The sequence below is a fragment of the Strongylocentrotus purpuratus genome, unplaced genomic scaffold, assembly GCF_000002235.5.
Source record: "Strongylocentrotus purpuratus isolate Spur 01 unplaced genomic scaffold, Spur_5.0 spur5_scaffold_21, whole genome shotgun sequence".
Classification (NCBI taxonomy): domain Eukaryota; kingdom Metazoa; phylum Echinodermata; class Echinoidea; order Camarodonta; family Strongylocentrotidae; genus Strongylocentrotus; species Strongylocentrotus purpuratus.
The window spans coordinates 32,362,145-32,432,566 of record NW_022145607.1 but is presented as its reverse complement, the minus strand read 5'-3'; the positions used below and the strand labels follow the sequence as shown (position 1 = coordinate 32,432,566).

Below are 70,422 nucleotides of genomic sequence, written 5' to 3'. Positions count from 1 at the left end.
TACCATGGATTATTATATGTAACATGAAATTACTTTCACGTTGCTATTTATTGTACAGATACAATTGAAGTAATACGATTTGTGGAGTTAAAAATAATTGTAGTTTTTCTGTTAAAGGGCCCAGATGTCACATAGTTGGCCAACGCTTTATCTGAGAAATTAAAAATTACAATATTTGCTAACACTTACCCTAATCCTAACCCAAAACCTTACCTCAATCTCGAAATCTAACCCAAATTTCGAGGGCCGCTGAGCGTCTTTCAAAGTGTAAGGGGGGGGGGGGGGGACCTACAAAGGTTAACTACAAATCGACAACAAATACAATTTTAAGACATTATTTTGTATCGTATCCGGACACCTACCACCTGGACCTCCTAGGAGGTAGTTGTCCGGGGGTAGTTTTCCTAGGTGGTAGTTGTCTGGGGGTAGTTGTCCGGGGGTTGTTGTCCCAAGGGGTAGTCGTCCTAGAGGGTGGTTGTCCTAGGGAGTAGTTGTCCTAGGGGGTAGTTGACTGGGGGTGGTTATCTGGGGGTGGATGTCCAGGGGGTAAGTGTACTAAAACCCTTTGATCATACCAACAACAGGGATTGGCTTATTATCCAGTGTGTCCCAGAAAAAAACCGAAATCGGATTTCATGGCAGAAATTTTCTACTATAATGAATAATTATATATACATGTATGAAAAGCTTTGCTTTCATTTGATGCACAGACTATTATTCATTATTCACGCATGATTGAGTTAAATTAATGGAAAATGGTGCTACCAAACTTTCATTTGCACACACAAATTGCAACTTTGAGTAAGTTTTTAGGGAATCATAGGTGATCATTAAAAATGAAAAAGCAGCATATACAAATCCTATTTTTTCTCTTTTAAATGACACCTCATGCGTAAAAAATGAAGTAATATAAAAACAAGCTTAATTTCTGCCCAAATTATCGGATAGTTGAGTGAGAACCATGAATTTATGTCTTAACCTCGCAGCTGAAAATGGGTTAATTCAAACAACAGACCGAGTGTGTGGTCGACATAAAGTTTAAATCCAGTTTATTCAGTGAGTACTTGTTTTATGTAACATTTGGTAAAGTTTATTAAAGGCACTATAGGGCCTACTCGATCACTACTAACATACATGTAAATACACTGTTTCCCATAAATTTGGAATAAATTTTCATTTTGTTTTATATGGATGATTGTGTCAGTATGATCTATTTTTTCATAGACGAACTTCTAAACAGAACTTTGCAGATCAATGTCTATGAATCTTTAAATTGATGATTATCATTCTGAGGGCATGAAAACTTTATCTATCAAGAAAGACGCATCTTCTCACAATCATTTCATGAAAAGAGGTACCAAAAATTAGACAAACTTTACGGACATCAGTGTAGTTGAAAAGGTATCCATCAGTACAGTAATAACATGTAAATGTGAGCTTAAAAAACTCACGTCTTCCTGGTAATATATGTACCTTTTTGTTGTCAAATTATCGCAAAAATGCTTGGGGTGGTCCGATCTGCGTCTTTGATGTAGTGTACAGCAGAGAAATAGAAGTGATGAATATATTAGTGAAATAAAGAAGACATACAGAAAGGGAGACGAATTTATTCGCTGGTGTGATGATCATTACTTAACTTTTTTTTCCTCTCTTATCCTCAAGCGAGGTTTTTATTTCCTTAATAGCAATACATATTAACATTAATAACTCAATGATTGAGTGAAACATAACATAGGCTAAAAAAAAGTATATTCAGCAAATCTTTCAGCTTAGTAGTATTTTCTTTGCTAACACATTCATATCTTTAAAATAATCTTAGTAACGACTTGAATAAAAAAAATTAAAAAAAAGTATGTGGGTAGTAAACAGAACCATTAACAATCTTCTTAACGTAACATTTATAAATTGCATATCGCGCATAATTAAAAATAATATTCAGAAGTGAATATTTTTTGTTTCCAATATCCTTACCTACAACTATTATCTTTTGGTCTATTTGTATTTATTTTTGGAATAGATTAAATATCAAATTGCATATCATTTTCCAAAACAAAGTCACATCCTTGCAATATCACATGAAATGAAAAGTTGAGTCAACTTGTCCACAAGAGTTGCATAAATTATTATTAACAATTTGCCATTTATATAAGTTTTCTTTTGAGGCAATAAACCTATGAATCATCTTGAAACTAAATTGTTTAACTTTATTATTACGAATTTGCTTTAATTTAAATAAAAAATACATCCTTCCAAACAAAGTCATTAACCAAATCTAAAAAGGAATTCCAAAAGTAAATGATAATTGGTTCTCTTGCCTTTTTACGTATTAACAACCAATAGTCATCTTTCTCTTTCATAACAAAAACATTCACTTTATCTTCTGTTTCTATTTCTATAATATTCGAAATATCACATTCTTGTTCAAAAACATAGCTTAATCTATCCAACCAACACTGCGGAAATGCTTTCTTTAAGTTTGTATATTTAAAATCAAATAAGAGCTGTTGTGCTTTCACTTTTGTATTAAGTAATGTAGAGTCATTCCAAATACCCTATACATTTTGTAATCAAATTATGAATTTTCTATAAACCGGCATCTTGCCATTCTCGATAAAACAACAGCCGGTTGATCAGTATATATAATGGCATTATCATGAACAAAATTATCTACAGTATTCAGTTTCATAACTTCTGTCTTATTCAAATTTATTTCGGACCTGCATAGTCTCCAAAATCGTTAATTTTATTCATAATATATTGTATATCATTAACAGATACCACAAATAATGTCGTGTCATCTGCATATTGGGAAATTTTTAAACTATCAATACCTAAATCAACACTGAATATATCAATCCCTTTGATCTTTTTATTTTGTCTTATTTTGCATGCTAATATTTTCACTACTATGTTATTAACTATATATATATTTCAATATTGACAAACCAATTGTAACTGTATTTTATGTTTGAAATATGCATTGAGTGTTTAAATTGTACACATGGCCAATTAAGCCATTGGGCTGCGACACATTTTTTAATAAACCTTGAATTGAATTGAATTGAAATGTATATGCAACGATCCTGACCCTGTTCTACAATTCAATAATAAAGAGTGTCAACATTTTAGTGGGCAGATTGACTAGGCCGAGAGGGGAGATACCCCTTTACACCTTTAGAGTGGGGGAAATGTTGTATTTTAAAGTAGAATGGACAAACTTACAAGATACAAGATATTTTATTTGGTCTTTGCAAACAAGTTACATAGAAATTTGTTTCCCACTGCGTTACAGTACTAATATTCAAGAAAATACATAATTACAAGAAATAAGTACATCACGTATAGAAATAGATGAAATAAGGACCAAATACATGCAAAAGGTAATGAAGCGACAAAAATGGTCATTGGTACTTTAAATCATGCGTTTCAAAATTAAGCCTTGGTCATTGGTATTTCAAATCATAATAGTTTCAGTATTATTTAATTTCAAACATAAAATACAGTTACAATTGGTTTGTCAATATTGAAATATATAAGTTCCCTTTTTCATTATCATATGTGCCTTTGTTAATGTATGGCCAGTGCCCCTTTTCAGATGCGATAAGTGCCCCTTTTTACCTCTGATAATAACCCTTTTAACAATGATATGTGCCGCTTTTTCGTCGACTAATAAGGAACCTATCCCTTTTTCATAAATGCCCCTTTTCACTTTTTATAAATTCCCCTATCAAAATCTGATGGGTGCCTTTTTTCCGTCAACAAATGCCCATTTCCTTTTCATCCCTGGTGCATGCCTCTTTTTAAAGGTGTAAGAAGTGCCCCATTTTCGCTTCTGATAATTAGCCTTTGTACTTTGACACGTGCTCTTTTTCTGTCCCCTTTTCCTCTCATCAATAAACGTGCCCCTAATTTCAAGCGGCTAAGAGCAATTTCCCCCAAGCCCACTCGTTACGCTCGCTCGTAGTTATAGATGTTATAATTATGTAACTTATCAAAGGCCTTTTTAGTCTTCCGTTATGAAAATGTGCTTATAATAAACCCATAAGGATTGTTTTTTTCCCCTCTTTATAAGATGTAATTTTTCGCGCTGCGACCTCACAAATCTTAGGAATTTTCCTCGCTCGCTTTGCTCTCTTGCAAATGAATTTTCAGACCATCACACCCAACTGCAAAGAATGATGCTTAAGCAATTTATTATAATTATGATGTATAAAGAAAAACAAATATTAAAATCATCCCCGATAATGTAATCACAATATAGGGGTTACACCAATGTCAAAAAATTGTATATTTTCGCTTTGAGATTTCCCTTTGAAGGTGCCCTTTTTTGTTGGTGCCCCCCCCCCCCCCACTTCGGAAGTCCTTCCGTCGCCTCTGAGTGGAATTTACAGTTTGGATACGTGATATGAACCCAATGATTAGCAAATAACACAACATTTATGACATTCATTAGAGTAAGGAAAGTAATATTAATGTTCACTTATATGGCGCTCATATCCGTCACGTGGTTTATGCATGATTATGACAGATGGGATACTATAGGTAAGCATGCATGACAGTGAAAAGATAATTGCAATAATGATATTGTGAGACTAATTGGCCCAATTTTATTTTCTATCCAAACCAATTGATTATTTTGTTAAACCTGTGAATTTCGTGTTTATTATTATTATTTTCATTATTATTGTTTTATTATTAATGTAACTACTTTTATTATAATTATTTTAGCTCTGATTATTATTATTATAATCATCATATTTATTATTATAAAGTCTTATTTATACAGGGTAGCCTCATCAGTGACATGCACTGTTCTCACAGAGGGCCCATTAAAAGAAGGATATCAGATATAAATATAAAAAGAAACAAAGAGACAACATTTACAAATAAACTAAGTTCTCTGTTCTTACAGAGGGCCCGTTAAAAGAAGGATATCAGATATTAATATAAACAGAAACAAAAAGACAACATTTACTAATAAACTAAGTTCTCTGTTCTTACAGAGGGCCCGTTAAAAGAAATATATCAGATATAAATATAAAAAAAGAAACAAAGAGACAACATTTACAAATAAACTAAGTTGTACTTGTTCGTGCCTATACATTTAAAACTTGAAATTCACGGTCTCTGCGTTCGCCAGTTTGACAAAATAAAGGGCTGGAATATTGTTGAATTTTATATCGGGCATGGCAAACCGTTTCACAATATCGAGCAATCAACTGATAGTAGATATTCTCATGAAATTTTGTGTGTACAACCGATAATCGTTATTCCGAAGGGTAATAATTCCGAAAATAATTCAATGTCATTTATGTAAAATTTAATTCAGTCTACCTCTTTTGTAAGCACAAGGCTGAACGTGATTAAAGAAATTATATATTTATGAAAGTAAATATAAATGATTGAATTATACATAGTTGCCTTGAGCATCTCATGATCAATACGGGCATGTGCGTTTTTAGTGTCTGCATCATGATAGAAATCACATTTCGCGAATGAGGAAAATAAGGGCAGAACTTAAAAACTGACATTTCGGTCGATCTACCAATTCATTACGGAGAACATTTTTTTTAATATTGCATCAGATCAGAGCATAGATATCTTAATGCAATTCAAAATGTGACCTTGTTCTCTTTTTTATTGATATTGGTTGAATGCCGGGCATTTTTAATGGATGCGGTAAATTATAAATTGACATAATTATAAAGGTTCGTTCAAATTTGACGGGGCAAAAACGCGGCGGGTTTTTCATTCAAAAGAGGACTAGAGCAGCGTTTTTCAACATTTTTTCAGTCACAGCACCTTTTTAAGATATTATTACTATTATTGTTTTTTTTATTATTATTATTATTATTACTTATACTGCGTTTTTCCCATGAAGCCCAAAGCGCTTACAGTAAATGACAATTAATACATGTAATAAGAAAAAAAATCTTACAACTAAAAACTTAAAAAAGATGTTTTTTCAAGGCCTTTCTGAAGGTAAAGGATTTCCCGGCAAAATTCGCGAGTTTGTCATTCGAATTCATTTACTTTGCATTTAAGTTAGCGCAGATCGGCTTTGCCATGCCAATTCTCATTCAATTTTCCCGTTTTGGTATTTAATTTAGAATTTTGGTCGAAGGGTTTCATTGATCTGTCATCTGTCATTAATCGTCACTTGTCGAGGCGTCATTTTTATCATTCAAATTAACATCTGTCATTCGTATTCGAATTATGTTTATTCAAGTTAGGAATGTTAGGGGGAAGAAATACGACCCACGTTTACAGTTTAAAAAAAATGCAATTAAATGCATGATTTGCCATTAGGTTTTTTCTGTTATTCCATTTATAAATTTTGAGGACAATGCATATGGGTTTAGTCAGACATTGGGTAAAGAAGGGGCGAAATCAAGGGATATGGCATCTCTGCACGGACATGTTCATATACCCCGGAAAAGTAGGGGACATAAAAATGCCTACCTCAGTCAAAATATTGTACCATTCCTCCATAATGAAATTGGGATACATTTAAGATGAAACACAAGACAAACAACTTCCTTACATGAAAATTTACAAACATATTGAGACCATCAAGTCCGTAGATGTAAATCGTTTTTCTTTTCTTCTTAACAATCAACCTTAAAGGATGATGAATATCAGATAAATCTGAAAGTATATAAAGTGTATAAATGCAAGAAAATAAAATATGGTGAAATAAACATGGAAAAAACAATCTTGAAAGAAAAAGAATGACCTATAAAAAGTGTGTAATAAACGAGAAATGTATATTGACCATCAATTTAAGTGCACAAAGTGCTAATATGAATGCTACGAATGAATTCGAATGCTAAAAGTACACCTTCGCGATGTCAGAAATCGTGTCGCGCCAAATCGAATGACCAAATAGCGAAAGAAGCACATTATTCATTAATTTGAATGAAACATACATAGATTCTAACGAAAACTTCATAGATTTGAAAACTAGAAAAAGGAATATAAACCCAAGATATATCTGACAGCACTTAAACCGTCGAATTTGAACGCAAGACAAATTAATTGAAATGACAAATTCGCGAATTTGGTCGGAAAATCCTATAATAACTGATGAAAACTGTCTAATTCTAAGTGATAGATCATTCCAGTATTTTGAAGCATATACAGTAAATGTCCTATCACTGGCTAATGTGCGAGTAACTGAATATGTGAGACAGGGAGGATCACTGGCTGACATCAATGCCCTGGGAGGTGTATATAAATTCAAACAGGTAATATAAATATTGTAGAGCTTGATTATTGAGTATGTTGTAGACAAACAACAGTATTCTTTGTTTCAAAGGAAGTCAGTGTAATGATCTCAAGAGTGGCTGAGATGGATGGGCCCTAGAAACCTGAAATATCAATCGGGCTGCCCAATTTTGAAGCCGTTGTACCGATCCAATTAAATCAAGGGAATGTTGGTCAATAAACTCTCTGATTCTAGCAATATTCCTTAAATAAAACGTAACCATGCTACAGATGTGAGAAATAGGGTGAGACATCGACATGCAAGAATCAAATACAACGCCAAGGTTTATTATTGTTTTGAAGGGCTAATGAATGTACCACCAACATCCAACTGAGCTTTTGGAAGACTGCGCATATTGTGAGCTGAAGCAGCAACAACAAATAAAAAATAAAGATAAAAATATAAAAAGTTTCGCGTCACCCCGATCCCACAGTAGTTAACAGAAAATTCATTTTGCATCACTCTGAAACTCTTCAAGTGTCATTTAGTTATAAATTTTGCCAGCGAGCAAAGAAAAATGACATTTTTAATATCATTACCATAACATTTTTACTCAACACACTTTATAATCAACACACTAGGTAAAATATAGAATTAACTGTGCAGGCACCTCGCTGCCGAATACATTATACATAAAACAAAAGGTGCGGTCAATTCGATGCATGAATATAAAGAGATACAGGTATCTCATTGCCTAGAACTATAATTTTTCTAAAAGTTGCGAGCGAGTGATGCAAATAAACGTGGTCAAAAAACACATCTAATTTCGATATAAAAGATTTAATATATATTATCGAAGGCTATTCGTGCACATCGTTGCTAAATTATGGAGTCATGCTTGCACCTCGCTGCCCAAAAATTACCATATTCCTTTCAATTTGCTATTTTCTGAAATAAAATTCTAAAGGTTTCTAGTATTTTGATTAAATTAATTACTAGAAATACTAGAAACCGTTAGTATGTTATGTCAGAAAATAGCAAATTGAAAGAAATATGGTGATTTTGGGGCAGCGAGGTCAGTGCAAGCATACCTTCATTACGGTCAACTACACATGCTAATTTCCAATATGCCCCTGGTCCCCGAACCAATACCCATTACGGAGATCGTACTTTTGCTATTGCAGCCCCTAAATTATGGAACAGTTTACCAATTATTATTCGTCAATCCCCATCTGTAGAGTCTTTTAAGGCAAGTTTGAAGTAATTTTTGTTTAACAGTAATTTATAGGGCAGTTTTTAACTATCTGTAATGTTATTATTAAATTTATGTATTATTATTGCTGTATGTTCATTTTACGTTGTACCTTACATGTATGTTAAGCGCTTAGAAAAATTGTATTAAACGCTTTATAAATGTAATTTATTATTATTATTATTATTTCACGAAAGACGTTATTCCAAAATAATGATCGTTTATAAAAAATACGAATTACTTAAAATCTCTCGCTGCAACCCTAAACATGTGTTGCAGCATCTCGTGTGCCCCGGTCGAGAACGCTGGACCAGAGAGACAACTACAATTATGACCTTTGACATCCCATATAGGTTTGGCATCGGATGCATTATGGGAGCTTTGTTCAATTTGAACGATTTTGGAAGGTCAATGTTCATTAATGAGCAAAGACGTCAAACATTCTTCAAACTGCTGTTTGGTTATAGGAACACGACCGCTGAAATACTTTTCTTTTAAGTGAATTTCTATTCAAAAAGAAGTTTGTCAAGTAAATGAAAGTGAAGCAGAATATCTTTAGGTTTATATATTTTTGTCTGCGTGGCATTTGATTTCAATCGCTGAATGATTTGAAAAACAACTTGGAGAAAAAAAGCAACTATAGAAAAATGATACGTCAGTGATATTATGCGCTATAAAAGCACTGTATCATTATTATTATTACTACTATACTACTACTGGAGATGCCTCACCACTCAAAGTGCGCCGTCTCCAGCAGAAAAAAAACACTTTAACTAATTGCTACCTGTGCCATTATCATTTGATTTTTTTTATTTCTACGCCAACTAGAAATAATAGAATAGATGAAATATATCGTTTGAAACTTTTATGAACCACCGTGCATTCCCAGCTCCGACGGGTTTAAAGGAAAATTACCTTTTAACTTTCTTAGATTTCGAGAAGTAAAAGCGAAACTAATTCCCTTTGTCTTAAGATACACAACAAGCTGTTTAAGAAAATTAAATATACATATAAATGCGTTTGATAATAAAGATTTTTTAGAAAGAACACAAGAAGAAGTAGACTTTAGTTTGACCGAAGCAAAAAAAATGCTCGAATTTGGTCGGATATCAATTTTCCATTAGCTTTCAAGCAAGTGTAACGAAACGAAAAATGTTATTTCTCATTAGAGCGCTATATGTTAGCCATTAAGCGAGAAAAAAGAAGAAAAAACTTACCCTACCCTTTTTGAATATATTCACCTGAAGTAAGCTATATCAAACAAAAAACCGGACGCATGACAATGTATATGTATGCCTAAATATCTGGAACATCAAAATGAGAATAAAAAATATATATTACTAATGGGGCAAGGATTTTAAGTAATTGATGTGTATTCTTTTCAATCCTTTCAACTGTAAAATGGCAGGGAAGACATGAAAAGCATTTGCCTTACTTTCAATTTTTAGGCACAATCAAGCAGTATTGGTGGAAGTGAACTAAATGGTTTTACTAAGTGGCCATTGCTCTTTTAGGAGGAGATCTTTGCTCAATACTAATGAATGAAGATGAATGAATGAATGTATGCAGTGGCGTACGCAGGATTTTTACAAGGGGGGAGGGGGGAGGGGTTAAAATTGTAAAATCGCGCCGATAATTTCGCAACGACTCAGCCAGCCTCTGAATAAGCGGGGGGGGGGGGGGGGTAAGAGCATATTATTTATTTTTGGTCCCGAAATCTTTAAAATTTTGCCGACCGCTATTTTGTTCAGTTAGGGGGGGGGGTCAATTATTTGGGGTCACCTTTTTGCACCCCGAACCCCCACCCCAACCCCCTGCGTACGCGCCTGAATGTATGCTTCATCCTGAAGAAGTATGATGGCCTTGTCTTTATCATCCAATTCGTTTACGCCACTACATATCGATACAAAATGGAGATGTTGACTTTGAAAAACGCTTTTTATTACATGGTAGACCAATGACATTTTCTTGAAATATATCTAGATTTTAACGATGAATAAAAGAAATCGTGTTGGTTCGGGAAGGCTTATGATATAATGATAAGGCGTGTCTTAGTTGCAGTGTGCAAAATATTTACTCCTTATATAGCGTAAATAGACATACAGATTACACATTATTAGCAATTCCATTTTATATCAATCACCATTTTCCCCTTTCCCTGTCACCCAGCCTGACTTATCTTAATATCTCTCTCTTTCTACAGTTCTATCACGTAATTATATATCTCCGCCCTTTTCTCGTACTTCCTTAATCCTTACATTCCTATTGTTTAAAGCTGTAGTATTTACTCTTGTGCATTAAGTGTAGTTAATGGTGCATTTTATGAAAAATTTAAATATTTGTTTGTGTTTCATGCAGAGCCCTGTGGAAGACCAGTACCGTTTAAAACCCCTGTAAAATGTTGGAAGCCCCATAAATTTCACTTAAATTGTATCATAATGTGAAAGAGGATGCCATTTACATTTCTGCAAGGATTTTCAAAACAAATGTGTTTGAAGTCAAATATTGATGAAAGAATACCAAATTTAGTTTTTCTGCATACAACAGAAAATCCCAAATGTGTATTTTCTAACCAATATTTGTCTTCAAACAGATTTGTCTGGGGGAAATCTTTGCAGAAGTGCGTCTTAAAGCCCCTTTGTACTAATTTGGCCAGGAGGGATTAGAGGGATTAGCGTGGTCACTGACAGGTGGCTATCTCATCAACTCAGCTCTCAATTAACATACGAAAAAGAGGATCATGGGGGACCAACAGTTACCGCTTAGGCATTGTTTTCTATATAGAGGGAGCAAGTAGCTACAAGAAGTACAGTGGAGCTCTAAATGACATCCTCTTTCACATTATGATACAATTTAAGTGAAATTTTGCCATCAAATTTTGGGCGAATATGTGGCTCTAAACACTTTAGAGGGGCTTTAATGTATATTTGTTAAATTATATTTTTAATGTATATTTATATATATATATATATATATATATATATATATATACAAGAAGGTATGTTTTAGGTCCTTGATATAATTATGTATATACATAAATTGCTTTTATGTATTGTAACTCAACAGGCTACTCAGGTTAAAGAGGAACAAACTTGCCAAGTAGTGAGACAGCCGTTTCTGGAGGACATTTGATGTCCTCCGTTTACTACACAAGTTCTGCATCAATAAACTCGCGTGAACTTTTACTAAGGTTGCACGGCACTGATTTGACCTATTAAACTTAATTTGTTTTCGAAAAGGAAATAAAATTAAAGATTATACAAATAAGTTAACCATATTATTGTCATTTACACAAACAACCGTTATCACAGGTAAGGGCGATGCCATTTAGTCTTAGGGTATTTTGGGCATTAAACACAATGTTCTTAATAAATAATAAGTGGAATAAGTGTAAGTGAAATCGAGTCAACGCATTTTTTAATATGACGGGGCCTAATGCGGATACGTTACATATTTAAAGGGCCCATAACATCGAAATACATGTGTATTCCTGTTGGTATGCAGTACTGCATAATCTCATATTTTGAAATGTAAACTTCTGAATTTGTTTCATAGATTTTTAAATATTTTTTGCTGTAGCATCACCAGGAAGACAAAGGCAATGATGATGTAATGTCCATTTGTATGGAAGCATGAAATTCTACTATGAACGTGTGCTAGGCTGGGGGAAATTACATACCATTTATCTATTCTAGAATATTAGTTTAGTCTGACATGTCTGACATAGCAACTAATATATTGCTATTATGTGTGGTATTGTAATAGGTGGTCAACTGTGGCAAAGATGCCACTTTCTCAAGTTAGCTCATTGATGACTGACAGATGTTGTCAAAAGGGAATGAGATCTGGAGGTTTTTGGGGTGGAGCTTAGCAAGTTTGAAAAACAAATATTAAAAAAAATATTAACAAATCTATGAAACAAATTCAGAGGTTTACATATCAAAATATGAGATGTATGCAGGACTGCACACAAACAGGAATACACTTGTATTTCGATGTCATGGGCCCTTTAATGTAAACTAAATCTTCAAATCCCAGATAATAATATTCAGAATGCCTACTTTGATTGTCCCTTATCTTTGGTATAACAAGTAACTCTGGACAACTCCACTGACGATATCCATCACATCAGATTGTCCATCAACCAATCGGTTGCTGTAGCTTCACCCGGCAACCCTAACAACTATCCCAACAACCTTCACGTCACGTGGATCTTTGAGGTTGCCCATGGCAACAGCGCCATTTTGAATTTTACTGCTTTTGACCTCGAACCTGGGTACGACTATTTGAAGATCGGTTTCGGGAATGATTCGGGATTGGAGGAGACTCGGCTGATAACACTGAGTGGTAACACCTTACCGACAGAGATTAACATCCGACACCAGATTGCCTGGATGGAGTTTAGTTCAGATTCTGCAATCAGCGATGAGGGATTTTTGGTTGACATCTGCGGGAAAGGTGAGTAACAAAAGAGATCGAAAATACGGATTGTCCAAACCAAGGTCACAAAGACTTTCAAGAAACCAACTGGACCTTTAATGCCCTTTGGTATTAATTCTAGACAGACGTCTATTTCGGTCTGCGTAATATTTTATTTCCATGTTCTCACATTTCGTTTAGACGCACAAGGCTATTGAAATTGCTGTAAGTTGATTTCCTGAACGTCGAGTCTTGGCCATCGTTTTGCAAGTGAGCCACTTATCAAATAATGCAGTTATTAAATTCTATATTCCCCACGGCGGTATTAATCGAATAAAGAAAAGGGAAAAACTACCATTCCACCCTTTCAGACCTTCACACGGGAATTATAACTAACCAACGCACCAATTAAGTGATGATATTGAACCAAAAAAGACCCCCCCCCCCCCGCTAGGCGGATTTTTGCGATTACTTTCATAGTTTGTAAGATTTTTTTGATTTTTTTTATTTTTTTTATTTTGATTTATATTGTCCTGAGCATCTTTTGATACCAAAAGTGGCATTATATGCCTCCTACTTCAAAACCTCTGAATTATCTTGTAAGGGTTCGGTTGTAGCGCAGAAGTAAAATACTTAAGCTATTAGGCCCAACCATAAGAAATTGATAGCTAAATTTACGAGTAACTATAAAAGGGAAATATTGCATCAACCCATTTTCTTCTTGAAAACGGGTCGTATTACATTACCCTCGATTTTTAATAGACGCGCACATTTTATCTCGTATTTGCCGACCTTAAACTAGGTCGTCTCCATGTCACAAAGCAAATAGTCTCCTATTTCTTCTCTCTGCTTGAAAGGTTCATTCTATAATGTTATTTCCTATATATTACCCAATAAAACGTCGTAATAAATCTAGCAGAATCCATGATGTTTGTTAGCCCTATAAAATAGAGCTTGGATCAGAAAAAACATAAAGTAAAATGATAGTTCCAGAGACAGTTTTAAAGCCGGAGTAATAACATCCAAAGTCCTTTTGAAAGCGCATGCATGTATGCGCTATACAAGGACGGCATATCATCATTATTTAGAATGATCAGATACCTTAGAATGACACGCTGATGTGTATCAATGTACATTGAAATTGATCTGCAATGTTCATACAATATTTGCCCTTCTTTTCTGCTTCGGGTATCATAATGACTTTCAATCTATACATATTTCTAAATTTGTACGAGTACGCGTTATTCCATTTCCTACAATGAAGTAACATGTGTTAAACAGAAACAACAGGTAGATGATCATTACTTTTGAATAACCGGGTCTGGAGGAAAGACTACGCTCGATTCTCATGTTATTCCACAGGAAAAGGATTATGGGGTCTTAGTTTTGAAGATTTTTTAATTTTTTGAAATAACCGGGTCTGGAGTAAAGACTGCGCGCTATACCCATGCTTTATTACAGGGTTTTAGTTTTGAACGAATTCGAGAAAATATCCCTTCAAATTTATTACATTTGTGGGTAAAGTCATTATTACATTATTTTGTGGGTGAATCAAAATTATTACATTTGTGGGTAAAGTGGTTATTTCATTTGTGGGTGAAATTATTACATTTGTGGTTAAAGTGTTATTACATTTGTGGGTGTTATAACATTTGTGGGTAAAGTGTTATTACATTTGTGGGGGGTTATTACATTTGTGGGCGTTATTACATTTGTGAGTGTAACACCCCTCCCCTCCAGCAATTGTCAGATACTCATTTACACTTTGATGGAGAGGGGCAATTGTGTGTTGAATATTTTGCCAAAGGACTTGAGTGCTGCGCTTGGATTCGAACCTTCAATTGATATTCAATTGAAGGAAGCGCTATACAAAGACACCTCCACAATTTCAATTGGAAATGCTTGAGGTTTCAGAACGCTTTCCTCTACACAAAATGAAAACACATATAATATATATATATATATATATATATATATATATATATACTTAATTTATGTTAATATCGTTTTCCATTCGGGAATAGAGGAGACCATCGATATATCTCCGCTGGATTTCCAGTCACAAGATGACCAGACGATCCTGAAATCCTCGCAGAATCATCCAGAGAACTACTCTCACAACTCCTTGGTTTCTTACATCGTAGAGGCTCCCGAGGGTTCCTACATTTTCGTCCAAGTGTCGTTTCTTGACACAGAAAACGGGTAAAGTATCACCGCTAGATGAATTTGGGGCTTCTCTTACAGTTTGAAAAGGTTGTTATCAAAAGTAATCCCCCAAAAGTCAGAAGTCGTGTTTGAAAGTCTGTTTGTCTTTGTTAAAATGTTACAGGATTATGTTGAGAGCTGTCCCCATTAACTCATTGGTTTCGCCTGTATCGGAGATACTCTCGAATGCTCCTAAATCTTCGTCCAAGTGCCGTCTCTCGCATAGGAAAGTATCACTGCTTGGACCCTCTTGCATAAAAAAGCGGCTATAATTTTTTTTTTTTAAATAGACATGAGTCGTGTTTGAAAGCCTTTTTATCATTGTGAAAACGATACAACTTATTCAGTGCGGGTATGTTTTTTTTATTAATGAAATAAATGTATTTTTGGCCCCTGGGACTTGTTAACTTGTCGAATTTACATATAAACTCATAAATCATACAAGTAATTGCTTTTTGATATTGTATGGCTATGTAGGGGAGAATGTGGTATTTTACCCGTTATTTCAAGTAAGAAAACAGATATAAATCGCTAATGAGCGCCACATTTAAAAAACAATACCATCTCGTGAAATATTTAATTTTAAATAGTGAACTTCATTTCTTTTTATAGTGAAAATTATTGTCAATTTATTGCAGGAAAGATATTCTGTTCATCGGGGAAGGGAGAGAGCTTGGACAAAGAGATACACTACGTGACGCTTTCACCGGAGACTTGAGCAGAAAACGTGCAACCGTAGAATCTAAAACTCGTTGGCTCTGGGTTATGTTCGTGAGCGACTATAAGAACACCGGAGCTGGATACGATATGACGATCGCATTAGTCACACGTAAATATTACTTTTCTTGATCTGAGCCAAACTGTCCTCAAAAAGTGTAATACATCTCTCATTTCGTGATGAATATGGTGGAAACTATGACTTTGATGTGTATATTCATGTCAAATAAATGATTGGCTCTTTGTAAAAAACTTAATTGGAGATTCATCAGTTCATTTATGTTATCAGAAGCGTGCAGGTTTTTAAAAGGTAATTACTTGGATCAGAATTTTTTCTTCATTTACACTTCCACAATGACTGTTCATTGTGCAATGACTGACACGGGTTAAGACTTTATTATGACTCCAGCCAGACAGGAGACTGAACAGGTCCTTGAAACAGTGCATTTTATATTCCACATACAAAGAATCTTGCGCTACGATTGGTCATTAAGAGTAAATCACGTGACGTTTGTTTATATATATATAGCGGGGGCTAGGGTAGGGGGCACTTTCCATAAATTAAAAAAAAAAACAGAAAATGCAATAAAATTTCAATAATTTATTGCATTTTACCCCGGTCCCCAACATAAAAAAATCCTCTGGACGGCCATGCATTATGGCTCAAGGCATGGGTACACAGAAGATTTGTTTATGTTGGGGACCGGGGTAGAATGCAATAAATTATTGAAATTTTATTGCATTTTCTGTGTTGTTTTTTTAATTATGGAAAGTGCCCCCTACCCTAGCCCCCGCTGCGTACAGTCATGGTTCAGTGACAAAGCAATGGCCTCGTAACTGTGAGGCCCCAGGATCAACACCGTGTCGATGTGCTATATTAGTGCCCTTTTGTGGGGCATTAATCCTCATTACTGTCATTTGTGACTTAAGGGCATAGGTCCCCTAGTTGATAAGCATAGTAGCATATACATGCTTTAGCAGTCACGCAAAACACACATTGGCAAATTATTATTCAATAAAATCTGAGAATGTATACTATTATCTAGATCTAGTATTTTTAAATTATTTTTAAAATAATTCCATAAATTGGGATAAAAAAATAATATTCCACCGTTATGAGCGACAGTGTATATATATATATATATATATTATTTATTTTTTTTTTTTATTAAAAAAAAAAAAAAAAAAAAAAAAAAATCCTTATAGATGACCTAAAAAAGATGACCTACGGAACGGAATGTCGATGGGTCAAAATTTCAAATTTCGGGACCCCCCCCCCCCCCCCCCCCAAAAAAAAAAAAAAAAAAAAAAAAATGTTACCATCTACTTCCCCTTTTCTCTAAGAAAAAAATAAAAATAAAGAAGGACATTTACAAGATCCCCTCACTATGAATATAACGGACAAAGAAAGAGGACAAAATATACAGTTCCTCATTCTACCTTTAACAATTGCTGTGGTAGACAAAGGAACTCCCTTCACTGCTATTTTGTAGAAATGTGTCGAAGAGGTGAATATGCACGTGACACCTGTTCTACACATTTTTACATAATAACAGTGAAAGGATGTTCCTTTGTTTACCTGAGGAACTGTATATTTTGTCCTCTTTCTTTGTCCGTCATATTCATAGTGCCTACACCCAAATCTTTCTGTATGATATAACAATAGGCCATTTTCGTTATGTCACCAAATGTATGCATATGCCTTTGTGATTCGCCTCGATACCAATTATGTAATTCACCTGCTACAAATAAATGTATCTCAATAGTCAGAACTTAGATTGCATACATTAGTTGTTGCTAGGTAGGACAAACATTATGGTTTGCCTAGCAACACGTAATATATGAAATTTGCACTCTGACTATCACTATGAACATGACGGACAAAGAAAGAGGACAAAATATACAGTTCCTCATTCTACCCTCAACAATTGCTGTGGTAGACAAAGGAACATCCCTTTACTGCTATTATGTAAACATGTGTAGAACAGGTGTCACATGCATATTAACCTGTTCTACACATTTTTGTTTACATAATAGCAGTTAAGGGATGTTCCTTTGTCTACCACAGCAATTGTTGAGGGTAGAATGAGGAACTGTATATTTTGTCTTCTTTCTTTGTCCGTCATATTCATAGTGTATTGAAATACAACTATTCGTATCAGTTGAATGAAATAATGAGCTAATACATACGTCTTGTGAAGTGCCTCAATACAAATTATTTCATTCAGCTATTACAAATAATCGTATCTCAATAGTCATAATGTGAATTGCATACAATACGTGTTGCTAGGTAGGGCAAGCCATAATGTTTGTCCTCCCTAACAACACATAATACATGTATTTTGCATTCTGTCAATTGAAATACAATTATTCGTAACAGGTGAATTATTATTTTTTTTATTGAGGCACTTCTCAAAGACGAAGGCATTAGATTTGGTAACATGATATAAATTGTGTACAATTTTCTTTATGAGAGAAGAGAATAAAAACCTATGAAAGCAACAAAATACCAATTGAGATATCAGAGCACTCCAATAATTATATTTTAATCAACAGCTGACATTCGCCTTTCCCTTGACGAAACCACCACCATCTACTCGACCGCGAACTTTAAGTTCTCATATCGTCAGTTCAGTGTTGCAATATGGCGAATCGAAGCTCCTGGCGACACCATCATGAATATACGATTCCTGGAGTTCAATCTAGCCACCAGCCGCGAGTTCTTCGCGGTATTTGATGGCCTTCGCACTCTCAATTTTGAGCGGTATCACCTGGAGTATGACGGGAACCAACTACCTCCCGACATCGTTTCCCTCAGTAATCGAATGAATATTGTCTTCGCGGCCTACTCGAATACGCTAAACGGTACTTTTGTAATAAATGTATCTGCGAGAGCGGTTCAACCCGGTGAGTAGTATTTGTCAAATTAAAAGTACGCTGAACAATAGTAAACATGATCTCAAAGATTTTCGAGAAACCAACCTTAGGTGATTTCAGTAGTCGTGTGTGCCACTTGTAGTAATGTGCGAACATTAGGCATAATCCGAACATGCTTTCTAAAGTCAATTTAATAGGCTATTGAAATTACCCTGAAAAGTAGGTTTCTTAAAGTCTTTTTGCAATCTAAAGGCAATTTATATGTTGATATTCCTAATAAGTTACATGGACTATATAGACCCATGTCGGTGTTCCCTTGGTCCAAAATTGCTGCCTGGACTAATCTTTCCATTTTTCTCTCACAATTTAATTTATACTAATTTGTTTGTTTATCTTCTGATGTGTTCTTTAAAGAGATGTGAAACAAAATAGAATTGAATTGAATTGAACAATCCGACTAAGTCCTCCTTCAGATATGACGACATTTGTTTGTGATGACGTAAAGTGTATTATATACGCTTCACATCTCTGTATATCATAACCCAGAGCGTATCCGGACACCTACCCTCTAGACATCCAGCCCCGGATAAACAACCCCAGTCAACTACCCCCTAAGACAATTACCCCCTAGGACAACTATCCCCCTATAGCAACCACCCTCTAGGACGACTACCCCCGGGACAACTACCCCCCGTCAACTACCCCAGACAACTACCCCCTAGGACAACTACTCCCGGACAACTACCCCCTAGGACAACTACCACCGGACAACTACCCCCCGGACAACTAACCCAAAACAACTACCCCTACGACAACTATCCTCTAGGACACCTACCCCACGGACAACTATCCTGGGGGGTAGTTGTTAGGGAATAGTTGTCTGGGGGTAGTTGTCCTTGGAGTAGTTGTCTGGGAGGTAGTTGTCCGGGGTAGTTGTCCTAGGGGGTAGTTGTCCTTGGGGTAGTTTTTTGGGGGTACGTTCTAGAACCAACGCAGAGCTAAGGGAGTACGCACATTTCCTCTGTTGCGCAGTTGTCATTCATCTATGTAAACAACAATCGCGGCGGCGGCCATTGTATGCGCTGGTTTACCGCGGCACATCTGAACAAGCCTTATAGTAGATATTTATTGATTTTAAAAACTAACTTTATTTTCATTATTGCAAAGTTGAAACTTTGATTCGACAAGGTTATCAAAATTCAATGCTTGGAAACATTTGAAGTAATGAATATTATCAATTACAAAACGCTTAAATACAGCCCCGGCATAGCACCTAAAGAGCTCTCCGAACGCTGCTGAGATGTGTGAGATCACAGTATGGACATGATTTGCACAAGCAGACGATGTCCCATGACATCTCACACATTTACAGTGCCTGTTTTTCATCTTCCCTTGAGTTCTTTCTCTTTCTTCACTACCGTCAGGCTAAATATATAATCTATTGCCTCACTTTAAACCCCGCGCATGGTTTAATTTTGATGACAAATGCAGCGATACAAAAATAAAGGAATCTGTCGCTTGTAAACAAAATAAGACGCCATTGTATATTCAGCTGCACACACCGCGTTATGTTCGGCGGTTCAAAAGGGAACAAATGCCGTTCTCAATATCGTTCTGGGGGGTTTTAATTTGAAAATCTGGTTTCTTTGATTGTTAATTAACCCCTATCCTGTGTATTTACAAGCAAACGGTTTTAGTTATCAGAATCGGGTCATACCCCCTTTTGAATGGTTTGACATGCCATTACATGTATATACACTAAACTCATTATAATTTGACAAATAATAGCTTTGCAATTATGTTTATTCTTTATGGGATGTCGTCTGCTTGGGCTGCATTGGTCCATATAGTGACGTCATTAAAACATCGTTATTTTTCCGGCGAATCTCTCGCATATCCCAGCTGCTATGGAGGTGGTTGTATTTTTTTTTTTTTAAATCACCCGATATGTAGTTGACCTCAAACTTGTACGATGGACATCTGTTGTGATATCTAGTGATATATTAGTTGACATATTTGTGATTTTCTTTGAATTTCACCTTTAACTAAATTATTTGTGTTAAAGGTGAATTGTCCACGACTCTCGTCCCTGCTGGAGGAACAGTTTATCTAACATCACCCTACTACCCTGGTCCGTACCCGAACTACTTTCAGCGAGTCTGGGTGGTGGCTGCTCCGAAAGGATACATCATTCGCTTCAGGTTTCTAGACCTTCGACTGCCGAATGATAACGACGGTCTTGTACTCGGTGATGGATTCTACTACCTAACAGGTAGACAGGCGACATATTGATAATAACAGGAAGCTGTAATGAATGGAGATACCGTCTCGAAAGAATTTTCCGAGGGAAAATTATTCAAGATTAACCTGGCTTAACAAAAAGAAATGTAACCCTCTCCAGCCATCATTTCCATCAACAGCTGTCCATATCGATGCACAGTCCCTCTCTGGCATTCCAAATAGTACGAAATGTTACGCAACGCCATCTGCTTCCCTAAGTTTTCTATTCACTCGTTTGCAAAAATATGCAAGCATCGGGCTTTGAAGCCATGCGTGGCACCGACAAATTAAGTCATGTTCATGGAAGATGTATTTAGCTATAACATATAAAATGCAGAATTCACAACATTATGACCAATGCAACTTTCTATTAGTCATCAAATGCGTTTTCCGTTCTCGGATAGCTCTACTGAAGACATGGCCATTTTAACCAGCGAAATCGACCAAGGAAATCATGAGTTAGAGCGAATGAAAGATTTTCATAATCATGATTTTCTCATCTAATTATTGACATTTTCCGAAAATTTCCGAAATTTGTACATAGCTAGGAAGGTAGTCCAAAGGTTTATCTTCCTAAAGAACTAAATGAAATTGTGTTATATGTTTGCGCATTTATTGATTTAGGGCTAGAAGTTGTCAAGTTAGCACCACTATTCACCCAAAGTACGGGCCGGCAAAGCAAAAGCCGCCGTGCTCGCTGGGCTGGGCTGTGTGTGGAAAGGGAGGACTTAGTGCTACTAGGGAGCTGTAAGGTTTTGGAGGGGGATTAAGGGGATTACGGTAGGGGAAACAAAAGACGCGCGGTGCCACGGATGACTTCAAAGGGGCCTCTTGGACGGGATCTCCATTCATAACAGCTTCCTGGATAATAACTTAACAACCGGTTTACTTTAGGATTTCCCGGCCAAATGCGCGTGTTTGTCATTCGAATTAATTTACTTTGCATTTAAGTTAGCGCAGATCGGCTTTGCCATGCCAATTATCATTCAATTTTCCAGTTTTTGTATTTAATTTAGGATTTTGGTCGAAGGGTTTCATAGATCTGTCATTCAATTTAGAAACTGCTCAACTAGCATTCAAATTAATATTCACTTGTCGAAGCGTAATTTTTATCATTCAAATTAACATCTGTCATTCGTACTCGTAATAATTTGTATTCAAGTTAGGAATGTTTGGGGGAAGAATTGCAACACACTTTTACAGTTTTTAAATAATGCAGTTAAAATGCATGATTTGCCATTGGGGTCTAAGCTGTTATTCCATTAATTTATTTTCAGGACAATGCAGATTGGTGTAGTCAGACATAAAGTAAAGAAGGGGCGAAATCAAGGGATATGGCATTTATGCGCGGGCATGTTCATATACCCGGGAAAGGTGGGGATACCTCAATCGCCCCCTTTTACTACAGACTCGGAATTTTACAAAAGTAATTCATATCGTCTCTTATACCCAGCACACCCCTCTGTTTTTCTTAAAGAGTTTCATAGTTTACTTGCCCGCCAGCAGATCGATGGCTAAAGACATGGCTAAATAATAAATCATGTTTAAATCGTTGACTCTAGTCCCTACCCCAGTCACAATATTGTACCCTTCTTCCATAATGAAATTATGATAAATTTATGATGAAACATAAGACAAACAACTTCCTTGCATGAACATTTACAAATATACTGAGACCATCAGGTCCGTAGATGCAAGTCATTTTTTTCTTCTTAACAATCAAACTTAAATGCTGATGAATATCAGATAAATCTAATAAGTATATTAAGTGTATATAAATGCAAGAAAATGAAATATGATGAAATACACATGAACAAATAATCTTGAAAAAGAATGAGCTATAAAAAGTGTGTAATAAACGAGAAATGTATATTGACCATCAATTTAGGTGCACAAAGTACTAATTTGAATGCTACAAATGATTTAAAATGCTAGAAATACACCGTCACGTTGTCAGAAAATCGTGTTGCGCCAAATCGAATGACCAAATAGCGAAAGAAGCACATTGTTCATTAATTTGAATGAAACATACGTAGATTCTAACGAAAATTCCATAGATTTGAAAATTAGAAAAGGGAATATCAACCCGAGATATACCTGACTGCACTAAAACCGTCGAATTTGAACGCAAGACAAATTAATTTGAATGACAAACTCGCGAATTTGGCCGGGAAATCCTATAACATATTCAAATTCATGGATGTTTCTTTTTTAGGGAACTAGTGACGAGTTATTCCATTAACCCGTCGTTAATGATTGAACAACAACTTGGAATCCAGTCTGCGTAATAACTTGATCCTATGTCGGGCAAGCTTCGGGCCACTGTTCATGTTTTCAACAACAAATTTTGTTTAAAGTAGATATTCATTGATTTTAAAAACTAACTTTGTTTTCATTATTGCAAAGTTGAAACTTTGATTCGACAAGGTTATCAAAATTCAATGCTTGGAAACATTCGAAGTAATGATTATTATAATTACAAAACGCTTAGATACAGCCCCGGCATAGCACCTGAAGAGCTTTCCGATCGATGCTGAGATGTGTGAGATCACAGTATGGACATGACTTGCACAAGCAGACGATGTCCCATGGCTTCTTACACATTTTCAGTGCCTGTGTTTTCATCTTCTCTTGAGTTCTTTCTCTTACTTCACTACCGTCAGGCTAAATGTATAAGCTATCGCCTCACTCTAAACCCCGCGCATGGTTTTATTTTGATGACAAATGCAGCGATACAAAAATAAAGGAATCTGTCGCTTGTAAACAAAATAAGACGCTATTGTATATGCAGCTGCACAAACCGGGGTATGTTCGGCGTTTCAAGAGGGAACAAATGCCATCCTTAATATCATTCCGGGGGGTTTTCAATTTGAAAGTCTGGTTTCTTTGATTGTTAATTAACCCCTATCCTGTGTATTTACAAGCAAGAGATTTTAGTTATCAGAATCGGGTCATATCCCCTTTTGAATGGTTTGACATGCCATTACATTTATATACACTAAACTCATTATAATTTGAGAAATAATAGCTTTGCAATTATGTTCATTCTCTATGGTATGTCGTCTGCTTGGGCAGTGTTGGTCCATGTAGTGACGTCATTAAAACATCGTTAATTTTCCGGCGAATCTCTCGTATATCCCAGCTGCTATGGAGGTGGTTGTATTTGTATTTTTATAAATCACCCGATATGTAGTTGACCTAAAACTTGTACGATGGCCATCTGTTAGCTTACCAGTTTCTAGTGATACATTAGTTGACATATCTGTGATCTTCTTTGAATTTCACCTTTAAAAAGTATGCATACAATTTGAATATGTTAGTAAAACCGGTCTTAGCGAACCCTAAGCCCGCCCCCACAAGGTGTAGGTCTTATTTTTTTCCTGGACTTCCAAACAGGGGGGGGGGGGGGGGGGATTAGACCCTGCGGAATTCTTTATCCACAAATTATATTTGATGGTAAAAACCCCATTTTTTCTAGCAACGCTTAATTTGGAAGGTATGGTCTCTATTGGTCGTCTCCTGTATATTACCATTGACAAGTACATTTAAACAATGAAGCCTCATGATGATGATATTTTCCCGACAACAATGGATGTTCATCATCTTATTTGTGACACAAAAATCGTACTTTGCCTTTGACGCAACATGTGAAATGCGAAACGTGTGACTTCCTTTTTAAGGCACTGACAGTCGCGTGTGACGTCCTCTTAAGGCACTGACAGTGCCTTAAAAGGACGTCCACGTTGCAGTCCACGTTTTCGTCGTGCACATCGAAAAGACCCTAATGACGCCTAATGTGCGACGGGCATTAGCTTAACTATTATGATAAATATCTTCACACAGAGGGAACAGGGATTCTTCTCGTAAATAGACTATCCACTTTAAGTGCACTTCAAGATGTTTACTACACCGAGACAAACGCCATTTACCTCAACTTCAAGTCCGATCCAACAGACGGGAATGGTGGATTCAAACTAGAAATCTCCGCCATAACACGTAAGTTAGCAATTCGTCAGGAATAATGCATTTAGGTCCCATCGCCAATTGGTATAACACTTATCATTAAAACCTGATCGAAAACTATTACACAGGAATTAATATTGAATAAAGTTATTAATTGGTATAAAACTTATCATTAAAACCTGATCGAAAACTATTACACAGGAATTAATATTGAATAAAGTTATTAATTGGTATAAAACTTATCATTAAAACCTGATCGAAAACTATTAGGAATTAATATTGAATAAAGTTATTTTAAAGTAGATTTAATGTTGAAATTAATAATATGAGAGAAACTACGGACCACCTTTTTTTTTAAAGATATCGTTGACAAACCGTACCCGTTTTAAACAAAAGACATTAGGAACTTTTATATTCTGCACGACGAGAACGTGGACTGCCCTTTTAAGGCAATGTGACGTCACTTCCAGTGCCTTAAAAGGACGTCACTTTGCCTTAAAAGGGCAGTCCACCTTCTCGTCGTGCAGAATCTAAAAGTCCCTAATGTTTAAAATACAATACCTTATTATTCACGTTTATTCTATGATTATCCCAGACGAGTTGACAAGCGAGTACATATTTGTAATATACAAATCCCATAACTGAATGGAGGAATTCGCTTAATTGAGGTCCCTCGGAGAGGATTTAAGGCAGTCGATCTCCCGCTTACTTAAAATGATACACATGCTTTCCTAGCATTCAGGTAAAAACACCATCAAACAAAGCAACCATTCAGATGATCGAATGAAAATGATGACGAAATCTGTATTTAATAATATTTTCTATTCACCTTTAGTGCCAATTGTTCTCGATGTCAACGATGTCTATATGCTGGAATCTCCAACCTACCCGATGCCGTACGAAAACAACGTCTTCATTGAATGGAACATCGAAGTACCACCTGGTTTCGGTGTCCTCCTCCGGTTCATCAATTTTGGTTTGACGGATCAAGGAGACGTCCTGTCAGTTGGAAAGGGCAGTGATTCAAACGACACAAATAGTGTCGCGGGCAGATTCACAGGCCTTACTCCATCAGATTTCGTGGTTTGGTCAGACAGAGTCTGGATAAGGTTCATTTCTGATTCATCAGGAATAGGAGCCGGACTTGAAATCGAAATAAGACCTATCGAGGGAGAAGGTTTGTTCATCTTGCTCAGAGCTGCTTGTAACTATTGACAACATAGGGCCTTAATTATCTTGATAAGGATAAAATATCACATAGAATGACAACAATGTCTAAACATCATTGTAACTATTTTACAAGTTGCCCCTTTTTGAGGAAGCAAATAACATGAGCACTTCAGGCTTGCAAAGTTCAGTTTCTGAGCCGAATACACGTTTTGTTGGTGTCTTCATGTTGGTCACTAATATTGTAAGGAAGATGGCAGCCATCTCCAACAGGATGAATTAAATGTTTAAACATTGAGGCTATTCAAGAATATTTTTCTTTCTTCAAGAGGTAAAATTAAAACAGAAAAGACAAATAGGAAAACCAAGAAACGAGAGATCCATAAGTAATAGAAAACAGAAAAAGTTAGAAAATGTTGCAATCGACCACCGGACAAGTAAATAAAACAACAATGGTATATCATGACTTTCATTTTTGTGACTGGAAACCATTTTCACAGGTCATTGTCTCATCCCTCTTGGAATGGAGAATGGTTGGATACCCGATAACAGTCTCTCTGCGACCAGTCAAAGAGATAAGACACATAGCCCAAGTCAAGCTAGGCTTCATGGGACATCGTCATGGAAACCTGACCCGGATGTAGATGACTCTACCATTCTGGTAATGCCTACAGGAACCAAGTAGTCCCTGTTATAACTCTTTACAATATATATGCCACACATAATACCCCCTCCCCACTGAGCCACATTGCACATATTATGGGAAAGATATACTACAGGCTTCACGATGTATTAGTTCTTTCCAGGAGGAGATTAATTTATCCAGGGGAGTGTTTCACAAAGATCCTAAGTCGAACTTAACTCTAAGTTGGACTTAAAAGTTATGGAGAGCCATTTGTAGCCTTAAAAATAAAGTTCATTCAAAAGCGAAAATTCAAGTATATTAGACTTTTTATAAATTCCACATCAAGAACATGAAATCTCCCAGGATATTCGAAAATATGAATGATTTGAATCAACATTATTTATGCCTTTGACAATAACTTTTACAAAATATTTTAAAGGGTGCTAATGGCTTTCCAATTAATTTTTAAGTCCAACTTAGAGTTAAGTTCGACTTAGGGTCTTTGTGAAACACCCCCTGGTGTTAAAAGGGTTGTAATGGAGCTTATCAAAAGTGGAAAGGGATAATTTGCAAAGCCAGATGTACAAAGCAATCCTTCCGTCAATTATTGATGCCTATTATTTTCTGCAAAATTGCGCATGTGGCAAACAGTGACCGTGGAGAGAGGCGAAGAAGCAATCGATCATTTAAAGCTAAAGGCCAGTTTTGGAAACGCCCCCCCCCCCTCTCAAAAAATGAAATGTATGACTAATACATGATGATACAAATTTTGCCAAGAAACCGCCTACTAATTGATATATTTGGTAAATTATTATATCTATTTGGATCTGATAGATATTGCGCACGTGTTGCGTAGTCCCATATACATGTTTCTGTGTACAGTGCTTGTAAGTTTACCAAGGTTGGGTCAATTTTTATTTATTTATAATTTTGATGATTCCAGAACCTTGCAGTACACACCAATACTTATTTGCTAGATGATCAACCTGTTTTGATCAATTCCACATTTCTTTCACAATGCAATCGCATGACCATAACCGATCTCTATCTTTAATATTATTATCACCATAATTATTATCATATCATCATCATCATCGTCTTCTTTTGCTCCAGGTAAATTTTGACCAAGGTCACTACATCACGGGAATCCTCATCCAGGGCGGATTGGGGAGTGTAGGAACCTGGATTGAATCAATTCTCATCACTTTCGAGGATGAGAGTGCAGAGGTAAGGTGCCAAACTATTTAGATCAAGAAAGACAGAGAGACACAGAGAGACAGAGATAAAGAGGGGAAGAAAGTGAGATGGGGAAGAAAAGGAGAGTAGAAGTTGATAAAATGTCCTTCTAGTGTCTCCATGCTCACTCATTATCATGTAACATATTTACCTAAAAAATGAATTGACCTAGCTACGTCACTTCCGAACCAATTTCCGTTGCACACGAGGCGCTTTCATAAATGCTTTATACCTACGCTTATTTATCAAGCCCGGGGAAAGTAATTTGCCTATACGCCAGTACTTTAACTCAATTTTGTTACTGTTCAATTTTAGATTTCTGGAAGGGATTCGACCCCTATCAAGTTCTCATTAAGCCAAACCACTGTAGAACTTTTTGATGAAAAGGGCGATTTTCCCCCTTCTTTTTCTTCATATTACAGATACTTCATGGAATGTGGAACCCGGAGTCAGTGTCTCTCATTCTCTTTGTACGGCCTCGATTGACTAGTCACATTCGCATTACACCGTGGATCAAAGATCCTAATCTTCTGTCTCTGCGCTTCGAGATCCTTGGATGTCAAAGTGGTGGGCGAAATGTTTATCCTTTCGTTGATTTCGACATGTTTTTTTTCCGTCATTATCATACTTCTCCATTGACTTTTATCGTATCCCAAGTGGGCATGTGACCGTAACCCATGAGCTGAGACTACAAGGCAAAAAATATAGAATAGTTCCTGACCCCAATATCGTGCTAATGTTTGTGCGATAAGGCACACCATGAACTCAATGAAAGTCCGTGGGTACCAGTCAGTGGCGGGGTCAGTGGCCAGTACATAATCACACTTACATGTTTTAGGTGTCGGAAACAAAGAAAGGCCTGTTTCGGAAATCTAGTTTTACTCGTAATGTCATTCCGATTCAAGTTCGTTTTTTTCAGTTAATCCGTATCTCAATTCATATCATGATTAGTATGCATTCCTCTCTATAAGTAGTAAACAGGTTTTGAGCATTTTGCAACGTTTGCACTTTTAAAGAGAAGGTTCATTGATTTTTTTAAACTAACTTTATTGTCATTATTAGAAAGGTAAAAATTTGATTGGACAAGGTTATCAAAATTCAATGCTTAAAAACATTCGAAGTAAAGATTCTTATCAATTACAAAACGCCTAAATACAGCTCTGGCATAGCACACGTAAAGCTCCCCGAACGCTGCTGAGGTGTGTGACGTTACATGTTGAACATGATTTGCACAAGCAGACGATGTCCCGTGATAATGCCTGCTTTGTCATCTTCTCTTCAGTTATTTCTCTTACTTCACTACCGTCAGGCTAAATGTCTTATCTATCGTCTCACTCTTCATCCCGCGTATGGTATTATTTTGATGGGTATTTTTATGGTTCGTAGTATGAATTGTGCTTATAATTGTTGAAGATTATCCTTCTCACAAAATTTAGGGGTCATTACATTGCTACCGAAAGGGGGGTAAAATGGGAAATTTTTTAAAGAGAGTTGGAGACCTTATTGCCTTGTTAAACGTACTCTATACTATTTTATGGAGCTGTATTGATAATAGATTTTAAAAAGGTATTACCTTGTATAATACATCCAAATCAAACGGGGTTCCTTGCTGGACGTTTTATTGGTGAAAATGTAAAATTATTTAATTGCTTATGTAGATAAGGAATTTGATAGTGTTTCTCATGTGTTTTTGTTTAAGGTACTTCCCTTGTTTAATTTTGGTGACTCTTTTAGAAATGGATAAATGTATATAGCAATGCATACTCAAGTATTATGGTAAATAAACTATTAACTTCTAGATTCCCTATAGAAATAGGCTGTCGCCAAGGGGATCCTCTATCTTTATATTTGATTTTGATATGTGTTAAAATATATACGATTTTAAAGTTTTGTATGGAAAAATAAGCCTGATAAAATAAGCAGAAAAAAGTTGTTGGTCCATATGAAAAAGGTGACTTAAAAATGGTTCTGTAATATGTCTTCTTCTCCATTGATGCACAGGTTGTCATTTTGATCTTGGGCTGGCTTCAGGCATTCTGGCATTAGCAAATAATCAGATGCATGGAGCTCTCAACGAATCAGAGTCGGACTTTGAAAATCTGAGGCTTTGGCCTTTCGAGCACAGACCGTTGACAGGTTGGGGAGGGCGCTCTTCAAGCTATGATGGTGATTGGGTAGAAGTTTTCATTGGGAGCCGCACCATAGTTCAGGACGTCATCATTCAGCAGTGTGATGATGCACGGATTCTTTCGTTCAACCTGACGGCTTTGTCAGATGATGTCTCACACATATTTCAGTTCGTGAGTGCTTGATTATCTAGACATTTTCCAATAGGAAATCAATTCCAGAGAAAGGAGTTAAATGTTGCCGGAAATCACCTGTAGAAGTGGTTGTGTATCTTTTTGTTTTCCAATGAGGGGAATCTTGCTAAAAATTAAATCTCAAATTACTATAAACTTTACTTTAACATTTGGCTGATCGAGACAATTTGGGTAGGGGGGGGGGGCTTTATTAAGACCGAAATGAAAAAAAGAAAGTGTGTGGTGGTGGTGGGGTGCGTTATGTGATTCTATTTTTGGCGTGTCTCTGTATGGTATTTGATTTCCGCCTTATACCTACGTCTTCCTAGCCTCATTTTGTTCGGTGTGTTTTTGGAAGATGAAATGAATCCTCATTTTTATTTAGATGTATCAATTTGTCTCAATCTTCACTACATGTATAGGATATTTCAGATTGCGAGACGGCGATGTGTAAAGTATCTCTCCCAGAAAGAATCATAGCTACACGATACTGGGTACTACCAACTGACTGGAACGACAAATTGTGTTTCCGACTGGAGCTTATAGGATGTCATATAGTTGGTAAGAGTTTTACAGGTTTTTTGTTTATGCAAAATCGACTTTTCAACTTGTTTTCCCTTATTTGCAAGTTACGATGCACAATGTCTCTCACCTCTAATACACCCGTTGGACAAATAGAATCAATTAGATTGTGCCAGGTGCTGACGCAGTTTTTGTTTTGTTTGTTTGTTTGACTTGACTGCCTCGAAAGCAACCAGGGGACCGAACGCTTTAACTCTTTTCCGAAGGACTTGGTGATAAGGATTTAAGCCTTACCAAAGGCACTAGCGTATCCACTTGGTTTCGAATCCGGGAACTCCCGGTTTCGAGACCACTGCTCTACCAATGAACCATCGCGTCGCCATGTTACGTCAGATTTATGTAGAAAAAATGATGCCTCGTGTGCAAATGGTATTATCCTCTTCGATGTTCTCTTTTCGCAGACTGTGCGTCTCGATACTGCGAGGAGAACTGCTCATCGGCGTATCTTTCCCCTGAAGTAGCGACGGAAATAGCCTTGGACCAATCAAGAACATTCCCTCCTCGTGCTATGTGCCATCAGGAAATCAGATTGCCAGCAGGCCAATATGTGGTGTTCATTTTCCATGGATTTCAGGTATTTCAAGATTTTCATCTTTTCAAGCCTATCTGCACTAGTTTGGCCAGGAGGGATTAGATAGGTGGTCATCTCATCAACTCAGCTCTCAATTAACATAAGAAAAAGAGGATCATGGGGGACCAACGGGCACCGCTTTAGGCATTGTTTTCGATATAGAGGGAGCAAGTAGTGCGGTGGGGCTTTTAAAGCCATGTTTGGTGATATCCAATGTCTTACACATTACTTTAAACATGGTTCTTAAGTAAAGGTAGATGATAATTTTTTTCTCCAGATTTAAAGCAAATAATAAATATATTGTATCATCTTGTAAAATGTCAAATGAGATGAAGTTCCATTTCAACCGTCTTCATTAACGACAACAGCATGTCCTTTGTCGAGAGTATTTTTCCCGTGTATTTGATTATTTTGGGGGCAAGTCCAAGCTATTTTGTCTCATACTCAGGCCACATCTGAGATTTAGTAAATTCGCCAATAGCCCTATCTAGAAATTAGATCAGACCAAACACAACGTTACCTACACAGTTGGAATGATTTTTCTTATCTCTCGTCATAGAATGGCTGTGACAATATGCTTTATTTTTGATAGACAAGCTTCATATCTTATCAGAGCTTTAGAGATCAATGTCTAAGAATCTTTAGATTGATAAATTAAGTTCAGAGAACATTAAAACTTTATCTTTCAAGAATATATCATAGTGTCATGACTCAACCGCACTTGGTAACTTGAAATTGAACATGCCTAAATACCATAACTCTTTGGATTTTTCCTTCTGAAAAGTTCTAAAATGCAACTAAGTACTCAAGACACGAACAATTTCAAAAAAATGCTACGAAACATGTTTTTTTCTCCCTTCAAGCCTGAGATTGACAGGAGCGGGAAGTCGGATGGTAATCTCTCGATCAGTGACTCAGTCGGTGAGACGGAAGTGTCCTTTGACCTCAGTCACGTCCCATCTGTCTTTGTCTCATCATCTTCAAATCCATCAGTCACCTTATTGTCAGGATTGCTCACCGGGATCTCAAGCGCCATAGTTGTCTATGGTTCTGTAGGTATGTTGGCACTGCCGGACATTTCCTAAGGCTTTTAGTTATATACTGGGCCTTCTCACTTTGGAGAACCAAGATATTTGGATATGAACATCAAAAGCAAAAATATAAATGATCAAATTAGGCATGTTAATCGCATGACCTTTTGCTGGTTTCAAATATTGCACCTGCCGTCAGAAACTTCATTTTGGGAAAAACACAAAATTAAGATTAAGATTGAGAGCTAATATCGCGGAAATCTTAGGTAATATTACGCATATCCTTATGAAATGATGGGGAATTATGTTGGTTAAGGAGCTGTAAGATTTCATTTTGTTATTAACCTATACACAGTGAGAAAATCCCGAAGAAATTTTACTAGCGGCTTGATTCCCCCGAAAAATGTATTGACATACATTCTATTATGAACATTTATTGTAATTTACCTTTCCAGGTATACAAAAATTATATTCTTGTAGTGATTGTAAGTAATGACTTGAATTCTATTAAAGATAAACCCGGGTGTAGCGACAGAACTAAAGGTACATCTGAGGATTATTTCTCCTGCAAGCAAAGCTCTGGGTTTCTGATGTCTCCGGGCTACTTCGATTCATATCCTCCCGATCTGGACCTCTCCTGGGACATCGCCACCAAACCATGGACTCAGATCAGTCTGCACTTCGTCGAACTCGATGTCAAGTCCTTGGAAGAAGGATGCGATGAGGACTACGTGATCATTATGGATATATCATCTCAAAGTTCACTTGGGCGATTCTGCGATAAGAAGAAACCCTCTGGATTAGTTGTGTCGTCGTTGAACCGGATGGATATCAGGTTCCATTCTGACAGCATCGGAAGTGGTTACGGTTTCTTAGCTGAGTACTCGTCATATCTTCTTATTCCTGATGTGATCAACAGTAAAAACAGTAAGTTTTTCGGGGGGTCTAGATATTGTCCAGCGACTAACCTCAAAACTGATTCTTAATTTCATAGATTTTTTGTACGATCAACAAAAACAAAAAAGAAGATTCTTATATATAATACCTCGATCTTTAACAAAAATGGTACGAATGGTATTGGTAACATGACGAAGGAAGAGCTATGAGAAGAGACTCACAATCATTTGCTGATGGGTCCCCCAAATCGTTATCATTACCCCTTCTACTGGTTAAATAGTGCCTTGTCATAGTGACCCGGCGTGTGCCCCTGCGACACTTGCTCAAGGCTTTATTTAAAATGTTAGTAGTGAATCTTTTTGTGCGCCTTGAGTGCCATTATGGGCATATATTATTATGTGCGCTATACAAATCTTAAATTATTATTATTATTATTATTCACCAAAGATGTAGAGTGAGAGTTATGATTGCAACTCGGTTTTAGATTAGGTTTGTGGTCAGGACTAGGTGTAGCCTAATGCTTGGTCCAAGGTTGAGGTTAGGAACGTGTTTTGTGTAGGATGATGACCGCGGAGCAATTGTCACCGGAACAACCATTGTCATTTAACCAATTTCATCAAGGGCTTATGTGTTTTAACCGTTTGTTTTATAACTTTATATCTTGTTTTTTATTCAAAATATAGATGACACATGTCCTGAAGAATGGGATGTTTTCCAAGGCTCATGTTACCGGCTCTATATCAACTCAGAAGCACGTACATGGAACGAGGCAGAACTGGAATGCCAGGAGAACCCTAAGGGTCATCTAGTCAGCATTCGAGATCAAGACGAGATGGTCTTTCTACATTATATGATCTCTTCCCAATGGGAAGCGACAGAGACCGAGACGTATATAGGAAAGTATTGGTGTACCTAAAAGTGTCCAGTTTGCATGTGGCACTTTAACATTTAACACTCATTATACGGCTTTACGCAGGGTCGCATTGGGCAGCGTGACTCAGATCACGGTTGTTACTGATTGCGAAACTTTCTCGTAAACGGAGAGTATCCATTGTCCTCCAATAACGACCGTCTCTCTGACTGTTCAATTGACCCATCTTGACTCTTCGTGCATTGTGCAATTGCGAGCTCTTCAGGTATTAGAAAATTATTGTCAAGATTGTTGAAACATGGTCGTGCAAGCAGATCTTGCAAGAAGGGTCCCAAATGGATCAATCGTATTGCGTCTCTGCTGCTCAGATGATGTAAATGTCTTTATTTTATTACAGATTAGCAAAGCATTTTTCGTTTTAGGAGGCAAATCTATAAACCTATGAAAAAATTTAACGACTGAACCGTTTGCACATTTTGATCGTAGGTCTCGGCAGAAGAGATGAACGTGGAGTTTTCTATTGGAATGACGACACCCCTATGTCTTACACAGATTGGTACCATCCTCCTCAGTAAGTCACGTGATGGAAATTATTTTATCGCATTAATTTGTGATATTTTAAACCTTATTTTTTTCTTTTATAAATGTAATTTATAAAATTTCAATTATATAAAAATATTTGTGGCTTCTTTCTGACTTGTTTTTTCAATACGGATCGATCAATCGATCTTATTTACTGGGTGTAAGCCACTCATTTTTCTTGTATCCTGTTTAACAGCTAACTTTGGGAAATTTAGTACTTATTATTATCATCACAAAGTAAATATTAGTATTTATTTTCCTGAATTTTATTCATTTTCAGAATCATTCCTGTGATTCAGCTCAGTATTCTTTGTAGGATATAAGGATGACGTTTGAACAATTTTCTTGATTAGTCAGCGAAATAAAGTCTAAAGCGCATAACGAACCACGAGGTGCCGGTGTACCAAAGCATCCCATGTACACATTATTTGGAACAATAATCTTCTCGTATTGCTTCTTACATAATATATTGTTAGTAGAATCACGCAGAAATGTGTATTTTGGCACGTGCATGTTTTGATAAGTGGAAGATTTTAAAACCTATTTTCGTATTAAAAGTTGCATTCTAAAATTAGCTGATCGCTAGAATAACGGAATTATTAATTTGACTGCATTTCTATAAACCCCTAAAACATTGTATTTTTGTTTTAATTTGCAGAGGAACGGTAGGTAACAGGCAGCCTAATGGAGGTTTACTTGAAGCATGCACAATGCTAGTCTTCGATTCAGCCACTTCGACAGATCTGTCGACCAATCTCTGGCATGACGTAGCGTGTGCATCTCCTGAAACGAAGCAGTTCATATGTGAAACAGCAGCATCCGGAGCACTTGGTAAAGCGATTAAATCTAGTCATACATATATGCACCCTCACACACACCCACACCCAGCTCAGTATTCATATATGTAATGTACTTTACCAGAAAATGTATCAAAATGTATTAAACGTAAAATATCACATTCATGCACATGAATACGTATGTTTTAAAAGGTGAGATAGAAAACAATAAATCAATTATCAATTAATTACGGTGCTAATTAGTTCCATGTTTTGGAATGTGTATACAATATCAAAGATGGTGAAGACAAAATTAAGAAGAAAAGTTTCATGGTTTCAAAAGGGTATGAGTATGCTTATAAATAAAAGATACACTGAGACACCCACACACCCACCCAAACACATTTTTGTATGAACAAGACTTGACGCTTATTTGCGCAAAGCCTACGTATTGTTTCCATGCCACATTTTACATGCGGTACAGACTTTATTTTTAACATTTCTCTCTTTAAATTGATATTGCTGATGTACTTTGAAATACAGAATCTGAATGCTATAATAATTATTTTTACTTTGTTTACTATCATGTTTTTCACAGATCTATCAGGGGAATTACGAATAACTTTACCGTCAACAGGTAAAATACTTCTATATGCTTTTTTGTTCTTAGATAGCAAAAAATAGTCATATATGTTTAAATTACATTTGTGATCAATAATTTCGCACTTTCAATTGAAAGCCTTCAAGTGGAATGTGTGTAAAATAACAGAAGTGCTATAGTAAGAACAGTATATTGAATGATATACAACCCATTACGTATACTCATATTTGTAATACGTTTTGTTTTGTACTATTCTTTATGTGCAAATACATATATGCAAAATATTAATGTCACCTCTAAACCCCTGTCCTTTACACCAAACATAGACACCATGCTTTCGTAGTAGATCCGTCCAATTTACCTTGTTTACACTGCATTGACACGCATGTCACATCTTTACTACCGCGCCACTAATGTCCTGTGACAAGACATTGATCTACCTTTGCCACTCTCAACCCAGCTGATGTAAATGTAAAATAAGGAATTAATTACTTGGAATGCTAGAGCGCCGTAATAGCAGCACAGCTAAAGCCGGGGTAATAATCTCCAAGTTTGGAAGCGCTTAGTGATGTTAAAGAGGCATGTTCCCCGTATTCCAGAGGGCGTTCAAAATACGTACCCGCTGGCGGACGGTGCTAGCTGCCTATTGACACCAACAGAATACGGCTCTTACGCAGATGGCATGTTCCGAATGCCCGGACCGATTATCGCATACATGTGCCGAAGTAATGGCAATCGCAGTTCGGCTCTAAGATTCGGCTGCTGTTTCCGCCCACTTTCGTGACGTCGCGATCGTCAGCGATCAGCTGGCTTGGCGAAGGCAGGCCAGGCCGCGCGTACTTTGATTGACAGCTGTATGCAAATTAGAAGTCGATCTTCGGAACCAAGATGGCGATGACTAGAGCAGCGATAACTACACTGGCGGGAACGTGCCACTTTAATAAGCGCTATATTAAAACTGATTATTATTATTACTATTATTATTTTAACAGAAGCTTGTAAGTTAGCCATACTTACATGAAATTGAGTCATCTTCGTTATTACGTATCTCAAGTTCAATTGCACTGTTATGTCCGATAAAGTGAAAATAAACTTGTCACTCTATCAATTCATATAGACTCTGTCAGCAACTGCGGGACTGGACTTTTCCGATGTTCTGCGGGTGAATGCATCAGTAAGGCCCTTGTTTGCGATGGAGTACCGGACTGTTTATACGGGAGCGATGAAGATAGTTGTCAAGAAGGTATAGATCAAATCAAATCAATTCACTTATAAAATCCACGATCTCAAATTGTCATGACTCCATACATATACAATTATTATTGCTGTCTGTAATACTCCTCTGTGGTACGTTGCGGTGTACACAGGTTTTCATTATGACATTCACCACCTTATACGTAGTACCAGGAAGCACTAAAAACCATCAAGATCAGTATTTTAAAAGGAAGGAGCCCGGGGACAACTTAGGATAAGGATATCTAAAATGTATCCCTGGAGTCTAAACTCCTGTCTGTAAGAGTGTCGAAATATTGACACTCTTTCTTTCGCATTCATATTGAAATTTAGCACTGAAAGAAATTGATAATTGAGGAACAACGTCTGCAAAGAATTATCAAAAGTGAATGAGAATGATTACTCGATTTGAGGCAAAAGATATTTGACTGACTGATAATATTTTACTTTTTCTTTTCTGATTCAGTTTGTATTTCTGATCAGTTTCGATGCAGTGACGGGTCATGCATATCAATATCCTTCTATTGCGACTCCATCCCGCATTGCCAGGATAACTCGGATGAAAGCGAGTGTGGTAAGTGAGAAAATTTGTTTTTCTTTTAAGCCAAATTAATGTTCCCACACGCCGATTGTTATTATAATTATTATTATTATTAATTATGTGGTGGTGGTGGTTATTTTACCTGACTGCTAAGAAAGCATAAATGATTGTGGGTACGAAACCAGATGGCCGACGGCTTAAGGTCCTCTCCTAGGGACCTGGCAATGAGGATTAATGCAGCTTTATGCCTTACCAAAGGGCACTAGCCAATCGACTTGGTTTCGAACCCGGGTCACCGGATTACGAGACCACTCGATCTCGCTGTCAAAGCCTTTAGGTAAGATCTCCGCTTATATTAGGCCTTCTGTCGATCAAAAAAACATTAGGTCCAGTTCCCTTCCCAACAAAGTCATGTAAGAACATAGGACTGCCAGAGGTATAAAAGAATGCAAGCAATACCTGTCCGGTAAACCCGGGGTTGAAGGCTTAAGAAAAACAAAATCGCCTAATTGTTTTCAATCACGGAACGGGGGCGGTAACCACTATAATTTTCTTATAAAAATACAGCAACTACAGGTATAATTTAGATCGAATTTAACTTTGTTTTTCTTTCAGCCTTACCGCCTTGTACTGAAGATGAGTTTGCATGTGACAATGGTCAGTGTATACCAGTTGGCAAGAGATGTGATTTCATCAGCCATTGTTACGATGCATCAGATGAAGATGGATGTGGTAATAAATTATATTTCAAATAATAGGAATTTGTTGGTGACTCTCTGTAGCCATGCAGGCCCTATTTTATCACATTTATGTCAATCTGGTGTTAATTGGTTCTAGGTGTAGATACGATATTTTAAAGTTTTTAGTCTTTGGTCTTATTTGTCCGAAGTTCCCTATGATGGTGACAGGGGGCAGATCTTGTCAACTTCAAACTATTCTAACGACGTAAGGCAAAACTATTGTAATGCTGTAAAACTATTCTATTCTAGATAGTTGGGCAATTTTTTGGTCAACTTCAAACTATTCTATTTATAAGGGGAAGAATTCAAATTCTACCCTCCACACTTTTGTGGCACCATGAAGACCAGCAGCACAAATACAGTTGTAGCTGAAAATGGGCTACCAGCCGTATGTTGTCCTTTTCTCTCTGTATGATTACATTGTATGCATTTCATCTGATTTTATATTACGGAACAAACACATCAAAAACACTATCATAATAGAAGCCCAAGCACAATTTTATGCTATTCTATCCCCTTTTCCCCCGACACAGTGTTGGAGCTTTTTCATTCTGCCTTCCAGTGCTACGACGGTTCGCTTTTTCCAAGGCAGGTTCATTGTGATGGTGTGATCGACTGCATAGGAAATACGAACGAGGATGAATCCGAGTGTGGTGAGTATCACTCTGTGATCTCATGAGTTTTTGTCTGGGGCTATCGTTTTACCAAGCAATCTGCTTACAATGACACTCCTTCTTCCGCAAATAATTTTATAATGTGTTATAATGTTTGAGGAAATATAGTACTTGAGACGGTTTATCATTTCGTTTTGAAAATAACAGTTTATATATATGTAATTACTAATTTATGATTCATTGTCAGTAAAATACTTATTGTACTTTATATTACTGTTATCGAAAAACTGTAAACTTACATGAATGCAGAAGAAAATCAAATCAAATAAAATAAAATAAAATCACCAAACCCAATCCGAATTACTTCGACCCGGACAACTACTGAGTATTTAACCTGGTCAAAGAGTGTGGTTTTCATCTTAGATACAAACAAAAATCATCCAGATTCTAGTTGTAGAGTAAATAATTGTCTGCATTACTGATCAATGTTACATTTATATTGATCCTACTTGAAAATGTATTATAGGAGAGGCGAGATGGTCTTTAGATAAAGCATACTTTTCACCGTAATGACTTTCCCAAAGTTTTACCCTATTATAAAAATGATAGCCTACATTGTGCATCATTAGACTAATAGCCTGTACCGGTTTACTAACATATTAACATATTTATGTATGTTTCTTTCTTGGAGACCTTGTGACGAGTAATTCCTTTAACCTGTTATCAATGAATGAACTGCAATACTCGGAATCCAGTCTGCATACATTATTTTTGCTATGTCGGGCGAGCCTCGGGTAAGCTTTCAATTTGTCAAGAACACCCTTTGCTTAAAAAGTATGAACACATTTGAAAATGTTAAATTCGATTTATTGGCCCAATTAAATGTTTCGATTATCCACTTCTTTTGCACAGCTTATAGCACTTCGGGTGACGCCTGCGATTTGGCTACAGATATCACGTGCAGTAACGGAGCATGCGCGTCACACACAACACGGTGTCTTCATGAACTAGATGAATATGGCTTCTTCACCGGATGTCGTGACGTCACACATTTAAGAGCCTGTGGTAGGCGCCATTTTAATTTCAATGATGTTCAGTATTTACGAGTGTTAAAATGCTTAATCTAAACGCTTTATAATTTATTTTCCTTCGTTTTTGGCATCATGATAATTTTGTATTTAAGTTTAACGACGATTTTGAAGTTTATGGCTTTTTTTTATCAGTTTAATAAGAGTCATGGTTTTCAAGAGTTCATTTACAGCTGTAGTGAGAACTCAAATTCAGTTATGATGAATACAAGACAGATTAAGTAAAGGAAGAAGGGCTTCATGCTTTTTTTCACAGGAATTCACAGGTCATGTTTACACATTTTCATTGCTATTTGTGTCACACATATTATGCAACAGCGCATATCACACATTGTTCTCAATTAACATCCTTTAAATATTCATTTTGTACAGGTAATTTTGAGTGTCCAGAGTCATACCTGAAGTGCCCCTCTTCTTACTGCATCCCCCTCCGATATCGATGCGACGGAAAAATGGATTGCCCCTCCGGAGAAGATGAAGCCTTTTGCGGTGACTTTGGTTTAACGATTTTCATTAGATCAGATGGAGGGATTCAATTTATAATAAGATGTGTATACACTAGTCGATTGGGAATTTGAAAGAAATTCGCAGTAACAGAGCCACAGTTAAAGATTGCAGAAAGATATTGACATGTTGGGTTGAATGATGGCATTGAATTTGGGGTTCGAATTCGAGAACTTAAAGTTTTCTTTTAACCTTTAATTACGTCGTAGTTGTATAGCCCGAGCTCTAAGTATGTTGTGAAACCAGTTTTTTTAGGTCTATTCTTTGCTATTTTTTCAAATCAATTTAACAGTTTCTTAGGTCCATGAAAGAAAACGAAAAGAATGTTGAAGCCTTTGGTATTTGTATCCCATGATAAATGCTAGCTGGCACATGGAGATTAATTATGTGGCATATAAAGAGTTAATGTATTTTTCTGTTTTATATCTCCGAATTACACCCCTGCATAAATCGAACGTAGATGAGTATGAGTGCCCGGGTGGATCATACCGATGTCATAGGCAACACTATTGTATCGCTCTTGATCACGTGTGCGATAAAAACATACACTGTCCCGAACAAGACGATGAGGAATTCTGTGGTATGTTATATTTATTATTTTGGTGGTAATTACACAAATGAACATATGGTATCATCCATACTTCTGTACAGCACATTACTTGTAATTTGTATGGTATTACATTAGGCTTGTGTACATTGAAGTTACAAATTCAAACCACTTGATCTTTCAACAACGATATAACAACAGCATCAACGACAGAATAAATCAATAAATCAGTGAATATTGATCAAGTAGTATTGATTCGGGTAAAGTAGTCAATGTGGTAAAAAAAAAATGCCTTGCAGTACATTAAAAACTTACATCACTACACACACAAAAAAACTCTTAAAAGAAAATGAAAATTTGTTAATGTTGGCATGATTGGTATAAAAAAAAGAAAGAATGGTAGTATACACGATTCGTTTAATGTGTAAAAAATACCACGACATAGTCAAGTAAGATACTGCCATTACATTATACTTTTAATAATAGAATGACAATATAAATTTACATTTTCAGGAAATAGTAAATTAACTTCATTACTTGTATTTTGAATTAACATGTTAATGGAGTGGATTTTGTTTTTCCAAAAGGTCAATGCCCCCAAGGCTGTGAGTGTGATGCTCTATCCTACTCCTGTCGCCCGGACCAGGTGGATCTAAGGCTCCTTCCCCGCCAGCTCAGAAAATTGTAAATAATTTATAATATTAATATACAGTCAAACCTGTCTATAGCGACCGCCCAAGGGAAACACAAAAAGTGGTCTTAGTAGATAGGTTCCTTTAGTACATGTTTCAATGAGAAACTATTTTCAAGGGAAACAAAAAACATGGTCTTTATAGACAGGTAGTCAATTAAGCAGGTTTGACTGTATTTCACTTGATTTTATTTACAAGGTTATGCACTTAAGTACACGCAATTGTGGTAGGTAATATTTGAACTGATTTATTTGTCTGAAAAGATGAAATGTTAAAATGTATGGTTTATGAGCAGTTATAAAACACTAATAATAATATGTCTTGTTTACCCAGGGTAGTCTCATCATTCGTACTGTTTTTCCTGAGGGCCCTGCAATCATATTATTACCCCGGTCATCGGATTCAGGCTTACCCGCACACAATGTATGCTCATTCTCCACTCCCTCGGGAGCATTCCAGCTAGGCGTCATTTTTAAATGCGCACACTTGCTAATCTAAGCACATTAGCTTTCGCATCCTACCGGGTACCCATTTAACACCTGGGTGGAGAGTGGCAAATGTAGATCGATGTCTTGCCAAAGAACATAAGTGCCGCGTTGGGACTTGTCACAGTCCAGTGTCATATCCACTCGTCCACGACACCTCTACAACATATCAAATAAATGCTTAAACAACTCTTTCATAAAAATGAACTGATTTGATTTGACTCGGAGCTTATTGCTTTATGTTAAGCATGAAGACAAATCTGATGAAACCTAGTGTGTGTTTTTTTTTTTAATTCATTCCATGTCGGTGTCCATTTTTTAAAGTGCTGGTGTACTCAGGCATTGGAACAAAATACGTTTAGTCCATAAACTCTCCCTGTTTGTGCAGTGTAGACTCATCCATGTACCAATCATCTTCTTTAGATCTCTGATCTGTGACGAACTAGATGGACCGTGCAATTCATCCTTAAGTATTGTGACGAATGATGACATCACAGAAGGGACTAGTTATCAACTCATGCCCCTGATGATGCCCTATTTGATTTCTTTGTAAGTATCTGTTTGATTTTGTTTATAATTGATTTTTCTTTTGTGTATAAGTGTTTTAGGTTATTTTTTCTTAAACTTAAGCAAATGATTTCCAGTGGGTCTGGGCCAAACCAAATCCACCTCGATTCCAATACGAACGATTCTTGGTCACTGCTGGTATAACCTTTTTTGTTCGGTCTGTGGGCGATCTCGTTGGTGTAACTGAGGTATCTTATATTCCGGATTATATAAATATTTTTGTATAATTTCTTTTAAAATTATAATTATTACTTTTTACTGTTACGATAATATTAATATTGTTATTATTATCATTATTGTTATTACTATCATTATTACTATTATAATCATAATTTTTGTTGCTAGTATATAAAACCAATATCACAACGAAAATGCATTGCGAAGCAATGTGCGATATGTCATTTCCTGTTCTTTTTTGTTTTAGAGACTTAATGACGATACAAAAAGAGCGTAACTACTTTCGTTTATGGTTTGGTTTACCAGCCCGATACAGAAAATTGGACATACCGGTTTTATTTTGTGAATTAATTACAGGTGCTTGGAAGCATCTTCTCTGGAAGAAATTCAACAAGGTTCATTTCTGGAAAACAAAAATCTTTTGAATTTGTGAGTATGTAGGCCTACCTTTACGACCCTGTGTATTGTGTACTAGAGGTTTTATTTCTAGTGAGAAGTTCGCTTTAGAGCCATAGTAGTGCTCCTAATGAATTTCCGGGTAATGATCGATAAATCTACCGGATATGCAGGAGGCAAATGGTATGCCAGAATCCTTGTTAACATACAGCCGCCAAGTTTTAGTGTATTTAGAATGACTACATTTCAAGAAATACAATATTAAAATATATGTCAGTGTGTTACATTATGGCTACATGGACGATTCTCCAAATATATAAATACAGCATGTTATGGCCAATATGTTTAATATGTTGGTCACACTGGAAACTAGGAGAACGAATGTACGTACTGTGGTCACTAGAAGACCCCACAGTGTGGTAAAAATGAATGTGACCACTCTGGCCATTGGAAAACTGGAATGTAGATACCACAGTGTGATGAGAATGAACACTGTGGCCACTAAGAGAATCATGAATTGGCACGGGCCCGTTGTTTGAAGTATGACCTGGGGGGTGTTTTATAAAGCTGTTCGTAAAGTCATGCGTAACTTTACGAACAGCTTTGTGAAACACCCCCAGAGTTGATTCGGAACACATCCAAAGTGGCAAAGTAAACTCGGCAACATTAGGTAAAGTTTATCAACCGTTATGCTGAGATATATGTATCAATGTATGTACCATTGTGTTTTAATTTTTTATTTCATTATAGGAATCTGGCGAGGAACAGTATTCGCAGTCTTTTTCGAAGTACTTTTGATGGTCTCCATCGTATGAAAACGCTGTAAGTATCTGCCTGTGAACTCAAATGTTAAGCGAGATGCAAACCTATAGGATATCACTTTATTATTAACAATATAGCTTCAAAGCTCTCACTCCCACGTTTTGACTTGGATGTATTTTCTCCTTTGATCTCAATGAAGTCCAGTTACACAAGACTCCGATAAAGCTTTATTGAGAGCAGGAAACATAGCTTCTACATTTGATTTGATTTCATACAGTAAAATCATTGTCTGTGCTTTGTAATTTGATTATTAGTAGAAGCGGCTTATGATAAATAGACTGCAATCTATTTGTATTAATCTCTTTTAGAAACCTTTCAGGAAATCCTCTCACAGTTGTCGAGGCGGGAGCATTCGGGAATCTTACCCTTCTTCAAGAATTGTGAGGACCGTAATTTGATTAAATACTACTTAACGTAAATTTATCCTAATGTAACCTATTTCTATCGATATAGTATTAAAATAATATAACAATTAGCATAAATAATTAGGTCTCATTAACCCAGGGGGCCAAATCATTATTTATACTGCTCTTCCTGTTGACTCTGCAATTTTCAATACCCCAGTTATTGCCAAGTAGCCATTAACACCTGGGTGGATAGTGGCAAATGTGGATTAATGTCTTGCGAAAGGACGTTAGATTCGGGCTTGGATTCGATTCTTCTACCAATGAAGAGCCAACTTGAAGTGAATCGACCACTATACCACAGCATATACATCGCAAATTATTACTTGGTTGACCGCGTTTATGTCTCCAAGATAGAATATTGCCATAATAATTACAAACGCTTACTACTTGTACACTAAAAACCTGTGTAACTTTCCAGAAATCAAATCAAAGGCAAGTTTAATACCTTATTGTGTACTCCATAGAAATCATGCTCTTATTACATAGTAATTACATAGTAAATACATAGTATTTACTTAGTAAATACATACTGAATGCGTAGTCTGGCATCATTATCGTGTTCGTATACGATTCAATAAGCGATGACCTAGGCTATATTGCAACTGCTTGAGGTTGACGTTTTGTCTTTTCGATCGTGTTAAACGAATAAACATGATGATTTTACGGATTTCTTTGCAGGGATCTTCGTGGGACCGCCATCACCGTTACAACAGACACGGGACGTGATGTGTTCCACGGATTGGGGAACCTACGGAAAATGTTCGTTTAAAAAAAAATCTAATATAAATAAACTAGTTAGACCGTACCATGATTGCACCAAAAAAAACAGAAATGATAAAACCAAGGAATTGAATGCGTTGTAGCCAATGATAATTTCATGTAACATTTTTGACAATTTGATAGCAGTTTGAAAAAAGTTTGGTCCCGAGGAAACTGTTTGGAAACGTCGAAAATTCGAGCTGTGACATAACATTTTTATTTGCTAAAGTGAATCAGGTACATGCCTCTTGGCTTATTATTTCTGTGCAATGCTTGTACATATGGCCCAGTCACATTCATACAACAAAACCTATCCGAAATCATTGGAGATCAAAGGCAATTCTGTATACGTAGCCTAAAAGATAAAGATATAGTTCGTGTTTGGATTTCTATAATAACGTTCCTTTCCCCCTGTATACTTATATTTTCATACTCCAGACTCTTCCAGAAACAGAGCTATTTTGTCATGTTACTAACTGCTTCTTCAGTAGACTGAAAATAAGCCAATATTCAACTAAAATTACTATTGTTATAGGAAACTGTTTACGCAAGAAAAGGTTACGTATCAGAATACTTTTGAGGTAATGGATGTAAGACTTGTCATCTTTCCTCATCATCTTTTGATTTTTACTTAAATGAAAGTTATAGTTAATAGTCAAAATTATCATAATAAACATGTACAAACAAGGATAATAATGCGATTATGAATTTGCTAAAGATGCCTCAATCTACTAGGGTCCTAGTAAATTTGACGTAGTTTTATTTCATGTTTACTATACTTGCAATACCTTTCAAGTCATCATGTTATTGATTCTAAACATAAACCATATATCATATTTATTTCAATAGACATGCTGATCGTTACGTCTTTTGTTGTCTCGCTGGATTGGTGGATTCGGTCGGATGCAATGCACCACGTGATCAATTCTCATCATGCGAAGAACTCATGGCCAATGGAGTTCTACGGATTTTCATCTGGATTCTAGGAGGCAGTGCTTTCATCGGAAACGGGTTCGTCTTCGCATACAGGGTATTCAACCAAAAGAAAGACAGAAAAACCATTGTTCAGTCCAGTTTCATCACGAATTTGGCCGTTTCTGATTTTATGATGGGTCTGTACATGATCACAATTGCATCTGCAGATATCTACTACAGAGGAAACTATGCCTTGCATGCTGATGAATGGCAGTCTAGCGCCCTCTGCAAGGTGGCGGGGATGCTTTCGGTCATATCAAGTGAGGCTTCTGTCATGTTTATCATGATGATCAGTGTTGACCGGTGTATTCACATCCTTCTCCCCTTCAAACAAGGACTCCATCTTTCTCCCACGGCTGCTCGATGTTCTCAGCTAATCATCTGGTGCATCGGGACTCTGGTTAGCGTCCTACCTGTGGTAATCCCAGCGTACAGCAAAGGTAACTTCTACGGACAGTCCGGGGTCTGTTTGGCCCTGCCTCTGACGGTTGATCGTCCTGCAGGATGGCATTACTCAATCTCCTTGTTCATTGGAGCCAATTTTGTAGCCTTCCTTGTGACTCTGCTCTGTTACCTGGCCATGTACATCCGCTATCAACAGTCCAAACAGATGCTTGCTCAGACAGGTAAAGGTTCCAGAGATGACAAAAGACTGACTGAAGATATCAAGTTGGCTTGGAAGATGTCACTGATTGTCGGAACGGATCTTATTTGCTGGTTCCCGATCATCGTCATGGGTCTCTTATCAGCGGCAGGGGAACTTACTATATCGGCTCAGGTGAATATACCCACAAAATTATATGTAACTATTACATTACATACACAAAACAAATTCAGAAACACTAACTGTTACTGTTTTCTGGCTGAGTGGAATGCAAATATCTCCTTTTCGGTAATGAGTGCATTTCTTTCATATATTACAGACTTTCCATGGTACGAGGCTGCAGATATAAGAAAGGTGTTCAATAAGTTATTTGGTTCCGGTAAAAATGATGCTCCAAAACTTTGACCTTGGTTCCATAATCACCATTCATTACCACAATCGAACACAGATTAATATATATTTGTTAAATTAAATTAGCAGATGAGCGAGTGCATTCAAATTTGTTTATTTATTTTCATACAAAATCATTGTTGAAATGTGATATTATTTTATTTTGCTCTCGGCTTGTCTCGGAGCTTGTCTTTCCATTGAATTCGATTATTCGATGATTGATCCTTAATTGCTGAAAGTGTCTTCTTCTCTTTTATTCTTTTGATAGGTGTATGCCTGGACTGCTGTTTTCGTCCTCCCTGTCAACTCGTCTCTCAACCCTTACCTCTATACACTCTCTAGTTTGCATGGGAAGAAACAGAAGGTCAAGAAATCTGCCGAGTCAGCTACAGAAGAAAATAAAACGATGGGTACGCCATATTGCGTTACTAAAACGTTTTGGCCAATCAACAATATTACGGAGACAGCCATTTTTGGAGGTGAACTTTACGATACAAGTTCTGCATGAACTATCAGTGATGGAATTGTGGTAAATGTTCACCGGATCCCAAGATCTCTGAATCTCTATCTCTCTTTACTCCGAGACTCTCTCTCAAAGAGTTTTCATTCAATACTTCACATAGGGTTTTCCAGCGTTTCATATTTGAATTTAATATCCACAAACGCGATTGCAAATACTTTCACACCATCAACCTAAGACAATATCAATATCCTTGTGCATCACCTGTTGCAATGTGCGAATATGACAGTGATATATTACGTAATATGATTTCTATAGGCAGTACAATAGTATATTGCAATTGCTCGTAAGTTGATTTCTTGAACGTCTATACAATCGTGTTCACATGTACGTAACTTTTTTTTAAATTCAACGCTCGTTGTCTCCTTTTTGTAAAATGTAGAGAGCAGCTTTGGGGATGGAGACGGCTGTTCTACGGCTGAAGCTACTAATCGGCCCGTCCTGGTAGCGCAGCACCTTGAACACTGGTTAAAAAGTGTATCTCGTGACTTGACCCGACAAGAACTTGAGGTCATCCGACGAGACATTAACCAATCACATGCTCTCTTGAGAAACGCTGGCAACACCGTGGATGGATGTTTAAAGAATATGTAGTTCACATAGTGAGTAAAGTACAGTATTATATCTAGAATTGTTGATATCATCAATTAATTAATCATCAGATTTTGATCAAGAATAGTGTGGTTTCACCTACTTTATGCTATTCTCCCACAAATTTATTTGAAGAAACAATGTCAATCTCTAACGAAGGCCTGCTTTGACATACTAGTAGAAAAATATCTTGTTTCCATTAAAACTGAGCAAAATTTAGTGCAATTTTCCATCATAAAATCCATCATCCTCTTGGCCATGCTAGTTGAGATAAATAAAATTCACCGTCGGCCTCTTGATTTCACATCCAAATTATACGATTATCGTAACTTCGATTTTGATATTTACAAAGTAAAATAGATAGTCACAATGACTTTGACTTTGAATAACCGTAAGAAAGTGATGATTTAAACAAAAATCCATAGAAAACTATTTGCTATCATTGTTGCGTGCGTAATTTTATTTATTCATTTTTAAAAAAAATTTTAATCAAACGCAGTCGACATTTTAAGTTTCTCTACATGAATCACGCATTGTAATGCTCCAAAGATGAGCCTGGAACCTCACGTCTTATAATATCATAAATTATAAAGTATACCCACATACATAAACCAACACAACATTAAAGATAAACTTGAGTTCTGGTTTTAAAAAAAAAATTCTCACAGAATCAAACGAAAGTTTATACACTGATTGTTCAAGATTACAAATAAATGTCATTTGCCAAACAACTTTGGTAGAAAATGTATACTGGCTGAGTAATGAGCATAGAAAGATAAGGAAATCAAGATACCAACACCATGTAAGTAGTCCCATATACATCTTTCTGTGTACAGTGCTTGTTACTACCAAGACTGGGCCAAATTTATTATGATTTTGATGACTTAGAACCTCGCAGTACACACCAATACTTACATGCTACATGATCATCTTTTTCTGATCCATTCCACATCTTTTCTTTCACTATGCAATCGCATGACCAGAACTCAACTTTATCTTTAACACACACACATAATTAAAATGCAAATTCTAGGCCTATAATCTTACTTGATATGGATAACACACATTGAGATATTTACATTATAATGAATACTAGGCTAACAATATCTCCTAATAAAAAGCACAACTTACCAATTCGTGTTATTTATATTGTAAAAAATTATCATTGTATTAATCATCATGACTGTTGATTTCAATTGATTTTCATTTCATAGGATGGAGCTAGTAGAATCCAGAAGGCCTTTGTGATTTTGGATCCTCCAACGTTCAATTTGAAATCGGATGAGCAATGCAACGATGTACCTAACCAGGCCGAAATCAATCTCTCTAAGATTATGGGGTTACTCCATGAAATACACGAGTTGAAGTATTAAATGTGTGTGTGTATATATATATATATATACACACACCAGAACATGGCTATAGCCCTCGAGACCGAAATCCCGACACACCGTCTAGCAGGAATTCAATACAAGAATTATCCGATTGTTCACGAGACCGGCGCACATCGAGACTGACAGCCCAAGAGACCGATACGTCAGTTTTGAGGTCCTTCTAACAATTTATTTACTGAAAGTTCTTGGGACAAGAATTTGTCATTACATCGTGGGCTTTTGGTCTTGTAAGCAGTTTATTTTTGAAGTCCTGACAAATGAAATATGTATATATATGATTAATTAACGGGGGTTCCCTCTATTATTTCCATTGTATCATGCTTTGGAGTCATGCACCCTTTAAAGGGACTTGTTACCATTGTTCACATGAGAAAAAGTGGTGCTAAGGTAGACACTTCAATGCTAGATGTACAATTAAAGATAATCTGAAACTGAAAGTCTGAGTTAAAACGGACCATTATTAATGAAAACCGATTGGGAAAACCTGATCTGATCGATTCCTGAATTCTCCCAACTACATTATTATAATTTAATTGAATTTATACGAATGTAAATCGTCACAAAGCAATGAATTGGCTCTATATACCATTCCAAACATTTGAGTGTTGAAACATTTTTTAAAGCCTGTTTTAAGTCTTGGAAAACGGTTGGAAAAATTAAAAAATTGGTTGGGATAAAAATACTGTTAGAGGGTGTACAGTGACGCCATAAAGAAAACCATAAATATCTTTGCGGTTTGAGAGTGTTTTCAGGATGTTTTGCATGTTAGAGGGTTAGTACGGTAGAAGGAATATAATAAGTAACATTTCATACACGAACTACGCAGTTTTTTCATCTACCTTCAACAATGTTAACGGTTCACTTTAAGAACAAATTATTCAAATAACGAAAAGAAAACAAATTGTATGCCATATTTCTTTATAATCATGCTTAATCTTGAAATGAAAATTTAAGTTAAAACTACAGTTAAAGACCGTGTGCATGAGGAGGCAAGGAGGGGAAAGACTCGCTAAGTCTTCATTTGTTTGGTACAATCTTTGAAAGATTGAGAATCGTGGTTTCCCTTCAAAGTTATAATTCATACATTGTTTGACCTTTTTTATAATCCTGTTGGAAAATTTAATAACTAATGGTAGCTGAGCAAAGAATGGTTGCTATTCTTTTCTGTGTAGTAGCAAATTTAGAAATATGGGGATTTTTTTAGTAGAGCAATTGTAAATATAATTGTCACTGATCTATCATCTCACTTGTGTTTTAGTAATGTTGTTGATTGTGAAACTAAACAAACATTTGATTTAAGCTGACAAAGAGTCATTGCATCTTTTGCATTATTTAGTGTATCATTTGATGTCAGAATCGGTTTCTAGTTTCTGATAGGCAATGATTGACCACTTGGATAAATTATTTGTTTACTACATGATAATAATAATAATATAATAAATATTCAGTTCTTGTATAGCGCATATCACATTATAACGTCTCTATGCGCTTCCAAAGAGCTTTGGAAATTATTACCCCGGCTTTAGCATGGCTGCCATTACGGCGCTCTAGCATTTCAAGGAATTAATTCCTGCCAGGTACCCATTGACCTTGATTTACATTGATTTATGGAATTATTAGATGTTTTATCGATGTATGTATTTGATTTATTATCGTTCGGGTAAGTGATCTAATGAATAAATGTTTGTTTTATTAACTGAATGGGTAACACATTCGTTGATTTTCATGATCGTCTAACGACGTGACTGGCAGTTGATACCTTTCTTTTATCGTGAATTAAATCGCACAGTTGCATTTCTTCTGTGTTTCAAATCCATTGCTGGTTTTATGGTATTAAACAACATTTAATACCAACATTATTAATCATATCGCAGCTACTATACAAAATATTCTCTTCTGTGCTTGAACAAGAGAAACTTTCCAAAATGCTTGTGTTATACTGTTTACGGGCTCAGTAACCTTCTATTGAATATCATGTCCAGTGATGATATGAATTGTGTATACGTTTATTATCAAATACTTGAAATGTGAACACTTTTTAAAGGAGGAAAAAAAAATCATTATTAAGTTCATTCATAGATAAATGTAATCTTTTGCTCTGTGTCGTGAGACTCTCGAACAAAATAACTTTGGTGTTTATTCATATGACTACTTTTATTGTATGAAGCTAGAATTCATTCTGTGTACATTTTTTTTGGTGATCTTATATTTCGTGACATCTTGATTGACTTTTTGCGTCACATGCCATAATTGTTTAAACTTCATGATACGGTCTTTGTTTTAGTCCAGTTTAAGAAAGCTAGCTATTAAAAATTATTCTTTAATGAAAAGATAAGATTTTGTCTGCATTGGTTATTTCATTAAATCACAAAGTAAGTTTCATAATATCATTTTATGGAATTCATTCTGGTATCACGCTGCAGTTGTGATTGGGGCTTTTTCTGATTTTCACTCTGTTGCCTTTTGAAATCATGTCAACTTACGTTTATCCATTGTTATATTCGAATATTATCAGGTATGACGTAGGAGACTACTAGTTTCGAAATTGCCTCACGGGTTGTACTTTCTACAGACTTTGCGATCACGTAGTGAGAGAATTTCTACAGATTATTATTTTCAATTAAAAACAATAGATCACTTATGGAAAAAGAATGAACATTTTAATAAATTAACCAAGAACCTGTAATAATAAATAGGCATTGCCTATAGGATTGCATTTACTTGACAATTTTCAAAGCGCTCCGCGCTAGACAATTTATTTCCAAAATTTCAATATCTATTTTTCGACAAAAAAGTGACGACCTCCTGCCTTTGCCTTCTATCCTTTATGATGTTGTTGCTGTTATTGCTGTTGCTGTTGTTGCTGTATGTTTTTTTCTTCTTTTCTTTGAGGGTATTTGTTCTTGTTCACTTAAAGGTATATACCAGTTCTGGTCATGCGATTGCTTTGTGAACGAAACGTTGTGGAGTCGATCGGAAAAGGTTGATATGTTGAAAAGTTTCGCCCAATATGTTGCATCTGCGTAGATGAAGGTCGCCAGAAAGACACTAGCAGTACGCGCTGGTCTGACGCGTGTTCATGCGCATGTTGGGATAAGTACGTGTTATTTGGGGCTTTTTTTTTGCTCGCCTCAGGTACAGCGCACGACCTCGATGCATGCGCTGCGCTGACAAACGTACCAATTTAGCGATCAGTCTGAACCAAAAGTTCACATTATACCAATCCATCAATTTTTATTTCTTATAAGCTTTTAAATATAACAAATAAATAATCACGTGAAAATATGATAAACAACTGAGTGCTAAAACTTCGAAAATATTAACATGAATGACATTGCGTTTGCATAAGCATTCGTTGCATGTGTATAAATGCGTAATCAAAATTGGGTAGATTACTGAGTTCTTCGCGACTCTAAAAAAAGCACTTATATTCATGAAAAAAGGCCCGAATTATATACAGCCAATAGGAAGGACGAATAAATAGGTCAAACAATGTACTCGTACTCTTCTCTTAGACATTTCCACTGGTTAATTTCCGCCACAAGAAACACTTCTATCCAATCAACAAAAAACATCTTGTCACTGTGGTTCTTTATCTTTTCCCATAGACATACGTGTAATATGGGGCTTTTTGATTTTTAGTGAAAAGAAAAAAAGGGTGTTTTTAAACAAAAAAAGGCCCGAATTCTACAGAAGATACGATACAAATTGTGTGGGCAATAGTTTACATGCTTATTCAATATTTACTTTCTTTTTCCTAGCTCTGGCTCGATACGTCAATCAATATAAAAGATATGGGTAATTATAGAAGTAGAAATTCAAGGTTTTTGTAATTAATGTACACAGGTCTATGGAGAAGGTTTTGCTCGCACTCGCGGATAGACATACGCGCAAAATAGCATATAAGTATTGGTGTGTACACAGCGGATTCTAAATTCAGCTGCCGGACTAGTTTCTAAATTACCAAGGCAAGAGCACATCACTCCCACTCTACAGGAACTCCATTGGCTACCCGTATCCCAGAGAATCCGATACGAAGTCATCCTTCTAACTTTCGAGGCATTTAATCAACTCTGTCCCAGTTAGGCCTACATAATTATCTGAGCTTGACAAGTTGTCACACCATACAGACCCACTCGATCCCTCCGTTCTGTATCTCATCACCTCATTGAACCCACGAACGACAGGACAAAGTCATACGCAACCAGAAGATTCTCATCTGCAGCTTTGCGTCTTTCGAACTCTCTCCCCACTACCTTCCGACCCATCAGAGAATTAACTTTCTTTAAACCACAACTAAAATCTTAGTTGTTCTAAAATGCTTTCCGAAGTCATTTAATCTGCATTATAAAATGATGACGTGCATCCTAATCAAATGATTGGTTGAAAGCGTACATGTGACCATGCATTTATTTAGCCTAACGGGAAATTTGGATAACTACCGGTCATTATCCTATGGTAATGACCGATCATTAGCGATCATGTTTTGCGATCATAACCATTCAGATTTATAGTTTTACTTTTACTCGCCAAAATGGCTGCCGCGGAATTTAAAACGCCTACGTTTGAAATGCTTTCGACTGAAGAAATGCAAGAGCTATTGAATGCAGGGCTGCCAAGAAGAGCATAAAGTTTGGCTTTTGCGAAATCTGAAGCATTTTTGGGCCTCAAACAAATTTAAATAGATGAAATCACAACCGACAGGCTTCGACTGGATGACGTTTTGTGCACTTTCTATTCAAGTGTCTGTCGCGAAGATGGATCCTGGTGTAGTAAGAAATCCATGCATGTGATCAGGTATGGCGTACAGAGACACCTTTGGACTTGCATACCTTTGATATTCGTGACAAGGCAACATTCTCACAAAGTGTGAAGCCGTCTTTAATATATAGTGAAGCTCAGGAAGGAGGTTCCATCAAGCACAAACCCGGAAGTGTCCAGTTGAGAGATGATCTTGCGATAGGCCTACGTATCGAAGCTCAACAAAGATCGCTCTTTTCTATGGCAGAAACCAAAAGCAAAGAAGCCAGAAGATAGTGACAACTGGTACTGAAATGCTCCAGTTGGCAAAAACACTATGGAAAATAAGATGACACAAATTTCCCAGAAAGCTGGATGCTTAAAGTTGTACACAAACCACTGCTTAAGAGCAACATGCATCACGACTGTGGATAGAGGCGGTTTCGAGTCTCGAGACATTCAATCAGTGAGTGGTCACCACAGTGTGCAGTCATTCAAGAATTACACTAGGCACGAGCAACAAATGTCCTCACAAAGACACATCTGGGAAATCATCTCTACGATAAAAGAAACAACACTTTGTCTAGTGCAACTCAATTGGTTTCAGATCCTGGTCCTGGACCAGGTCCAAACAGGCCTAATCGCGCTTATTCCATGCACACGACCAGACAGCCGCTTGAAATAGTAGTTCCGGATCGTGACTCAGATAATGTAGATGTTCATGTGAATTCCGATCAACAACTTCCGTTTTCGCTTTCGCAGAAGAAGGCACACCAGGACCTTGCAACGACTTCAAATACTTTTAACCCGTTGATTACTGAATTGTATAGTTCCCATAGGCTTAACACAGGGACCACCAGGTTCCCGTAAGCAAAGGGTTAAAATTTACGATTGTGTGGTGAACATTAATAATAAAGCCTAGGCCTAGACCAAGTTGTTCAGAACAAGACTTTGTGTAGGCCTAGATCTACAAGTAGGCCCACATATTATATGTTTGGCTAGACTATTTCAGCTTTTAAAACTATTCTACATGCACATTATCGCTGTTTGAAAGTTGCACTTTGGAAAGACATTTGTACCTTGCTGGTTTGGGTTCTAAGTTACTTCAAGTTCTACGTAGACTCTAGATGTTGAAATTGGAGTTTCAATTTCAAGTTTTTCGACCTGTTGGCGTGTTGCATAGCCATTGAATTACACGTTTATGATGGATGATCCTGAATTCATGATTAAAGGTAAGACTAAGAAAGTAAGATCAAAACATTAAAAAAAAACTAGAAATAGATCTAAGTTAGATCTAGATCATTCATAGATGCAGATCTAGACTATAATTAACAACGTATTTGAAACAGGTCAAACACCCTCGGCTATCGCCTCGGGCATGTTCAACTGTTCCAAAGGTATCTTGTGAGGGTAATTCTTGCCCTCACTGCAGTGCATTATTTGTATATTATTGTATTTCATCGACCAGTGGCGTACGCAGGATTTTTTCAAGTGGGGGGGGGGGGGGGTTTAAAATCGGTCCAAAAAAATCGCAACGACTCAGCCAGCCACTGAATCAGCCGGGGGGGGGGGGGGGTAAGCGTACATTTTTTTGTTTTGTTTAGAGTACCCCAAAATATCGCAACGACTCAGTCAGCCGCTGAATAAGCGGGGGTGGGGGGGGGGGGGGGGGGGGGGGGTAAGAGGACACCTTTTTGAGGGGGGGGGGTTCTAGAAAATTGAAAATTGACATTTTGTCTCGTTGGGGGGGGGGGGAGGGGTTAAGGTCAGCCATTGGCAATTTTTTTTATTTAAAAAAAAAATCTCAAAAGGTGGGGGGGGGGGTTCTAAAAAAACATACATAAAACATACACATACAAAAAAAAACTCGAGGGGGGGGGGTTAACCCCAAAACCACCCCCTGCGTACGCGCCTGATGGACGTATATACAAAGGACGTATACAATTGATAAAAGGCACCAAAAGAATAGAATTGCAAGACATTTCAGAAATATTTTGATCCATATTTAGACCAAGTTTGAGTGCCATATCGAAATAAAAGGGTCAATGAATAATATAGAGATGCTTTGAGAGGCCTGGCTGTTTTATGTGCTCAAGGGTTCGCACGCATATCCTGTTATGACCGTGCGCCTGGATGGGCGGCGCACCGAGGGGTCATGGCAGATGTGCTAGTTCCCGAGAGCCTATAAACAGCCAGACCTCGAATATAAAGCTGTCGATATGTCTTTTATACGCCGAATTGAAACAAAAATCTACCAAGAATTCTTACCTTCTCCTTTCATTGAGTAAAGATTGGTTAAAACATCTTAGAAAATTTAAGACAATGCCAGTTAATCTTCACTGGAAAAATTACTGAAAGTTTCAATCATTTTAGAATCGCAGACAAAAAGCACTGTATGGTGTCCGCGCTCGCACAAAGACAATTTTAACACGTAAACCAATGGTAATTACAGCATGAGGCATTTAAAAAAAAAGACTATTTACCAGTATGGGCGGGTGTGAGGGCACGTTACAAAAGGCCATTGAATGGTAGGCAGGTATGAGGGCATGGCTAAAATCACGACTGCAATTTCGACCAATCAGATGGCTAGATTTCTAAAGAGAGGTATATAAATGGAGTTAATGCAGCGTAAAAAGAAATATGGAGGTTAGAACACTTTAGCTCAGTGCTGTTAGAGGAAATAGTGTAAGGAAACAAAGGTTTTCTCAAAGGTTAATGGTTATCATTATTCAACCTAACTCTCTCTCCCACTCTTTCTCTCTCTCTCTCTCCCATTCTCTTTCTTTCTCTTCCTCTAATCCACTCACACAATACCCACTTATACACACGAACCCACAAACACATACACACATTCTCTGTCGTCTACTTTGTTAATCTTCTATAGATTCTATACAAATTATATTGTTCCTTCCCCATCCCCTCGCTTTCTCTCTCCTCTCTCTCTCTCTCTCTCTCGCACACTCTCTCTTTATCTTCTTTTCTCTCTCCCTCCTTCGCAACCTATATCACTATCTCTCAATAAATTATCTCATATCTCTCCCTTTCTCTTTTAGTAATGAATTTTCTCCATTATTGGTTACGTATCCGGGATGTGTTTTGCTTCCCCGTATATACTAGTATATGAAATTTGCCCTAGATATTTTTCAAAGTTTAATAGGCATCTATTTACTGCAATACACTTTGCAGCTCACGATGACAACTTGTAAAAGAGCATAAGCTCTGATAACCTAAAATTGGTGCTGATTTGAGGTAATGCTAATTCAATCAGCAATTTAAAAATCTTGTATTTCCATTGTCCATCTCTTGGTTAAAATTAATATCCGTGTGCATTGCATCATTTCAGACATTCTATATCACTCTCTACTTTTTTTTTATACCATCACTACTTTTCAATTATCCAAAATTTACAATGAAATTACGAAAAATTTATTGTCGAAAGTTTAACATGCAGCGATATAACAAACCCAAAATGAAATATGTTTGGAAGAAAATGTTAACACACAGGGTAGTTTAATTAAATATTTGGACACACAAACGTCAGTTTAATTGGTTTACCTACTTTTACGGTCCCAAACACGAAAATCTAAAATCCAGAGCTTTGAAGCTTTTCAATTATTTTTGTCTAAAGTTTTCGGAAGTTCTTTATTTTCTATATGTATAAACTGATTTATTTACAATTCCATCCAAGTTAAGACTTTCATAAGATGTTGAACAATTTATTTATGCACTCTGTAAATCAGTCACTCTGCATGTAGATTCGGTCCAACACTGCTAGCTCGTCCAGAAGATCCTTGCGCTCTTGTAGTTTCTGAAAGAGAGAACATGCGAAAAGATTTAGCTCAAGCAGTAGTAACAGGAGTAAGAGGAGTAGTGTAATAGTGTTAAGATATTATGATAATAATAGCAGAAGTAGTAGTAGTAGTAGTAGTCTTAGTAGTAGCAGCAGCAGCAATAGTAGTAGAAGTAGTAGTAGTAGTAGTCAGGCGCGTACGCAGGGGAGGGGGTGGCTGAGCCGTTTTTTGGGGGGGACAAAAAAACCAAAGAAAATGTCCTCTTACCCCCCTTCATGACTTATGTCTACGATGGGTATATTTTTAGCCCGATTTCAAAATGTTAACTCCCCCTTGAAAAACATCCTGCATACGCCACTGGTAGTAGTAATAGTAGTAGTAGCAGTAGAAGTAGGTAGTAGTAGTAGTAGTAGTAGTGTCGTAATACGGATAAGGCAGCAATAAAGAAGTTGAGAGCAGCTTGAGTGTAGGTTGGGTGATGAGCTCATTTATTGACTAGATCAGCATATATCAGCGGTAAAAGAAAACCCTGCAAATCAATCAGATGTGCCAAACATAAATACAAGACAAGTATAGATTCTTATCAACATATATCTGATAGTATAAAACAATGTGGGCGAGGTAAACAGACAGTAAATTATCACACTGTTGGTTTACATTATTACATAAAATGTGGCATTAATGTATTCTACATCAATAATAATATAATAATTAAGACAATATCATTGTCTTTAATTAACACATATTATATCAAAGTACATATTCAAAATACATTAATAAACAACATTTTGTATACCAATTAAACAATGTGTGTATTAAATCATATCCTACCCAAGGTCTCTGAAACAACAAGCCGGAGCAGCTCCCGGCTCCCGGCTCCCAAAAGACAACACAGTCCCAGCTAAACCACACTATTACAGCTTCCAGCAAACCTCGCTAGTATGTCTATAACAAATCATTAAAACATCCTTATAGTATACTAATAACATATTATATAAAGTAAATCACCAATTAAATTATCATACAAAGATTTCATGGGCGCCGCCATCTGTATCACAATATTAACGCCATTCGCCCTCAACGGCGAAATCATTACAATCAATAATTCACGCACTAAATACAGGTAGGCGTTAACCACTAACCATTTAAATGACAATTTCTCATATTGAATAAATGTAAGAACATTTATTTAAAGGTACTATGTCCCTTTTGCAGCCAACCTCAAATGCTGTAGAACTTTGCAGGAATTATGAAAACATGTCATGTATGTCCTATCTGTGAAATATAAACGTTAGCAGTGTCTTCATATTCAAATTATGCAAGGAAAACCGTTTACTTGCTAGACTTCACTGTCAGACACTATTGAGTGACTGACTGGCTTTTTTTCTTCTTTGGTAATAACATACATGAAAAGAGTTGTAAAGGGTACATGAGCATGTCTACATCAATAACCCACTTCTTGTGATGGCCAAGATTAAACTGATTGAATCTTTGTGCAGCAACAAACGTATGACCATTTAGTACAATTGTCTGAAAATCAAGACTATTACTTTTGGGCTCTATAGCCCTAAAGTCGATTTGACAACAAATAGTCGTTATTTTCCCACTTGAAGACATTTTCAAGCCCCACCTTTTTTAGGGAAGTTCTAAATTAGTATTATCTTTCAAATGCAGTTGGAATTTAACTTTTTCATTTTTTTGGCCTGCAAATGGGACATAGTCCCTTTAAACGATCAATGTAATTTGATTAACTGGATTCCATATCCCTACGAAGACACACTATTCTGACTAACGGAAGTTGTCAAGTACAAAATCAAATACATTCCTCTTCCAAAATAATCCTTATTTTCCTCTCCTGAAGGACATAAAAACATTTCATAGACATTTATCAAAGCTTACAATCTTTACTATCAAACTGACATGTAAAGAAAACAACTTACTTCTTTCAAAGGTGTAAAAGAAACAAGGCCGTTGCATGCTAAACAGACGGCCCGACACACGCATAACCTCCTTCGCCCATGACAAGATGCAATGTGTACCTACGTATCTGCTATGTCAGGCAGATTCCCGCGCCCACATATAAAGACCTATCACAATTCTATAAACAAATATCCTTCCTCTTTTTGCTATTCTTGTACAAACACCTGAATGAAGTAAAAAATTAGTTATTACACATTATATGCAATCTTATTACTTTTTTACATAGACACACAATATAACAATTCTTCCTCAAGATAACAAAACAAACTTATAAATCGAGGAACTACATTTCATTCACCGTATTTTTAACGGCAGTTTTATGCAAATTTTACAAAGTCATTTGCATAAGAAAAACACGTATGAATCTAATTTCCTACAGTAGTAGTAGTAGTAGTAGTAGTAGTAGTAGTAGTAGTAATAGCAGTAGAAGCATTAAGAGCAGCAGTAGTAGTAGAAGTAGTTAACATCATTGTTAGACGTTTTGTTGAGGTAGTGTTGGTATTAGTTCAATGTATTCGTATAGGAAAGCCTTTTTTTCAATGACAAATGACAAAAATCAGTGAAAAATCTGCTGATAACCATCGAAACAAGGATTTCAGTAGCTTATAACAAAAAATGTAATTTGTCACTGATGGCAAGTTTTGTGAAACGCCCCCAGGGCTACTGATTTCTTGCATGACCCAGGAACTGCTATTTTGGACAAGTAGACCTCTAATAACTTTGCTCCCAAGAACACCAAAATATACGTAAAGCAATTACGTGATGTTCTGGTAATGGAAGGAATATTGACTGATGGTTTGTACTATAACATTCATTGGACAGCCGAAGGAGTTATATCGTCCAAAGCGAGTAAATGCTAATGGAATGAATTACGATCACTATACAAAGTGAATCATTGGGCAATATGCAAAGTGGTCAAAGTTGTTAGTCCTTAACAATAACCTCTTGTATTTGTATTTAATGTTCAAGCGAACAACCTATGATATGATCTTTTATCATATACTATTTGTTTTGCTCTCCCTTCCCCCTATCCCCTACCCCCTCTTTTTTTTTTTTAATCTCTCCCTTATCTTTTCCTATCGGCATCTCTATTTATTCTCCCTCAATGCATCTTTATTTCTATCATAGACTATCCAAATAATTTTTGGGAAAAGCACCATGTGTCACTATTATAATATACTGAATTAAAAACTGTAAATGAAAAATATTTTTGAAACACCACTCAGTGACACGAGTAGTCACAATTATACTGCAGCCGGTGCTACGTATATCTATACCTTTAACTACATCATGTCGGTATACTTTAGTGGTGAATTGAAAAGGGTGTCATATTTTGATTAGCATCAATTATATTGCTCGCGTGCGACACGGCATAAACACGATATGCCCTTGACAATAAGGCTAATTAGTTTTGTAATGTGATCTGTTTTTATGGAATACACTCTTAATAATACGTGGTCAAAAAATGAACACGTCGTTGAGAAGTCCTGCCTTCACTAGCTCGAGATTGCCAAATATCCCGATATTTGAACTATCCCGATCACAAACTATCCAACTAATTTGCGTTTTCATCAGCCCGAAGTTGCAATTAGCGGGATATTTAGTCGGGATAGTTTGCAAAATATCCCACTATTTGGCAAAAAATCCAGCTATTTGTCCGATGCGTCTTAACCAGACCGAAGACTAGCATTATGCGCTAACGCTGAGCAAAATATCTCGAGCTAATTTCTCAAGGTCGAGTTTCAAGTTTCGAGGTCGAATCTCGAGCTGATGAAGCGCGATATGTAACTTCGGGATTATTTCCCATATCAGAAATAGCGGGCTATTGACAATCTCGAGATGATGAGGACGCGCCTGAACGTGAAAGCGGTGTTTAGTGCTGTATTCTTTAATGCACGTTTACGGCTAAAGGTTTTCCATATGATAATAACACTTGCACCTTTGTCAAAAAGGACCACTAGTCAGTTGTCAATTCAACCCCGAATGCAGTCAAAGCGACCACGAACGTAGTTCATTTGGACTAACCACGCAAAAAACAACCACGCAGTTTTTAGAGTTAAGATGTGATTGAGGAACGTTAAATGTTTTCCAGGTAAGAATCTAGTTTATTTAAAATTATTTGATATATAGTGACTTTTTGTAGTAAATGTATATTTAGATATTAAAGTCATAATTTTCATTTTTGTTCTCGTAATTATCCTTATATTGTCATCGTAGTGTATGTGATTTGTATGACCCCTTTGCATTAGGCATATATATGAACATGACTGACAAAGAAAGCGGACAAAATATACAGTTCCTCAGGTAGACAAGGGAACATCCCTTCACCGCTATTATGTAAAAAGTGAATATGCATGTGACACCTGTTCTACACATATTTACATAATAGCAGTGAAGGGATGTTCCTTTGTCTACCTGAGGAACTGTATATTTTGTCCGCTTTCTTTGTCAGTCATATTCTTAGTGTATACGATCATTTGCTTCAACACTTAAAGCGACTTGGTTAAACATTGTACAGATGAGAGGAAATGGTGCTAAGGTGGCTTATGCCAAAAGGGTTGGTAGCGTCGCGTCGCATCGCGTTGACATGAACGCGACCTTTCGTCCAAAGCCCCCCCCCCCCCCGGTTTGGCCGAAAGGGTGCATTGGGAGGGTCGCGTTGCGTCGCGTTAACTTGAACGCTACCATCCGTCCAAAGCCCCCCCCCCCCCGTTTTGCCGAAAGGGTGTGTTAAAAATATTTTAAAAAGATAGAGAAGCAGGACTATCCGTTTATCGTACTTTGAGGTTCCTTGAACTATTTTTTATTTATTGAAACTGTTCCACACAAAATAACTATGTGAAGTCAAACACATAAAGACACGGATGCACACGCACATAAGCCCATATGCCCATAAGCCCATAAGCCCACACACATTGCAAACGACACATTTTAATTTAACTGTTTTTTCTATTTGCCGAATTAAATGAACTTTGTAAATAACTTTTGAGCTTTCTTACGTGTGGTAAAACAAATTCAGCTTGAACTGCCATTCCACTGTGAAGTGAACAAATGTGACTGCACCGTGGACACTTTGCCCCTGCCATTATTATCTTTACGTTTGGTTTATAAAAGCTTCTGACCAGTCGGGCAATGAGAATTAAAGGTAAAGACCAGTATTGGAAACGCCCCAATTTCAAAAAATGAAATGGAAGCTCTTATTACCAATCATGTGAAAGAATATGTTTTGACTAATACAATGATGATAACAAATTTGCCGGGAAACCGCCTACTAATTCATATATTTTGTAAATTTGTTTCTCTCATGGACTGTGAGAGATATAGGGTAGTCCCATATACATCTTTCTGTGTATAGTGCTTGTAACTTACCGAAGAATGTGCCAACTTTCTTATCATTTTGATGATTCCAGAATCTTGCAGATGCTAGATGCTAGATGATCAACCTTTTCTGATCGATTCCACAACGTTTCTTGCACAATGCAATGGCATGACCATATCTGGTCTTTACCTTTAAGGGGTTCAGGGACAAGCACCGTACCTATAGTGTTTTATATAGCTTAGTCGGAAGAGCACCGGTCTATCAATCCGTAGGTCTCGGGTTCGAATCCCGTTGGAATTCCATCTTTGCCGCTATTGTAATCACAATCACAATACTAATAGATGTATATTTCTGGTCAGTTTCTTTATAATCATGTTTGAATTAATCTTTACTTTTGGCAAGAGGAATACCAAAACACGCGTTATTTGAAGTTGAAGTGATCCATAATTTATGTAGTTTCAAACTAATGTTCACTTTCACATGTGGGAAAATGACGTGCCACATATGGCGTGTACACAAACTAACACGGGTTTGTGGAAATATCCAAAACAAACACATACACACACACAAATGTACATTGAAATAAATATATTTTTTTTAAAAGGACATTTTGACCGTTTAGAGGATGTTTTTATTGTTTTCATGACCTGACTGCATGAGGCTGTGCTAGACGCGTAAATCTTTCCATGACAAAGTAATGTTAATAAATGTATCGTATTGTTAAGGTGTTACCGAGTCTTTAATAAATAAACTTTGTTTCCGTAACAAATCAAAAACACATTACATTTTTGAAAATTACGTTGCCATGAAATCACTCCTTTCAGAATTTTAAAAATGCATGCTTCTTTTTCTTATAGGTGAATAGAAAGTCAAGATATGGAACAGAGTATGAGCGTTGTGACTTATTCCATCGCCAACCTCTGGTGTATATTACACACTTTGTCACAATCAACGTTAAATTCTAACAATCAACAAATGAACATCAACGTATATAAAAACTTAAAATTACCTAACTCATTAAAAAAATCAATCATCTTCTCAGATTTAAGAAAAGCATTTGCAGAGTAATACGGCTAGGTTCTGATTTCAAGGCTCATATCCGACATACTGTTGCCTTCGAAGTGATGCACATTTGTGACAGCATTTTTCTTACAATATGTGATAGAATAGAAACTAATTAATATAAATGATAAAAGGCTTTAATGGTGAAATCAGGAAGATTAGCAAAACATTGGAACAAACAAGAACATTTCAGCAATGATTTTGAGTCATTAATCATGTGGCGAGGTACTCTGTCGTTCTTCTTAGCTCACAACATAGATCTTAGCACAAAATGTCACAATTCAGAAACGTTATGGTAGTTGGTACGTCAAGCCATGCCCACGGATATAAAAAACAGCATGTCTCTTCTTGGCCGTAGCTGGCTCACTTTATTTTCTGATCATATACTGTAGATAGCAACATCTCCCCCGGGCCGCGCATATTTTGTTTACACAACTGTTTATCCATTTTCGCGAAAAAATTCCAAGAAGTGCTCTGGTGAAAGAGTCTAAGTCGTCAGCGCACTATATGTGCAAGCACGTACACCTATGGAAGGGAAGATGATAGAAAGGGGAAAGCAAGGATAGTTGAGAGGATATGGAAAAGGAAAAACAAGGAAATATATAAGGAAAGAGAAGAGAATCAGTCATAATTGAAGAGCTAAGAGGATCATCATCTAGACTAAGGAAAAACAGGGAAATACATACAGAAGGAGAAAGGGATCATCTATCAGATTAAAACAAATAAATCGATGACGAAGGAGAAAAGGATAGATTGAAGGAAAAACAACGAAATACATGAAACAAAATAGAAGAGGTTAATTAGAATAAAGGAGAACAAAAGAAATACATACTCGAAGGAGAACTGGATAGATAGAAAAACAAGAAATAAACAAAGGAGAAAAAGCATAGATTAAAGGAAAAAAAGAAATTCATGACAAAAGAGAAGAGGATAGCTTGAAGGAGAACACAGAAATACATAATGAAAAAGAAGAGAGGATAGATTTAACCCGAAACCAATAACGAGTATGTACACATGTACAGCTCCAGCAATCCAACAAAACTGCTAAGGTAATGCTAGACTCTGTCTTTAGTCGTTTGCACAGTATATTTGACTGAAGTGGCTAAACAGTTGTGTAAAAATAATATGCGCCCCCGGGCCACCAAAACGAGGCCCCCGAGTGAAAAACAAGTGAGGAAACAATAAAGCAATATGATAAAATGGAAAATAACGTACACGTAGAATTGGCATACGTGAACATGAAATAAAGATAAATGCACAGGCTTACAGAATTTGACATCTGACAGAATATGACATCCGACAAAATAAAACATGGCGAATGAATATGAGAATAATTCAATGTTTGTAATGGATAAGTCATAAGAATGCCAGGATAACATGTATCTCCCTACAACATTATAACACCATATCAAACCAAACCAAGAACTACTTCGCATTCGAAGCACCACCCTTGGGTGATCAGACCCAAAATGAAAACCACTAAGCAGAAATAGGAGACAGAAAGTGTGGGTTTATAAACATCGTAACTGCATGTGCAAAGATCAATATTGATCAATAATCATCTACAGCCTATACAAATGAGAATATCCTAGCATGTACATGTACACAAGACATGACAGAATAACTACTAAAACATTCATTAAATGATTGCAAACAACTACCTAGATTGCCTACATACATGCAAGACCAGTCCCTATCCGTTGCAAGCATGATAACGATAACAAATACATGATGGAAGTCCCATGTGTAACCATGTCAACCTTTCAATCCCAATAAACTACACTCATGCAATAAACTATCGAGCAATACAAAACTGAACATAACGATGGCGAGCGTACATTCGAACCCTTCATACCACCATGTACAGCGTCACAGCGACTGAATGGCAACAAGAACTGTCAAGTCCGAACATAAAGATATCTAACCATCACCCAGAACATAGGCTGTCTATACAACATAGATCCAATACCCATAATAGAAGCAATATAATTAAATCCCTCCGTACAGTTTAAGGCATATCCACAGGCACCTAAAAATCAAGTTACACTAAACGCATTGACTACCACTATCTTTCCAATACTAACAATAAGTAAAGCCATGGACCATAAACTTGCCGAATAGAGCCAACACTAATTGACCACTTAGGGTGGGGTGGGCCTGTCAAGAATACCCCCACGTATCCTCTGCGTGTCGTAAAAGGCGACTAAAAGGGGACCATTCAGCATCAGGGGGCTGGTGGTGGTACTGGGTGGCACCAGTAGGACCAATAGGACGCAATACATTGGCGAAATTTTTTAGGATAGTAGGGAAGCAATGCCGAGTTTTGCAGATGAAGTCAAAGGGGAGAAAATTCTTAAATCTGAAGTCCGTTGGGCAATGTCAAAGATGAAGAAGAACAAAGCAGCTGGACCAGATGGTGTGGTCACTGAAATGTTTGAAGCATTAGAGGAATATGGTGTTGATAGATTAACAGAAATTATCAACAACAAATATGATGACGGAACATTTCCAGATGAATTGGGCAGATCCATTTTCATTACTCTCCCAAAGAAACCGGGAGCCGTGGATTGTGAGCAATATAGGACAATCAGCCTTATTTGCCATATCACTAAGATTATTTTGAGGATTCTACTTTTGAGAGCAAGAAGTAGCATATCTCCCATGGTCGGAAGGGAACAATTTGGTTTGTAAAGGATGCGGGCACAAGAAATGCAATATTTGTGGTTAGAAATATAACGGAGAGAGCAGTCGAAATGCAAAAGGATGTGTACATGTGTTTTATTGATTATTCAAAGGCTTTTGATAAAGTAAGACATTCAGAACTTTTTGAAGAGCTGAAAAAGCTTGATATATATATATATAGGAAAGATCTAAGACTGCTACAAAGTCTATATTGGAATCAGTTTGCATGCATCAGGGTAGAAGGAGAGTGTAGTGAATATATCAACATCAGACGGGGAGTCAGACAGGGTTGTGTTATGTCGCCATACCTGTTCAATATGTATAGTGAAATCATTCTAAGAGAATTGGAAGATGAAAATGGGATACAAGTGGGTGGTCATTCAATCACAAATATTATATATGCTGATGACACTTTTTTATTTTCTGAATCAGAGAAAGATCTCCAGAGACTCCTGAATGTAGTTGTAAAAGAAAGTGAGAGAATGGGACTAGAGATCAACTATACCAAGACAAAGTGCCTGGTGGTATCCAAGAAGAGCAGTCCAAAATGTAACTTGAAACTGAAAGAACAGACTATTAAACAAGTCTCCTCATTTAACTACCTCGGCAGCAGGATTACCGAGGATGCCAGATGCGAGACAGAGATCAAGAGAAGGATAGCTCTCGCTAAATCTGCATTTTCAAAGTTAGGCAAAATTCTGACAAATCGAACAATGTATATGAGAACCAGAATAAGGGTATTGAATTGTTAGATCTACCCAGTACTTATGTATGGTAGTGAAACGTGGACTTTAGCCTCTGATATTAAAAAGCGTTTGGAAAGTTGCGAAATGTGGTTTCTAAGAAGTATGATGAAAATCCCCTGGACTGACAAAGTTAGTAATGAGGAAGTTCTTACACGAGCTAGAGTGCAAACGAAAATGATACGTGAGATGTTGATTAGGCAGTTGAAGTTCATGGGTCACATTACACGTAAAGAAGGCCTAGAGAATGTTGCTTTGACAGGGAAAATTGTGGGAAGAAGGAGTAGGGAAAGAAGGAGGATACTTTGGATGGACAGTCTGCAGAAATTGTTGGAAGAGAGAGGAGTGAAAGAACTGGGAGTGGTACTAATACAGAAGGCTAGGAGCCGAGGGTTGTGGAACAGTATGATCGCCAAAGTCAAACGATAAAGCACTTAGAGAGAGAGATTCACCTGTATGAACCGATGCCTAACCCTAACAAAATGGATACCAAAAGAAATCATTAAAATTGCCAGACACAAAATATTACTGAGAGCATCCAACTGAGATACATAACAATTGTTTGTTACTAAAGCAAAATAGGCACTTGATTACTTTATCAAGAGTTTTTCAAAACAGAATAAATTATGAAACATTCAAATTAAATCTACCACCTGGGTTATATAAAACTAAGAACATGTATCCGACATACAACAAACCAATGGTTATCTTGCCATTGTGCAAAGCAAAGGGAGGAAAATTTAATTACCCCAATATCATAAGTGAGAGCAACAATTTTGCCCTTCGTCCCAATATATAGAGGAAAAAATACCTCCCCTAAAAACCTAACATTAATATTTTCACATTAATACTGTACTTACAGGCTACCTATACGAAGGATAACTCAAATACCCATGACCTACAAAACAGGAAATTGTTAACCTTCCCATATGTATCACAGGTATGCCAAATAAACGCCACGGGCATCACAACAAAAAAATTAAACACCATTGAATGCGGTCACGCATTTCAAAGGCATTTAGCCACTCATTGGGGTCTCCCGACCCTTCATAGAAAGACGGATGCTTCGAATGGTAGGCTGCCATTCTGACGTACGCACACGTGCTACTCTCAGCTCAGCTCTACACTGTCGACCTAGCTCACGTCCATAGGCACAGCATAGCCATAGGCCGGCCATATACCGTAAACCGTACGAAATGAAAAATCACCGACCGTCAATCTTCAAAGTTCAATCACATTCAAAATCCAAATTTTCAAATTCATACCTTACAAAAACATTTGTTAGTTTCAATGTCAGGGTTCTCCATCATTTTTGGCGAGGTACTCTTCCATTCTTCTTAGCTCACAATAGATCTAGACCCCCGTAGAGTGGCTAAATGCCTTTGAAATGCGTTACGTGACCTTATTCAATTGTGTTTATGAGCACAGATGGCATTTTCTGCCTCCTAGAAAAAATAAATTGATATCAGCTGATTCACTCTACACAGTCATCAGAAGTGTAGCAAAAGCACCAAGTGCAAGACCGTTAGTTTGTTTATGTGAAAAGCTGCGTTTCGTACTTTGAAGTAGAATTTTATTTCAAAAGATACAAAAGACACAGTTATAGGCCTATACTGTAATGAAAATAAGTTATAGACATAAATATATCTTTTCAGCGACTTTCTGGGCCACTTTGTCATTTCACAACAAACTCGAACCACTATTTTTAAAATTTGCCGATTTACGGAGTCATTTTTAGGGGGAAAATCACTTGATTTGAAATTAGTTTCATTGTAGATGTAACTGAATATGAAGAGACATAGATACAGAGGCGGCGGAGCGACTTCCAAAGTGGGAGGGCACCAACAAAAAGGGCACTTTCTGGAGAAAAAGGGTACCTTCAAAGGGAAATTTAAAAGCG

The 70,422-nt window shown here is 36.7% G+C and overlaps 1 protein-coding gene and 1 long non-coding RNA gene across 2 annotated transcripts; both read left to right on the top strand.

Moving 5' to 3' along the window:
• Positions 1-38,554: 38,554 nt before the first annotated feature.
• On the top strand, positions 38,555-39,309 carry LOC115928141. The gene is made up of 2 exons (XR_004065913.1): positions 38,555-38,665; positions 39,207-39,309. It is a non-coding gene; the product is annotated as an uncharacterized LOC115928141 (long non-coding RNA).
• A 2-nt stretch (positions 39,310-39,311) lies between these two features.
• LOC105445291 (G-protein coupled receptor GRL101-like) lies at positions 39,312-48,814 on the top strand. The gene is made up of 10 exons (XM_030994329.1): positions 39,312-39,330; positions 40,200-40,352; positions 40,748-40,864; positions 42,014-42,110; positions 44,494-44,565; positions 44,874-44,945; positions 45,651-45,731; positions 46,581-47,484; positions 47,969-48,110; positions 48,603-48,814. The coding sequence occupies exons 1-10, from the start codon at positions 39,312-39,314 to the stop codon at positions 48,812-48,814; spliced, it is 1,869 nt and encodes a 622-aa protein (XP_030850189.1).
• The last annotated feature ends 21,608 nt before the right edge of the window (positions 48,815-70,422 follow it).

What these genes read in the sequence shown, in the direction of transcription:
- LOC105445291 (XM_030994329.1), top strand. An exon ending in CCCCGCCAGCTCAGAAAATT is followed by an intron (nt 42,111 to 44,493) that starts GTAAATAATTTA and finishes ATTTCATTATAG; the next exon opens with GAATCTGGCGAGGAACAGTA. An exon ending in TTGGGGAACCTACGGAAAAT is followed by an intron (nt 45,732 to 46,580) that starts GTTCGTTTAAAA and finishes TTATTTCAATAG; the next exon opens with ACATGCTGATCGTTACGTCT.